We start from the raw sequence: 53,841 nt of genomic DNA, 5'->3' as shown, positions 1-53,841 counted from the left end.
ACATTATATTTTCACTTAAGTTTAGACTGTTATTTTTTCTTAAGTCGACACGCCCCCCTCCCTCCCCTCTTATCTCGGAGCTGATTTTTGCCCGCTGACTACCCCATCCCCCCCCCCCTTATATATATTTTGAAATTTTAATTTATCATAAGGTCCAAGAGTGGCCTTTCTTGGGACTACCATATATGCTCTAATCCCATAATCATATGACTCACAAATGGTCAGCTCAGTAGTCACCCCAATAAGCTATAATTATTATAAAATGGAGGATTCCGGAGCTCATGTCACTTACTATTTCCATCAATAACCTTAATATACCTTGTTAATGCATTTTTCATGTTTCTGTGACTAAAGTTGTAACACTTATGACTGTTTTCGTCTGTTGTACTGTTTGAAAATCCTCAATAAAAAAAAAAAACTGTTTGCACACTCGCGTCTCTCTGTAAGCAATGTCAGTTGATAGCCGGGTTATAATACAATTTATTTATTATTATTCTTTAAAATAAATCCCCAATTAAAATGTACATAAGAAAGTTTGATAAGAAAGGGGCCATCTGCAATGTTTGCTTATGTCTTGTTTGACCCTGCTCTAATTTATGACCTTTGCTAATTAGGATCATGTGACTGTTATTACCTTTAAATTGAATATCCCCAGCTTGTTCCATCAAGCTTAGCTTGTTAGATCAGTGCAGCACTGCATGTGTGTAGTTCTCTAAGGCCTAGATTTGGAGTTTGACGGTAGCCGTGAAAACCAGCGTTAGAGGCTCCTAACGCTGGTTTTAGGCTACCTCCGGTATTTGGAGTCACTCAAAATAGGGTCTAACGCTCACTTTTCAGCGGCGACTTTTCCATACCGCAGATCCCCTTACGTAAATTGCGTATCCTATCTTTTCAATGGGATCTTTCTAACTCCGGTATTTAGAGTCGTGTCTGAAGTGAGCGTTAGACATCTAACGACAAAACTCCAGCCGCAGAAAAAAAGTCAGGAGTTAAGAGCTTTTTGGGCTAACGCCGGTTTATAAAGCTCTTAACTACTGTGCTCTAAAGTACACTAACACCCATAAACTACCTATGTACCCCTAAACCGAGGTCCCCCCACATCGCCGACACTCGAATATTTTTTTTTAACCCCTAATCTGCCGACCGCCACCTACGTTATCCTTATGTACCCCTAATCTGCTGCCCCTAACATCGCCGACCCCTATATTATATTTATTAACCCCTAATCTGCCCCCCACAACGTCGCCGACACCTGCCTACACTTATTAACCCCTAATCTGCCGACCGGACCTGAGCGCTACTATAATAAAGTTATTAACCCCTAATCCGCCTCACTAACCCTATAATAAATAGTATTAACCCCTAATCTGCCCTCCCTAACATCGCCGACACCTAACTTCAATTATTAACCCCTAATCTGCCGACCGGAGCTCACCGCTATTCTAATAAATGTATTAACCCCTAAAGCTAAGTCTAACCCTAACACTAACACCCCCCTAAGTTAAATATAATTTTAATCTAACGAAATTAATTAACTCTTATTAAATAAATGATTCCTAATTAAAGCTAAATACTTACCTGTAAAATAAATCCTAATATAGCTACAATATAAATTATAATTATATTATAGCTATTTTAGGATTAATATTTATTTTACAGGTAACTTTGTATTTATTTTAACCAGGTACAATAGCTAAAATAGTTAAAATAATAACAAATTTACCTGTAAAAGAAATCCTAACCTAAGTTACAATTAAACCTAACACTACAATATCAATAACTTAATTAAATAAAATACCTACAATTACCTACAATTAACCTAACACTACACTATCAATAAATTAATTAAATACAATTCCTGCAAATAAATACAATTAAATAAACTAGCTAAAGTACAAAAAATAAAAAAGAACTAAGTTACAAAAAATAAAAAAATATTTACAAACATAAGAAAAATATTACAACAATTTTAAACTAATTACACCTACTCTTAGCCCCCTAATAAAATAACAAAGCCCCCCAAAATAAAAAAAATGCCCTACCCTATTCTAAATAACTAAAGTTCAAAGCTCTTTTACCTTACCAGCCCTGAACAGGGCCCTTTGCGGGGCATGCCCCAAGAAGTTCAGCTCTTTTGCCTGTAAAAAAAAACATACAATACCCAAGCCCCCCAACATTACAACCCACCACCCACATACCCCTAATCTAACCCAAACCCCCCTTAAATAAACCTAACACTAAGCCCCTGAAGATCTTCCTACCTTATCTTCACCATACCAGGTTCACCGATCCGTCCTGAAGAGCTCCTCCGATGTCCTGATCCAAGCCCAAGCGGGGGGCTGAAGAGGTCCATGATCCGGATGAAGGTCTTTCATCCAAGCGGGAGCTGAAGAGGTTCCATGATCCGGATGAAGTCTTCTATCAACGGCATCTTCAATCTTCTTCTTCCGGATCCATTCTTGCAGACCTCCGACGCAGAACATCCTGCTGGCCCGACGGACTAACGACGAATGACGGTTCCTTTAAGGGACGTCATCCAAGATGGCGTCCCTCGGAATTCCGATTGGCTGATAGGATTCTATCAGCCAATCGGAATTAAGGTAGGAATATTCTGATTGGCTGATGGAATCAGCCAATCAGATTCAAGTTCAATCCGATTGGCTGATCCAATCAGCCAATCAGATTGAGCTCGCATTCTATTGGCTGATCGGAACAGCCAATAGATTGCGAGCTCAATCTGATTGGCTGAGTTGAATCAGCCAATCGGATTGAACTGAATCTGATTGGCTGATTCCATCAGCCAATCAGAATTTCTCTACCTTAATTCCGATTGGCTGATAGAATCCTATCAGCCAATCGGAATTCGAGGGACGCCATCTTGGATGACATCCCTTAAAGGAACCGTCATTCGTCGTTAGTCCGTCGGGCCAGCAGGATGTTCCGCGTCGGAGGTCTGCAAGATGGATCCGGAAGAAAGAAGATTGAAGATGCCGTTGAATAGAAGACTTCATCCGGATCATGGACCTCTTCAGCTCCCGCTTGGATGAAGACTTCATCCGGATCATGGACCTCTTCAGCCCCCCGCTTGGGCTTGGATCAGGACATCAGATGAGCTCTTCAGGACGGATCGGTGAACCTGGGTATGGTGAAGATAAGGTAGGAAGATCTTCAGGGGCTAGTGTAGGTTTATTTAATGGGGGGGGTTTGGGTTAGATTAGGGGTATGTGGGTGGTGGGTTGTAATGTTGGGGGGCTTGGGTATTGTATGTTTTTTTTTACAGGCAAAAGAGCTGAACTTCTTGGGGCATGCCCCGCAAAGGGCCCTGTTCAGGGCTGGTAAGGTAAAAGAGCTTTGAACTTTAGTTATTTAGAATAGGGTAGGGCATTATTAGGGGGCTTAGAGTAGGTGTAATTAGTTTAAAATCGTTGTAATATTTTTCTTATGTTTGTAAATATTTTTTTATTTTTTGTAACTTAGTTCTTTTTTATTTTTTGTACTTTAGCAAGTTTATTTAATTGTATTTATTTGTAGGAATTGTATTTAATTAATTTATTGATAGTGTAGTGTTAGGTTAATTGTAGGTAGTTTATTTAATTAATTTATTGATAGTATAGTGTTAGGTTTAATTGTAACTTAGGTTAGGATTTCTTTTACAGGTAAATTTGTTATTATTTTAACTAGGTAACTATTAAATAGTTCTTAACTATTTAATAGCTCTTGTACATGGTTAAAATATATACAAAGTTACCTGTAAAATAAATATTAATCCTAAAATAGCTATAATATAATTATAATTTATATTGTAGCTATATTAGGATTTATTTTACAGGTAAGTATTTAGCTTTAATTAGGAATAATTTATTTAATAAGAGTTAATTAATTTTGTTAGATTAAAATTATATTTAATTTAGGGGGGTGTTAGTGTTAGGGTTAGACTTAGCTTTAGGGGTTAATACATTTATTAGAATAGCGGTGAGCTCTAGTCGGCAGATTAGGGGTTAATAATTGAAGTTAGGTGTCGGCGATGTTAGGGAGGGCAGATTAGGGGTTAATACTATTTATTATAGGGTTTGTGAGGCGGATTAGGGGTTAATAACTTTATTATAGTAGCGCTCAGGTCCGGTCGGCAGATTAGGGGTTAATAAGTGTAGGCAGGTGGAGGCGACGTTGTGGGGTGCAGATTAGGGGTTAATAAATAAAATATAGGGGTCGGCGATGTTAGGGCAGCAGATTAGGGGTACATAGGGATAATGTAAGTAGCGGCGGTTTACGGAGCGGCAGATTAGGGGTTAATAATAATATGCAAGGGTCGGCGATAGCGGGGGTGGCAGATTAGGGGTTAATAAGTGTAAGGTTAGGGGTGTTTAGACTCGGGGTACATGTTAGAGTGTTAGGTGCAGACGTAGGAAGTGTTACCGCATAGCAAACAATGGGGCTGCGTTAGGAGCTGAACGCGGCTTTTTTGCAGGTGTTAGGTTTTTTTTCAGCTCAAACAGCCCCATTGTTTCCTATGGGAGAATCGTGCACGAGCACGTTTTTGAGGCTGGCCGCGTCCGTAAGCAACTCTGGTATCGAGAGTTGAAGCTGCGTTAAAAATGCTCTACGCTCCTTTTTTGGAGCCTAACGCAGCCTTTATGTGGACTCTCAATACCAGAGTTATTTTTATGGTGCGGCCAGAAAAAAGCCGGCGTTAGTTTTTCGGGTAGTTACCGACAAAACTCCAAATCCAGCCGTAAGTGTGCTAGTTCATAAGTGTAGAGAGAGTTATAACAACGGAGTTAGACAAAGGAGTGGACAACAGAGATAAGTACTTTTCAAATTCCAACAATTAAATGCAAGCATGCTACACTTTCTAATGTCTGCTTTAACCTTTTCCTCCCTTCTCCATAAAGTCACAACTCTTCCATTCACAAAGAACATTCATATTTCTCCTTCTCTTCTACCTTCCCCCCTCTACAACACACATGAACTTTATTCCTATCTCACATCCCTCAGCCAGTCATGCTTCACTGATCCTAAACTTAAACACTCACATAAGACACATTCTCATCTCCTTTCGCTCACCGTCTTTCTTCTTCTTGTAGCTGGGGATGTAACCCTGTAACCCTCTAAACCTCATTAACTGCACCTCTATTAGTACACCCCAATTCTCGTGTGCCCTTTGGAATGCACGCTCGGTATGCAATAAGCTTACATCTATTCACAACCTATTTATTTCACGTTCACTTAACCTGTTAGCCCTCACTGAAACTCGGCTTTCCTCCTCTAACACAACTGCTGTAGCCTCTCTGTCCTATGTTGGCCTGCATTTCAGTCACACTCCCAGGCCTGGAGACAAACAAGGAGGAGGAGTAGGAATTCTCCTGTCTCCACAAAGTACCTTTCACTGCATTCCTTCACCCCCCTCTCTTTCCTTCTCATCTTTTGAAGTTCACGCTATCCACCTCTTCTTCCCTATAGCTCTTCGTGTTGCAGTTATCTATCAGCCCCCTGGCCCAGCATCACAATTTCTGGACCACTTTGAAGTCTGGCTTCCACATTTTCTCTCTTGTAATGTCCCTTCTTTCATCTTAGGGGACTTCAACATACCCCTTGATAAGCCTAACACGCCTGCTGCCTCTTAACTTCTATCCCTTACCACCTCTTTAGGCCTATCCCAGTGGACAACATCTCCAACACACTGTGAAGGCAACTCCATAGACCTGTTCTTCACAAATCTCTGTACTGTTTCCAACTCCCTTAACTTCCCCTTTCCTCTCTCTGACCACCATCTACTAACTTTCTCTCTTACTCTACCTGCTACATCTTTGCAAGCCCCCAAAAAACTGCTACCTTACAGGAATTTAAATGACTTGTATCTCACAGACGTTTCCACTCAACTGAGTCCTCTGCTCTCTGAAATTTCATCCCTCTCTTGTCCAAACTTGTGACTCTACAGTATAATTCAGCACTAAGTCAACACTTGACAAAACTGCACCCTCCACTCTTCGACGTACATCAATCACTCGACGGCAACCGTGGCACACTAAATAGACCAGATATCTTCAGCGATGCTCACGGGCTGCTGAATGTGCTGATTTCCAACATTATAAATTCACCCTTAAGTCCTACAACTCTGCGCTCAGCCTGGCCAAACAAGTCTATTTCTCCTCCCTTGTGTCATCTCCCGCATCCAACCCCAGAAAGCTGTTCTCAACCTTTAATTCCCTTCTACATCCGCCTGCCCCCCGCCCACTACCAACCTCACTGCTCAAATTATTGCAGACCACTTCAAAAATAAAATTGACACCATTAGAAAAGAGATCTGCACCTCACACCCCTCAAACCCAGCAATCCTACCCACCACTTCTATTAACAAAAATCTGTAACAGAGGAAGAAGTCTCTGTACTCCTATCCTTGACTCATCTCACAACCTGCCCACTTGATCCTATTCCTTCACAACTTCTTCCCTCTCTCTCTGCTTCACTAACCCCTACCCTAACTCATCTCTTTAACCAATCTCTTACCGCTGGCACATTTCTTGACACATTCAAGCATGCGTCAATCATACTAATCCTAAAAAAGCCCTCGCTTGACCCCTCCACGCCTTCTAACCATTGACCGGTCTCCTTACTTCCCTTTGCTTCAAAATTATTGGAATGACTAGTCTATAATCAGCTAACTCAATTTCTCACAACTAGCTCCTAGCTTGATCCACTACAATCTGGTTTCCGCCCTAAACACTCAACAGAAACCGCTCTTGCTAAAGTAACAAATGACCTGTTATCAGCTAAAGCAAAAGGCCATTACTCCTTATTAATTCTTCTTGACCTGTCCGAAGCTTTTGACACAGTTGACCATCCTCTCCTCCTAAAAATACTACATTCATTTGGCATCCAAGACACAGCCCTCTCCAGGTTTGCATCATATCTTTCAAACCACTCATTTTCAGTTTCCTTTAACAACATATCTTGTGATCCTATGCCTCTCTCAGTTGGAGTACCCCAAGGTTCTGTCTTGGGCCCCTTGCTTTTCTCTCTTTATACATCCTGCCTTTGAAAACTTATAGCCTCCTTTGGATTCCAGTACCACCTATATGCTGATGATACCCAAATCTATCTTTCCTCTCCAAATATCTCTCCCTCTTTACTCAGCCAGACTTCTGACTGCCTCTCTGCAATTTTCTCTTGGATGTCTTTACACTACCTTCAACTCAATCTGTCCAAAACTGAGCTGCTTCTTATACCCCCCTCTTCGAGACATCCAACACCTGAAATTTCTCTGATGGTTGGAGACACCTCACCCCAGGTCCACTGCCTTGGGGTCACACTAGACTCAGAACTCACATTCAACCCACATATACAAGCACTTACCAAATCCTGACGTTCACACCTACGCAACATTTCCAGAATTTGTCCCTTCCTTACCCAAAAAACTACAAAAATACTTATTCATTACCTCATTTTGTCACGCTTTGATTATTGCAATCTATTTCTAAATGGCTTTCCAAAACACCACCTCTCCTCCCTCCAATCTATTATGAATGCTTCTGCTAGACTCATCCACTTAAGTCGATGATCCACATCAGCTGCTCCGCTCTGCCAGTCTCTACACTGGCTCCCTATACACTCCAGAATACAATTTAAAGTATTAGCTCTAACCTACAAAGCACTCAACAGTCTAACTCCCAACTATAGTTCCTCTCTCATCATGAAATATTCCCCATCCTGTCCTCTTCGATCAACCTCTGACCTACGTCTCTACACTCCTGTTATCTCTACGTCCCACTCCCGCCTCCACGACTTCGCACCTGCTGCTCCTGTCCTCTGGAACTCTCTACCCCACTCCATTAGACTGTCTACAACCTTGTATAGCTTCAGACGATCCTTGAAAACTCACCTATTCAGAGAGGCTTACCATCTCTCCTTCATCCCACATCCGAACCAAACTAATACATGTACATGAACTGGCTGACTCACTGCTGCAAATACAACTGATGTAACAAGCTACCCCAACCTTATGTCTTTGCACCCTAAACCTATAGACTGTGAGCTCTCCGGGGCAGGGCCCTCTTCCTCCTGTACTAGATTTGTTACGTTTTGTTATGTTTTGTATTTTATCACAAATCTTTTTCATTGTATACCCCTATCACTGTACCAAGCGCTACGGAATTTGGCGGCGCTATACAAATAAATGATAATAATAATAATAATAATTCCTAAATTCTTTTTTATTAGTTAAAGTTATAAACACATTGAATTATATTTATAGACACAAGATTATGAATCAATTGATACACACTTATGCTGTTACAATATTCTATACAAAGATCATAAAAAAATATACCTTTACAATTTACCTTTTTTACAATGAATTACATTAAAATACCACAATGAAATACCAGAGCATGGATCATTAACCTTAACAGTGCTTGGTTAAACAATATAACAAGGTGCTTAAACAGCCAATTTATCTGAGCTGAAATAAACTCTTTTTAGCTACAATTAAGGTAAGTTCTAAAATGTATATAGTTGCAAATAACGTAATGCACACCAGAGAGATTACTTACAATAATAGGCCTGACTTAGAAATATGAAATACAGAGGACCTTTGTCTAGCAAATAAATTATTTAGCAATAATGATGACTAGTTAAACTACACAGGACTATGGACATGAGCTTAAAATATAAATTGTGCTTTAAATTTACCAGCTGTAATCTATTTCCTTAGAATGCCTTTGATTTAAATATAATATACAGTTTCTTATACTTTACCCAAATAACCAAATCAATGTTTCAGCTTCCAGAGTTCCAGTCCAATTTCACCTCATAAATTAAAATAGGTATTTTTGCAAGATGGATACAAATTAGGCACAGATTTGCTTATAGAGACTGGATTCCAAGGCAACAGTTTGTTAGTCAAAATTCAGCAGCAGAGACCTCTTTTTTTTCTCTTGCCTGAAGTTATATCATGCAATATAACCCCACCCCTTTTTATTCTAATCATTGGTGAAATTGGAAACGCTCCACTGAAGCTTGTCTTGTGATAGGCCCCTTGAGCTGAACATCTCTTGGTTATTTGGGAGACGCCTCCCTGAGTAGCCATTTATATTTTGGCTGTGATACCATCTCTGATCTATAGGTGGCAGCAGACACCCAGAAATGCAGTTTTACCATCAAATATTGCTGCAGTTTAATTTGGATCCATATATATTTTTACAATGTATTATATTTTCTAGTATTAATAAGTCACATGTTCCATGTGTATTGGACCATGTCATACCACTCATCCTGAGCAATTCAAGACTATATATGATATATTTCTCATAATACAAAGTAATTCTTATACATTTAACATATATGGGTATTTAAAAGGATTTTAATACTTTTAGCATGGATCCAAATAATATTTGAGATCAGCAATCAGATGTGGTTTCATATTTATTACTATCCCATATAAATATTTCATATCTGTATATCTCTTGCTGAGTGTATAAAACATATGATATTATTTAAAACACCAATTATTTATGTACTTATTAGATGCCTGAAAAATATAAGAATATGTTATCCATTAAATTTATTACAAACCTGAATTGCATTTCTCAGATCCATGGACATATTGTCAGGGTGCCAGGAACCAGACTGAGACGAGAAGTGCAAAAATAATCACACCTTTATTAATAGCAAAAAATAATAAAAAGTCCACAAGTCAAATAACAAGCCAGGAGTCAAAACCAGAGCTGGTAGTCAGACGAGCCGAGTCAGGAGCCAAAGCGAATAGTCAGACGAGCTGGAATCAGGAAAAAGGAAAACAGCAGAGTCAGGAACAAGCCAGGGATCAGTAACCAGGAAGGATGTCAGGCAGCCAGGTAATACACAGGAACTCTCACAAACTGTTCTGAGACAACGCAAAGGCGAAGCATACTGAACAGAGGCCCTTTAAATAATAAGTGATGACATCACAATTCTGAGACTGCATCCTGTCTCACATGGATGATGCACACCAGTTTGGCCATAAAAGGAAGTGCAGGAATTGAGCAGCATCCCCCACAATGCACCATAGTCAGGAAGAGAGGTGAGTAAAATGGCTGCCAGCAGCACATGGCAAACACAACAGGGAAAAAAACCCTGACACATATACATTTTTATTCAAGGTTGAAAATTATACAAGTTTGTATTTTATATATGAATTTGAGTCACAATACAATATGTGTTTCTGCTTGGCTCAGTGCAGATGTGTATCCAACACAGCAGGGGTAATTTAACACTTGGATGAGGACAGCTGTATTCTCTGAGTAAGCTTGTATATTCCCTTATTCTTGCAGATGGAGTGACTGTTTTTTTTTTAGATAAGGAAAAATTCTTTACCCTGGCCTCCTTTGAAATGGATAATTGGGACATTCTGGCTTGTGATCTGATAGGAACTTTATCTTCACACCTTAGGCAGGCAATCTTTGAAAGCAATTCCTTTGTTCTCAGATGTTCCGTTAATCAGGAAAAAGGGGGGTTGGTCTGTTATGGCTATAGCCCACACAATTCATGTCAAATTTGATAATAACTAAAATGGAATATCAAATCATGTGGTATATTTGTAGTTTATTTCATGTTACTCATAGATACCCTGACATAATTCCCCCTTCCAATTTAAATATATGTAGGACACATATATTTGAATTGGCTTAAAGTCAGTGGTACTTGGTGAGTTTATTGACAGTATACATCATAGACAGTCTTCTATGAAGAGAGTCCATTATTTTTGAGCCCTTGTGCTCATTAGCTAGGCATCTTTAAACTACAATATTTCTTTAGTGCATCTGGGGATATGATACTTCATGACCTATAACTTGTAGTTGGGACCTAGGGTGGCACGCTCGCAACTGATTAATATGGACCCATTTATCCATAAAAGTATCATTTTAGGTATCCTAATTTTATAGGCAAATGGAGATATTTTGTCAGTAATGACAAAAGGACCCTTCCATGATGGAAGAAATTTATTCTCCTGAACCTGATCTCTTCCAAAGTTATATAGATAAACTTTATCATTTATTTCATATTCCTTTTTGGACACTTTGAGATCATAATAGGTTTTAGTGGCAGTTGCGGACTTTTCTATGTTCCTTTGAGCAAATGCAAAGGCATATTGCAGGTGCTTCCTTAGGTTCTCCATATATTGATGCGTATTGGCAGCATTTATTAAGTTCTGGTCTGATGTACGGTACAGTAGATGTTGAGGTAGAACCATTCTTCTACTCGTCATCAATTCAAAAGGTGACATCTTAGTAGCACTACTTGGAATTGCTCTTAATGCTATTAGGACTAGAGGTCATTTTACATCCCAGTCTTTACCCGTTTCACTCACAAACTTTTTGAGGATTTTCACAATGGACTGGTTGTAACACTCTACACCACCACTTGAATAAGCTCTATATGCAATATGGAGCTTTCTTTTGACCCCTAGTATTTTCCACATTTTAGTCATCACTTCGCTAGTGAAGTGGGTTCCCCAATTGGATTTGATTCTCTGGGGTAAACCAAATCTGGAAAATACGTGGTTGGTCAGCAATGCTGCGCATGTTTCATCACTATTGTTAGCTGCACTGATGCACTCTACCCATTTAGTGAATAGGCACGGTACTGTCAACATGTATTTGTTACCTCTTGATGACCTAGTTACTGTACCAATAAAATTAATTTGTATATCTGACCATGGCATTACCATCCCCCTTTTCTGCAACGGCGCTCTATGCGTTGGTGCAGTGGGTTGGAATTGTGGACAGATTAAACAACCTTGACAGTAGGTTTGAACATCCTTCAACATGTGTGACCAAAAGGCGTAGTCATGCAATATTTCATACGTTAATTTGGCACCATGATGACCAGATATGGGAGCATCATGGGCGTGTTGAAGCATTAGACCTCTGAACTTTGTAGGTACCACCCATTGCTGGATGCCAGTATTGTAGGTTCTAATTAATAAACCATCCTGTAACTTGAATTGTGATTTGGATTTCATTAAGATTCTAAGATCTGCCTTGCCAATACCGTCCTCTTTTGAGATGGGGTTGCTTTCAGGATCTTCTATGTGTTTAGAAAAGATGCCTACAATGGGGTCTTCTTTTTGACTAGTGATCAGGTCCTCACTAGGAGAATCCTGACTCCATTGTACCAGGTTAGGCTCACTCTGTTGTTTAGCCTGGTTTCTGGTAATGGCTTCTACCTGAATTGCACCTATTAAGTGGTCGATATTAAGCAGTTCTCCAGTTATGGCTCCTTGTTTGGCTAATGAATCCGCAAGATCATTGCCTTCCTTATCAGGACCTAGAACCCTGGAATGACCCATGGTCTTCTTCCAGCGTATGGTTAACTGATTGGTCACCACTAGATTATAAATCTCGCAGAACAACTTGCCATGTTTGACTGCTTTGTTGTTAGTTTTCTGCATGCCATTTTTTTCCAAGTTGGCAGGTATTCAACAAAACTGTCACGCACGTAATTTGAGTCAGTAATGATCACAAATTCATAAATAACGTGTTCAATAGTCATCTCAATGGTTTTTAGAACAGCAGTTAGTTCTGAGACTTGACTGGATCTTGGTCCAATGTTGAAGCCTACAGAAATATTTGGAAATCCATTTGCCCAAGTTATACCAATGCCAGAGACTAATCTGCACTCATTTTCAATAGTTGCATGGTAAGAACAACCATCAACATATACCCAAGGTAATGTTTGACACTGATCCTCATTGTATATTTTATACGGAGAAAGCAATTGTTCCTCCAGGAAAACATCTTCTAATAACTCTACCCCATGATCCTTAGCAGACAGTTGTGGAGCTCAGCAAGGCCCTGTGCGACTGGATTCTTTTTTTTTTTTTTTTGCTTGTAGTGAATTTCTAAGGGCCAGTCTTGTAAGGAAAGAGTCCAAGGTGTTATGCGGCTATTAGACAAATTCCCATATTCTCTCACTTTGCAGATATAGCAAAGGCTGTTGGGCCGTTTCTGCGATAATTTTCTCACCCTGTATATAGCTGCGGAAATTTTGTAGAGCCCATACAGTAGATAAGAGGGCTTTTTTGCAATCACTAAATTTTATTTCTACTGGGGATAGAGTTTTGCTTGCATTAGCAATGACTTTGCTGTTTTATACCAAAAGCATGATAATTTAAGCACTCATGCTTATGTCTGTGTAACCTGTCTCTAAGTAGAAAGGTTTACCCCTTCAGGGTACGCTAAGCAAGGTGCATGAGTGAGTTTTCTCTTCAGCTCCTTGATGGCTGTCTCTTGAGTCTCACTCCAGTGCCATTTCACATCCTTCTTTAGAAGAAGTAGCAGTGGTTTAGCTAATTCTGCATAATTATCAATTAATTTGCGAGAATAATTCATCATACCCAGGAATGATCACAATTCCTTTAAGTTACTTGGGTTTTTAGAATTTATTATAGCTTCCACCTTTTTCTTCTGAGGATTTAACCCTTCAGAAGTAACTTTATGGCCTAAGAAGTTTACCCGAGAGCGGAACCATTGAGCTTTTTGTAGGGATAATTTGACACCTGCCCTTTTAAGTCGGCTGAGGACGTGTTTAAGTTCAGTGATGTGTTTCTCAAAGTCTGTGCTTTTGATTAAAACATCATCAACATAAGATAAGGTCCCCCTTTCCAGTGCATCATGTCCTGAATTTATGTATCCAAATGGGAGCCTTTGGAATACTAGACCTTTTGGAACGAGAATGCAAGCTTATACTGGTCCTCCTCATGTACCTTTATGGTCCAATATCCCTGTGCACAATCAATGGCAGTGAATATTTTGGATCCCTGCATCTGCGCTAGGCACTGGTCAATGTATGGCACAGGCCAGCCAGACATGTACACTCGTTTGTTTAGCTGTCTTAAGTCAGCACACAAACGCCATTGTCCATTGGGCTTAAGGACACCTAGAATAGGATTGTTATAAGAGCTATGCACCTGTCGGATAATACCCCTTTCTTCCAGGTTCCTTATGATTTCTGCAAGAGAATCATATGAGGCTAAAGGAAGTCTGTATTGTTTAACAAAGACATGTGGTGCATTGGGATCTGTTTGGATTCTTGCAATGTGCAAGTCTGTAGTCCCACAGTCATAAGAATCCGTAGCAAAAATATCCTTGAACTCCATCTGGAGTTCTCGTAACTGTTGACGATGGCGTTCATCATAACTGGAGCAGCCATTAGCTAAAGAGATTTGCTCTTTGACTATTTGCTGAAATCCTGGAAAGATTTCAGGCTGTCCTATTTCATAGGCTTCTTCTAACTTATAGGTGAGATCCCCTTGATTACAATTTACATTGCCCCCATGATTCTGGATATTGGGGTATTCTTGCTGTTTGATCGACTGATCAAATACTAGGGAGGATTCTTCAATTTTACAGATGCCTTCCTCTGAGCTGAAGGGATAAATAGACTGAATTGTAAATAGTCCCTCTGGCATAGATGCAAAGGATTGTTCTATTAATTGTTCTTCAGTTCAATATCCTTCAGGTATTAGCCCAATTACATTATTCTGGAATCCAAATGTGTAATAACTTGATTCCAGCGCATATCCTATGGTAGTTCCCTTGGATAAGGTGATATTCTGTGGGGTCATGTTATGCACAATAACATGTATTGGAATAGTTCCAATATTTACCATAGGAGTATGGGTCATTGTTATACCCAGATGTTGCATTCTATGGGAGAGGCAAATTAGTGTTTCAGAAGTTTTTAATTTCTGACCTCTCTTTACTTGTAAGGATAAGAGGAAGTTATCAGCCCCAGCAGGAATTACAACATCGTTAGACACCTGCATATTCACAACATATGGAAATTGCTGGTTTGATTTCAGGGCTGCATTTTCATCCAGAAATACTTCAGGGTCCCCTTTTAACCTGCTCCAAAGGCAAAGATTAATCAAATCTATTTGTATGGCATATATATGCAAGAGATCATTGCCAATATATATTTGATTATGGGGAGTATTTCAAACTAAAAACAGGTGCTTCGCTGATTTATTACCTATAGAGATAGATAATAAACATTTAGCTGTGACGTTATAGCTTTCAGACCTGTCATCCAGGCCATGGACACAGTTGTCTTGGGGAGAAAGATATTTAATCACCTTAGGTTCAGCGATCTGTGCTAATAAACCTTCGCTTATGTAGCTAGCTTCCTTTTTTAAGTTCAGTTTACCATATTTGGTTTTCCCAAGATCATGCACCCCTTGTGGAGAGATATGGTTACTACATTGCGGTATTACCATCAGAGCCACTTAAAGGAGTCTGATCATCTATTTGTAGCATAGTGATTTCAGGTATAGAGTCATTCCTGAAATGAATCTCCACAGCTTCTGGCTTCTCTTCCACCAAGTGACAGTTATGTTGGGTGCGAGATATACCGGATCGCTCATAATTAATAGGCCTTTTTACTTGTGACTAAATTACATTATTTATGCAATCAATTATGGTGCTTAATCGCTTCAGGAGATCACTACCAATAATTAAACGATCAGTTGGCAGATCCACTATAATGACAGGGTGTCTTATTACCCTGTTCCCCAGCCTTAGTTTTAATCCATGTGGTACCATAGACTTTGAGAGAGTCACCCCAACACTCATCAAATTATTTTATCTTAGGTTTGTGGGGTGTTAGCTCATTTAGCTGTGTGTAGTACCTGTGGGATAAAATAGTTGCCTGAGATCCAGTATCAATTAATCCCATGATAGGGTTGGAAACTGAATCCTGGATCTCAGCTAATACATAATATCTCCCTGCAGTTTCTACCATTTCACACATAATATTGGCATGATTACACACCTGTGGGCTTCACCACGAGTTACCTGAATCCGCCATGTTACCTGATGCAGAAGAACTCTCATTCTTACCGGTCCTCTCCTCTATAATAGGGCTGACAGGGTTCCTGTGTACTGCATCTGTGGAAATAAGGTTAGGAGAATACTGCAAAGGAAGAGATTTGTTAGAGTTTCCCGGCTGAGGTTGCTCGTTATCACAGCTAAATCATCCGTTTCTGGTCTGTAGGGAGAGAACATGATTAGTACCATTATTGACATTTATCATTTTATTTGGTATATCTCTCCCCTCTCTTTCAGGTAATACTGCAGTATTTATGACTATTCCTATTGCCCACTGCTGGCCACTGGCTGTACCCCTAAAAAAGGATTATTAGGCTGCTGAGCTGTAAAAGCTTGGCACATATTAGTAAATAGCGTACATAATTGACTTACTTGCGTACTGAGTTGGCCCACTTGAATGTACAAGCTATCTTTACCCATGGACTAATTTTTTGATGTCCATGGGTGTTGATTTCTGGATCCTTGGGATCCCTCAGAATCATAGCTATTTCTCCTATTTTGATGCGGTTGTCTTTGGGGTTCAACTTGTTCAGCGTTAATATTTTGGGGAGCACTATTTACTTGGGGTGTCTGGTTCCCCTGAGAGTATTTTCACCACTTTTGGTATTTACTTTTATGGGGATACCGATTATCTTGTGAGTATTCATATCTTTGGGGATAATTATTTACCTGGGTATGCCCCCCATTTTGAGTATATTCTCTCTGTGCCTTGGCCTGTGTTGGGGAGCGGCAGAGTTAAAACCTTGTGGGCATGGCCTGTTTTCTCGGGCCACCTCCGCATAAGTTTTCTTGTTAGACTCCAAATTGAGGGGGCTAGGTGACACCCTAGTTTCTGCCACAATTTTGAGACTGACCCTTGATTCCTTTTTAACCCCCTGTTCACCGGACTGCTGATTAGAGTATAACTTTGTACTCTCTTTGATCAGCCAGTCCAATGAGCAGTGCTCATGAAAATCTCTAGCTTAATTAATTTTGATGTGCATGGTCATTGCTTCGAAAAATAAATTTACAAATACTGAGCTTTCAAATATGGGGTAGTCTTCGGCCATATCGACGCACTTTTCAGTACAGAAAGGAATTTAATTGGGATTTTATTTGTGCAACATTTCAAACTGTATACAGCTATTTTCGCAGCGGTTTAGTGCAATATTGCCCAAATTCTTTTCTGCACTGATTTTTCGTTTCACTCCAGGAATGAATATTCATGTCCTTTAGTGAAGCAAAGAATTTGTGATGTTTACCCTCATATACCCAGGGCAAAAATTCAATTTTTGACTGCTCCCTAGTAACATTTATTATGGATAAAGCATTTTCATAGTTCTCTAAGTGGTCAACTATAGAAGTGGTTCCGTTTTTAGAAAATTTAGGTACTGCATCCTTTAAGAAAGTAATTATTTTTGGGGTGTCATATACCTTATTAGACGTATCTTGGGCTTTCCTAGGGACCTTATTTTTGGGGCTGGAGTACCCTCTATCTGCCCTATATTTACTATGGGGAGACCCCCTACATACATTAGTACTATGTGGGCTATTTGGGTAGCTGGCTCCACCCTCTGACTCACTAATAGAGCTTCCCTCCCCCTCCTCTGAGGTATAGCAGTTCCCTGAATTTATAACATGAGGTGACTGTCTATAAGGGAAGTATTGTTCCGACCCAATAGGGGTCCTTTGTTTACATTCTTACCTACATTTCTGCAGTTAATTTCTTATCAATTCTGTAAGGGATTTAGAATTATCTGCATTATCCTCATTGTTAATAGAGGGGTTTTCATTATGACGACACAGCCTTTTTAAACCACTTAACTCTCTTCGGCTTTGCGCGAGTTGTTTATTTAACTCTTGTATTTTGGCTGGTAAATTTAGGTTATGCTTATCTAAGGCGGCCATGTCTTGCTTAAATGTAACAATTTAATTTTCGGCTATTTCTAAACTCTCTTCGCACTTGCGTGATGAGCGAATACCATCATCTAGCCCCTGTATTTGCAATTCCTTTTCTATAAGAAGTGTAGACATTTTGTCAATAATGCATATTACAAAGGGCCAAGATTTTAGTATTAGTTCATCCCATTTTTTGAGATTTTTGCATTAATTAATTTTGAATAAATCTTGGAATAATTCACTTTTTTCATTCCACCTTCCATCATTATCAATAGCAATATTTTTAGCCTTAATTGCAAGCATATACATATAATCATTTAAATCACCCGCAATATTAAACCTCTTTTTAATGTGGTCTATAATGTCCATCTTAAAGTCATCGCCCTGAGTGAGGGGTAATTTTGGGGAACATATTTCAATACTATGTATAGATTCGTTTGATTCACATTTAGTAACAGACATTATTATATTGGCTTAGTATTTGGTTAAATTAAAACGCTAATACAATTTTGACCAAGAAGAAGAAAAAAATTTCAAAAATATTAATATTAATTTTGAAATATGAAAAAAAAAATGTTTTAATCAATTTAAAAAAAAATAATAATATATATATTTTTTATAATCTCTATTTACTACAAGTGTATTATATCAATGTGATAAATTTAATAATATCTACTGCAGTCCCTCCAAATAATATGTCAGTATATAGCCGTGTTATAATACAATTTATTTATTATTATTCTTTAAAATAAAACCCCAATTAAAATGTATATATGAAACAATTAAAATTAATATAAATTCCTAAATTCTTTTTATTAGTTAAAGTTACAAACACATTGAATAAAATTTATAGGAACCAGATTATGAATCAATTGATACACACTTATGCTGTTACAATTGTTACGGTACCAACAGGATACCAAGGGTTAATACCAGATGGAAGATGCCCTGAATGTGAGATCAGCAACTCACAACCCAGCTAATTCCCCCCTCAAACATGAGACCAGGCTCCACATTGAAGGTTAAAACAGAATGCCATTTATTGAAGGCTGTATGCCCAGTATTTATGCAGGTCTGACCCCAGATGGGGGGTTGAAAGAATATTGTACATTAGATAGAGGGAAAACACCCTTTGACATGCCACAATAGAATTACATTACTTAAGCAGATAAACAATTTAAACACAAGAAAACAACGCAGTCCTTCTTATCACCTAGCAGTGAATGCTTATCACATAAACTTAATTACAGTACACAATAGCTGCTGCCAGGACCTGTCTTTAGAAAATAGCTTCTTAAAGCTGAACAAAGTTAACTCTTTCAGTACTGACAGAAGGGTCTGTCACAACAATATTCTATACAAAGATCCTAAAAAAATATATACCTTTACAATTCAAAATGTATTCACAAGAAGAGGATAAGGAAAAATGGAGAACTCATCAAAAGATGACAAAGCAGTTAATCAGAAAGGCTAAAGCTGATGCAGAAGAGAAAATAGCACAATCTGTAAAAAAACGGAAACAAAACCTTCTTTGGATATATCAGTGAAAAGAGAAAAACGGAAGGATAGTAAGACTCAAGAATGAGGATAGAGTAGTGGAAGAAGATAAACAAATAGCAAACTGTTTAAATGATTACTTTTATTCAGTCTTTACAACAGATGGTAAAGATAGTTAAATTATATTAAGGGATGTTACTGTAAATAATAATGTGAGTAGTACTTTTCTTTTTACAGAGGAAGAGTTTTCAAGGGCTTTATAAAAAATAAAAGTAAATAAGTCTGTGGGTCCAGATAATATTCATCCAAGGGTTCTAAGAGAACTTTGATCCGTAATAGCTACTCTATTAGCTGATTTATTTAATCAGTCACTTCTAACAGGAGTTGTTCCAAAAGACTGGAAAATTGGCAATGTAGTCCCTCTTCATAAAAAGGGTAGTAGGGAAGATTCTGCTAACAATAGGCCAGTCAGTTTGACCTCAATTGCAGAGAAATTAATGGAAACTCTTTTAAAGGAAAGACTTGTATCTTTCCTTCAGACAAACAACTTAAAAGACAAAGGACAGCATGGTTTCACTGCTGGAAGATCATGTCAGACTAATCTAATTGATTTCTTTGACAATGTAACTAAAATAATAGACCATGGAGGAGGCATAGATGTTGCATATCTAAACTTTAGCAAACCATTTGACACCGTCCCACACATCAAACTTATTCACAAAATGTATTGCCTTGGAATAGATGCTAAGATTGTTAAGTGGGTAGAATGCTGGCTTAAAGATAGATGACGGAGGGTTTCAATTACATTCAAATGAGGTGTCAGTTACTAGTGGTGTTCCCCAAGGGTCAGTTCTTGTGACTGTTTTGTTTAACATGTTCATAAGTGATATTGGAAGTGGCTAAAGGGGAAGGTTTGCTTGCTTGCTGATGATACAAAAATTTGTAACAGGGTAGATGATCCAGGAGGAGTTGATCAAATGAACAGTAATATTAAAAAACTAGAGGACTGGTCAAATAAATAGGATCTGAAATTTAATATTACCAAGAGCAAAATTATGGATATAGGATCCTAAAACCCCAAAGGCCGATTATAGTCTCAATGGTACATTACTGACTGTAACTAAAGAAGAAAGGGACTTGGGAATTATTTTTTCAGATGATTTAAAATTTGATACACAATGCAGCCAGGAACGCAAGTCGAATACTTGGTTGCATCGGAAGAGGTATTAGTAGCAGAAATAGCAAGGTTCTTATGCCACTTTACAGATAATTAGTTAGGCCAAATTTGGAATACTGTGTACAGTTCTGGAGACCGTGGGACCCATTAATCAAGCTCTGAATGGAGCTTGAGGGCCTGTGTTTCTGGCGACCCTGCAGGCTCGCCAGAAACACCAGTTATGAAGCAGCGGTCTAAAGACCGATGCTCCATAACCTGTCCGCCTGCTCTGAGCAGGTGGACAGACATTGCCGCAGTACAATCAGGTTGATTGACACCCCCTGCTAGCGGCCAATTGGTTGCAAATCTGCAGGGGGGCAGCATTGCAAGAGCTGCTGGTGCAATGCTAAATACTGAGAGCTTATTGCTCTCCACATTCAGCGAGGTCTGTCGGACCTGATCCGCACTGTCAGATCAGGTCCGACAGACTTTTGTTAAATAGGCCCCCCTACCTTCAGAAAGATATAAATAAACTAGAAGCTGTCCAAAGGAGGACTACTAAAATGGTAGATGGTCTAAAATATAAAACGTACAAAGAAAGACTCTATGATCTAAATATGTATAGTTTAGAGGATAGAAGGGAAAGAGGTGACATGATAGAAACTTTCAAATATATGAAGGGACTTATTAAAATAGAAGTTGAAAGCATTTTTCCCAAAAAAATAAATGCCAAAACAAGGGGTCACAATCTAAAGTTAGAGGGTAGCAGATTCAGGAGAAATTTGAGGAAGCATGTTTTTACAGAAAGGGTGGTGGATTCATGGAATAAACTTCCATTTGAGGTGGTAAACACAAAGACTGTAAAGGATTTAAAAAAATGCCTGGGACATGCATAAGGCTATCCTAAGGGGAAAAAAAAACATGTAATATGTGTAGACTTGATGGGCCTCGTTGGTTCTTATTTACCATCAAATTCTATGTTTATGAATCACCTAATATAGAATTCTTTGGGTCTGGATAACACTCATTGGCTATGGTAATTTTTGGTACGCCCTCAGCTCTCATTGGCTACTGGTAATGCCACTTTGTGATTCAATTCCCATGACTGAATATCTCTGGCTGTAAATCCCGTATTGAACACAGAGGGACAGCAAAAAATGTAAAATAGTTTTTACTAGCAAAATAGTTAACTACAGGAAAATATATTTTTTATAAATGTATTTTCAATGTACTTATTATTTCCTAGTATTAATAAAGCAAATGGGTCAATTTATATGGCCCATCTAATTTAACTGAGTATGTATATGTTAAGACTAAACATGGGTATATTAATAGAGTATGGATTCTTATATATGTAAATATTAGACATGGTCATAATATTAAATCTTATGATATATATATATATATATATATATATATACTGTATATATATATACACATATACTTCCTACTGATAATGTCTTAAGAGATGCACTTAAAGGGGCATTATACACTCATTTTTTTTAAATGTTTTGTAGATTATCTATTTATATAGCCCATAAAGGTTTTTTTAAAATAAATGTATAGTTTTGCTTATTTTTAAATAACATTGCTCTGATTTTCAGACTCCTAACCAAGCCCCAAAGCTTTATGTGAATACCGTCAGCTACCTTCTCCAGCTTGCTCCTGTTTGTGTAAAGGGTCTTTTCATATGCAAAAGAAGGGGGAGGGGGGGGGTGTCTTATTTGTGGGCTTTCCAGCTACCTTTTCAACAGAGCCAAACTGACAGCTTCTAAGTAAGTTTTTAAACAGTTTTATACTGGATTTTTATATCAGTATCTGTGCATCTTATTATTTATAGTAGTGTCTATTATATGCAGTTATATGAAAATGAGTGTATACTGTCCCTTTAAGCGTCATATTTCTTTAAAGGGGACTTGGTGGTTATAATTCAATATTTCTAGTACCATGTTAATAATTAGATTTTAGGAAATATTAAATAGTATCACTTTACCAGTACTCTGATATTATATTCTATTTTTCCAGTTATCTTTATATTCCATACATACCTGCAAGTAGAATTCTGTTGGAACTAATATCATTATATATATATATATATATATATATATATATATATATATATATATATATATTCGAGCATTATACCATTTAAAATAGATATATTCAGTTATCTGAAGCCATTTCTTAATAAAGTATAGGAGTATGGACTCATATCTATAATTATAGTCAAAGGACAATTTATTTAGTATGTATCAGTCATCTCAGAGGAATATCAGATTTCTGAAAAAAAGAAAATGTTGTTTATCAAATATTTCAGACCAATACAGCTACTCATTTAATATATTACTGAGGCATCAATGAAACATCTGGAAATTATCTAACAATTTATTTAAACCTTAAGATTTAAATTCTTATATAGATTCAGCTTCCCCACATAACATCAAGGGCATTTAAAGCTGATACAGATCTGGGGTTTGTATATTGGAACTCAGTATGGAATACTTAACACTTGGATGATAAGGGCCACATTCCCTGAGAACTTGTGTATATTCCATTATTCTCGCAAACGGACCGTCCACTCCTCACTGCAGGGAGTGGTCTATAATAAAATAACTTTATTACCAACTCTTCAGGCAGGAAGTTCCTTATATTAAAGTTCAAACCTGAGAATACAATGTGATAAGGGCCCTTTGAAGTGATCTAATTTCATTTGAGACAACTGTCTTCTCTTTGATTGTATTTTCAGATAACTTGATTAGGGAGGTATATTCAACTAGCAACTGGTCTGAGTCAATCCTGAGTTCAGAATTTAATGAAAGTCTGTAACATTGCACTACAGAGTTTTAATAAGATATTTTATTTAAAAAAAATAACAATATTAATCTGAATAAGATGTATATATGGATAGCATACAATTGTCACTCACCTTTTACATGACACGGTGTATAATGACTATTACATATATAAAGCAGTAAGATAATTTCCCTATCTGTGTATAATGACTATTACATATATAAAGCAGTAAGATAATTACCCTATCTGTGTATAATGACTATTACATATATAAAGCAGTAAGATAATTACCCTATCTGTGTATAATGACTATTACATATATAAAGCAGTAAGATCATTTCCCTATCTGTGTATAATGACTATTACATATATAAAACAGTAAGATCATTTCCCTATCTGTGTATAATGACTATTACATATATAAAACAGTAAGATCATTTCCCTATCTGTGTATAATGACTATTACATATATAAAGCAGTAAGATCATTTCCCTATCTGTGTATAATGACTATTACATATATAAAGCAGTGAGATCATTTCCCTATCTATGTATAATGACTATTACATATATAAAGCAGTAAGATAATTACCCTATCTGTGTATAATGACTATTACATATATAAAGCAGTAAGATAATTACCCTATCTGTGTATAATGACTATTACATATATAAAGTAGTAAGATCATTTCCCTATCTGTGTATAATGACTATTACATATATAAAGCAGTGAGATCATTTCCCTATCTGTGTATAATGACTATTACATATATAAAGCAGTAAGATCATTTCCCTATCTGTATATAAGGACTATTACATATATAAAGCAGTGAGATCATTACCCTATCTGTGTATAATGACTATTACATATATAAAGTAGTAAGATCATTTCCCTATCTGTGTATAATGACTATTACATATATAAAGCAGTGAGATCATTTCCCTATCTGTGTATAATGACTATTACATATATAAAGCAGTAAGATCATTTCCCTATCTGTATATAAGGACTATTACATATATAAAGCAGTGAGATCATTTCTCTATCTGTATATAAGGACTATTACATATATAAAGCAGTAAGATTATTTCCCTATCTGTGTATAATCACTATTACATATATAAAGCAGTAAGTTTGTTTCCCTATCTGTGTATAATGACTATTACATCTATATTGAACGTTATACTAAGCCCTCCAGTATTGAAATGGTTAAACAGTAAGATCATTTCCCTATCTGTGTATAATGACTATTACATATATAAAGCAGTAAGATCATTTCTCTATCTGTGTATAATGACTATTACATATATAAAGCAGTAAGATCATTACCCTATCTGTGTATAATGACTATTACATATATAAAGCAGTAAGATCACTTCCCTATCTGTGTATAATGACTATTACATATATAAAGCATTAAGATCATTTCCCTATCTGTGTATAATGACTATTACATATATATAGCAGTAAGATCATTTCCCTATCTGTGTATAATGACTATTACATATATAAAGCAGTAAGATCATTACCCTATCTGTGTATAATGACTATTACATATATATAGCAGTAAGATCATTACCCTATCTGTGTATAATGACTATTACATATATATAGCAGTAAGATCATTTCCCTATCTGTGTATAATGACTATTACATATATAAAGCAGTAAGATCATTACCCTATCTGTGTATAATGACTATTACATATATAAAGTAGTAAGATAATTACCCTATCTGTGTATAATGACTATTACATATATAAAGCAGTAAGATAATTACCCTATCTGTGTATAATGACTATTACATATATAAAGCAGTAAGATCATTACCCTATCTGTATATAATGACTATTACATATATAAAGCAGTAAGATCATTTCCCTATCTGTGTATAATGACTATTACATATATAAAGCAGTAAGATCATTTCCCTATCTGTGTATAATGACTATTACATATATAAAGCAGTAAGATAATTACCCTATCTGTGTATAATGACTATTACATATATAAAGCAGTGAGATCATTTCCCTATCTGTGTATAATGACTATTACATATATAAAGCAGTGAGATCATTTCCCTATCTGTGTATAATGACTATTACATATATATAGCAGTAAGATCATTTCCCTATCTGTGTATAATGACTATTACATATATATAGCAGTAAGATCATTTCCCTATCTGTGTATAATGACTATTACATATATAAAGCAGTAAGATCATTTCCCTATCTGTGTATAATGACTATTACATATATAAAGCAGTAAGATCATTTCCCTATCTGTGTATAATGACTATTACATATATAAAGCAGTAAGATCATTTCTCTATCTGTGTATAATGACTATTACATATATATAGCAGTAAGATCATTTCCCTATCTGTGTATAATGACTATTACATATATAAAGCAGTAAGATAATTTCCCTATCTGTGTATAATGACTATTACATATATAAAGCAGTAAGATAATTACCCTATCTGTGTATAATGACTATTACATATATAAAGCAGTGAGATCATTTCCCTATCTGTGTATAATGACTATTACATATATAAAGCAGTGAGATCATTTCCCTATCTGTGTATAATGACTATTACATATATATAGCAGTAAGATCATTTCCCTATCTGTGTATAATGACTATTACATATATAGCAGTAAGATCATTACCCTATCTGTGTATAATGACTATTACATATATAAAGCAGTAAGATCATTTCCCTATCTGTGTATAATGACTATTACATATATAAAGCAGTAAGATCATTACCATATCTCTGTATAAGGACTATTACATATATAAAGCAGTAAGATCATTTCCCTATCTGTGTATAATGACTATTACATATATAAAGCAGTATGATCATTTCCCTATCTGTGTATAATGACTATTACATATATAGCAGTAAGATCATTACCCTATCTGTGTATAATGACTATTACATATATAAAGCAGTAAGATAATTTCCCTATCTGTATATAATGACTATTACATATATAAAGCAGTAAGATCATTTCCCTATCTGTGTATAATGACTATTACATATATAAAGCAGTAAGATCATTTCCCTATCTGTGTATAATGACTATTACATATATATAGCAGTAAGATCATTTCCCTATCTGTGTATAATGACTATTACATATATAAAGCAGTAAGATCATTTCCCTATCTGTGTATAATGACTATTACATATATAAAGCAGTGAGATCATTTCCCTATCTGTGTATAATGACTATTACATATATAAAACAGTAAGATCATTTCCCTATCTGTGTATAATGACTATTACATATATAAAGCAGTAAGATCATTTCCCTATCTGTGTATAATGACTATTACATATATAAAGCAGTAAGATCATTTCCCTATCTGTGTATAATGACTATTACATATATAAAACAGTAAGATCATTTCCCTATCTGTGTATAATGACTATTACATATATAAAGCTCTAAGATCATTTCCCTATCTGTGTATAATGACTATTACATATATATAGCAGTAAGATCATTTCCCTATCTGTGTATAATGACTATTACATATATATAGCAGTAAGATCATTTCCCTATCTGTGTATAATGACTATTACATATATATAACAGTAAGATCATTTCCCTATCTGTGTATAAGGACTATTACATATATAAAGCAGTAAGATCATTACCCTATCTGTGTATAATGACTATTACATATATAAAGCAGTAAGATCATTACCCTATCTGTGTATAATGACTATTACATATATAAAGCAGTAAGATCATTACCCTATCTGTGTATAATGACTATTACATATATAAAGCAGTAAGATCATTCCCTATCTGTGTATAATGACTATTACATATATAAAGCAGTAAGATCATTTCCCTATCTGTGTATAATGACTATTACATATATAAAGCAGTAAGATCATTTCCCTATCTGTGTATAATGACTATTACATATATAAAGCAGTGAGATCATTTCCCTATCTGTGTATAATGACTATTACATATATAAAGCAGTAAGATCATTTCCCTATCTGTGTATAATGACTATTACATATATAAAGCAGTAAGATCATTTCTCTATCTGTGTATAATGACTATTACATATATAAAGCAGTGAGATCATTTCCCTATCTGTGTATAATGACTATTACATATATAAAGCAGTGAGATCATTTCTCTATCTGTGTATAATGACTATTACATATATAAAGCAGTAAGATCATTTCCCTATCTGTGTATAATGACTATTACATATATAAAGCAGTAAGATCATTTCCCTATCTGTGTATAATGACTATTACATATATAAAGCAGTAAGATAATTACCCTATCTGTGTATAATGACTATTACATATATAAAGCAGTAAGATCATTTCCCTATCTGTGTATAATGACTATTACATATATAAAGCAGTAAGATCATTCCCTATCTGTGTATAATGACTATTACATATATAAAGCAGTAAGATCATTTCCCTATCTGTGTATAATGACTATTACATATATAAAGCAGTAAGATCATTTCCCTATCTGTGTATAATGACTATTACATATATAAAGCAGTGAGATCATTTCCCTATCTGTGTATAATGACTATTACATATATAAAGCAGTAAGATCATTTCCCTATCTGTGTATAATGACTATTACATATATAAAGCAGTAAGATCATTTCCCTATCTGTGTATAATGACTATTACATATATAAAGCTCTAAGATCATTTCCCTATCTGTGTATAAGGACTATTACATATATAAAGCAGTAAGATCATTTCCCTATCTGTGTATAAGGACTATTACATATATAAAGCAGTAAGATCATTTCCCTATCTGTGTATAAGGACTATTACATATATAAAGCAGTAAGATCATTTCCCTATCTGTGTATAATGACTATTACATATATAAAGCAGCTAAATCATTTCCCTATATGTGTATAATGACTATTACATATATAAAGCAGTAAGATCATTTCCCTATATGTGTATAATGACTATTACATATATATAGCAGTAAGATCATTTCCCTATCTGTGTATAATGACTATTACATATATAAAGCAGTAAGATCATTACCCTATCTGTGTATAAGGACTATTACATAATTACATATATAAAGCAGTAAGATCATTTCCCTATCTGTGTATAAGGACTATTATATATATAAAGCACTAAGATCATTATCATAATAAAAGTGCAGGCAGGAATCACAGTACAGAACATAAGGAAAGCTTATATAACAGATTATCACACATCTATATTACAGCTATACATTCACAGAACAGGAACTAAACACACCATTTATATCAGTCAGATATCTGCAGGACAGGTGAAATATATATATATATATATATATATATATATATATATATATATATATATATATATATATATATATATATATATATATATATATTCAGTATATATAATATATGATAGGTGTGTATATATTGTATTGTTCTGAAGGGTTCCTTGTGAGCACAAGGGGTTAACTAATTAATATGTAACAGTATATGACATCATAGGTTATTTCACTATTTTCTATCTCACGCCCTGAATCACATCCCCTGTAAGTGTGTATTTCTATAGACTATATTATATACTGGGGTATCACACCTCAGGTGTAATGTTTGTACCCACTAATCATCATTCATATTAGGTAAATAGGGTGCACGGCAGAAGGCTGATTTTACTAGTAATAAATCTGTGTATTATACCCAGAACATACAGTGTATAATTCCTCTGGGTTCTCTGTGTTGAGTGATGATCTAGCGCAGGATTCTCACCCAGGCATCACATACAGAGAATGCAGCATGCAGAGGCTCAGTGAAGGTGACAGTGACGGTGTGTAAGTGTCTGATCGGGTCACACAGCTCACAAAAGGTCAGACGCCCAGCCTCATAGTCCAGCAGTATTCCTACTGTGTCACATGATAGACGGTAAGGCAATAATGTATCTCTTGTGTTATGCAGAACTGAAAGATGTTTATAACAACAACGCAAACACCAAGACTTGTTATTATTTCCCATTAGAGCACAACTTTCTCCTCTTACCATACTGGGATAACAAACCCCGACCCTCCAGATTCCTGATTTACTGATCTGCACTTCCCAGTAATGTTGCCCTGAAGAAAAGCTATTGGTGCTTAATACCTGAGGAACAGTTGATGTAAATCTCTCTGGTGTTACTGGTCTCTGCTGATCTATACGTGACCAGGATGCAGTCTTCATGTCACCTGATACAATAACACTATTACCAGCTGTGTCTATATCCAGTAATATGTCTGATGTCACCTGCATATAGCGCTCTCTTTTTACATCATGCATAATATCAGCTACATTTCTGTATAAGGACCCTGAGATCAGACCCTCATCCAAAGCCCCCCCAGCAGGGACCTGTTTATCTCTCTGTGTGACCTCATTATCTCCCTTCTCAGCACCACAAAAGTCATCTCTGTGTGATTCCTGTTCTTGTAGGACAGTTAATGGGTCAGTCATGTTGCACAGCTCCTCAATGTGACTCATCTTCCTGGTCAGCTCGTCCTTCTCTTTTTCCAGATGCCGGATCTGGTTTAAGAGTTGTTCTGTTACACCAGCTGCTTTCTCTTGCACCCCTCTCCTGTGCTCCTGCAGACTTTTCTCAGTCTTCTCTCTCTTTGTGGTCAGTTTCTGCAGAACATCTCTCAGTTTCTCTTTCTTCTTCTCAGAAGCCTCATTCAGCAGCTCCACCTGGTGTCCCCTGTGCTCTCCGGCCAGGGAGCAGGACACACAGATACAGGCACCATCCTCAGTGCAGTAATATTCCAGGAGCTTCTTGTGTTCGGTGCATTTTTTGTTACCCCAAGAAGTGGTGGGTTCAGTTAAGATGTGTTCCTTAGACTCAGATCTGAAACTCTTTCTGCACTCAGGACAGGTATAAACCCCAGACCCCTCCTGGGTACCCAGCACACTCTCAATACAGCCCAGACAGAAGTTATGGCCACAGCTGAGAGTTACAGGATCTGTATAAATACTGAAGCAGATGGGGCAGGTTAGCTCCTCTCTCAGATCAGCAGATGCCATTTTTGTATCCAGCAAGAAGAAATGAAACTGAAAGTCTCTTTTTGCTTTCAATTTTTTTTTTTTTTTTTACAAATCACAGGGTGTGGTGAATATTTCACTTGTATATTAGCTTTCTATTGTTAACCATTTAAAGTAATTACTTAAATTTGTAGCATAAGTGCAACACTATATCTAAATAGCGTATCCAACTGATACAAATCTCCACGATGATGGTACAAAATAAATAAAACAGATCCTCTCCCTACACCTACAATGACTAAAACAGCCGTGTAGTTAAAATAAGAATAGGAATAATTAACCCCTGTTTAACATTTTATGAAAACCATTTTACAGATTACAATCCTCCTTTATTTTCATTTTATTTGAGATCATGCAATTTGCTCTCCTCTCCACAAATCAAAGATTGCACAGAGAATATGATTGGTGCATATAAACTAGACACACACCTGAAGTTTAATGAAGGGCACACTTGTTTAGTCAGCAATTGGCTCCCCAGCAGATCATACTACAGGTGTGTGCAAGACACTGACTGCAGAACATAAAGACAGCAATAAAATATACTGTGACAATGTGAATAATTCTTAATTACTCCAGTTATATTTTATCCAAAATGTTCCTTTAAAAGCTTTTCCTGCTGAGCCAATTCTCACCCCTCTAATGAAGCAGATTTTTGTTATTTTTTACCCATTGCATTTAAAAATAAATGTCAGTAATTATTTTTCTTTGATACCCATGTATCAGTGTAAATTATAACAGGCTAAGAACTTGTATAAAATATATCCAAGCTTAGCAAACACGCCACCACTTAGAATACATATTGTATAGTGCACAAAGCAAACAACGATGGTATGGATTACGAGTGGAGCTAAATCCACGCTTTTTGACGTTGATCGTCCAATTGCTTGCGTATTACAGATTTCAAGTAAAAAATTTGAGCGGTCGCATCCTCACGTTAAAAAAATAAAAGATTGCATTCCCCATAGACTTTATTAAAGCCTCATTTTGAACTCAAAATGTACCTGCCGCCAGCTCGCGCTAACTCAATTACATTGAGATGTATGTATGTATTTCTATACCTATGCATATCTTTATTTATATGTGTATATATGTCTGTAAATACATATATACACATATAAATACATATATACACATATAAATACATTTATACACATATAAATACATATATGCATAGGTATATAAATACATACATATATACACATATAAATACATATATACACATATAAATACATATATGCATAGGTATATAAATACATACATACACATATAAATACATATATACACATATAAATACATATATGCATAGGTATATAAATACATACATATATACACATATAAATACATATATACACATATAAATACATATATACACATATAAATACATATATGCATAGGTATATAAATACATTTATACACATATAAATACATATATACACATATAAATACATATATACACATATAAATACATATATGCATAGGTAGAGAAATACATACATATATACACATATAAATACATATATACACATATAAATACATATATGCATAGGTAGAGAAATACATACACATATATATTTATATATATATATACACATATAAATACATATATACACATATAAATACATATATACACATATAAATACATACATATATACACATATAAATACATATATACACATATAAATACATATATACACATATAAATACATATATGCATAGGTAGAGAAATACATACATACACATATATATTTATATATATACACATATAAATACATATATACACATATAAATACATATATACACATATAAATACATATATGCATAGGTATATAAATACATACTTATATACACATATAAATACATATATACACATATAAATACATATATGCATAGGTATAGAAATACATACATACACATATAAATACATATATATATATATATATATATAGAGAGAGAGATACATATATTTATTTATACATGTTCCTATGGATCCGTATGTACTTTCAGCTGTTCTTTTTCTAACACCTGCATCTCATATTTTTGCCCTTTATATCTGTTTAATGCAATAATGTTATGCAATATTTTTTATCAGACAGTGTTAATATGAGTGTACTGTTACATGTGTTTTTAATGTGTTTAACTTCTTAACCTCATGTAACATTAACCAGAGCTCTAAAGTCGTGCTAACCAGACAAGCGCAAATCACAATTGTCCTCTCGCGTTCGCATATACTTTCAACTTGTTATACAAACAGTATTTTTCCGTGCACCCAAAAGGGCACATACTTGCGTGTTAATTCACACTAAAAATTAGCACGCCACTTGTAATCTAATCCTTTATTTGGGGTCTGTTCTAATAAATACAAATTAGGTTTTTAACCCTACCCTACAATAACTCATTAATCTTATACTTTACAAACGCATTCATACAGGAAAACACCCACTATACCTTGCATGGGAGAAATTCAACACCAGTTTTCTATTCAATCCAAAATCACTTTTAAAATTTCCACCACATTTATAAATTATTTTTAGACTTCAAATTCAATGCCTGGGACCTGAGAATATTTTGTCATTTTATGGGTAAGAAATGTGCTGTTTGAGTGATCTAAGGTTATCCATCCTGTGCAGAACCTTACCAGGATAATGTGAGACAGATAATTACCATAGTCATGTGAGTACTATGTCAAAGTGTTCAGCTTCAGTTCAGAAAGATGTGGAAATATTCTTTATCCAATGTCTTAGGCTAACAGGGTTGTACCGCAATTAGAAGGGATATTCTGTATACACAGTCTAGCTGCTGGAAGCTTTCAGTCAACTGAGTAGAGATGTAGGTGGTATTGTAAGCATTGGGGTTCATTTGGAGTTGCCCTGTAATGTTTGACATTTCCTTCTGTTCTTGCAGCTGTGCTTGTTGTATCTGCTAGTATCCTGTGGTTTAATCAGCCATGTTTAACTTGCAGACTATAGAATGCATATACATCTATAGTTGGCTGCTTCTGTCAAAGCATTTGATTGGCTGTAACGCATTTAAATATCTGGTGAGATTTGTTCACTTGATATCTATGACTAAGCACCTGTGAGTGGCACGAAACGCGTCGTATGGGTCCCCCCCCACTAATGGATTTTTTTAACCTGAATATAATAAAGTCTATTTTTTCATTTTTAGACTTGCGAATGCCATTGTTTCCCTACCTGTGGATTTAAACCATACCATTGTTTTATGTGTATAACATGACATGTGATAAATATACGATTGTGAGAGAATGCACATTTTTATTAACGTGTCAATATACAAGGTTGTAACAATAGTGTGTTTTATTTTTTCTAAACTCTATTGTAAAAAGAAAAAGGGTTATCCTCATATAAATGAGGGCACTTCATAGCTGATGCTTACTACAGGGGGGGTGATAATAATTTTATCACTAGAGCACAATCCATAGTGCTTATTTTTTTTTTTTTGTATATAATTTTTATTAACAATTTTATATATACAAAAACAGCTTGAATAAACACACAGTCGTCTCATAGAGCAAAAGAGAACATTCTCTAGGATTGAAGTACATTGTCTGTTCACATTAATTGACAAAAATAGCGTTTTAGGGGAGGGGGTCAAAATCAAATAAATTGGGTGAATACTAGCGCATTTTACATAAATAATTAAAGATAGAAAGAAAAGTAAAGGGGGATAGTGTAGGGTGAATGCAAAATAAGAAAACAAGAAAACCTCTCTGCGTAAGGTTCAAATATTTTCTGCTTACTATAGGTCCCTCTCTTAGTTATGTTACCTATCAATGAATTCACAAGTATTAAATACAAAAAGGTCACTGTGATCAAGCATAAACAAAGCATCTCTCAGCATTAACTTTTTCTTTGTTCCCAAATGAAAATGACATTAAGTATGAAGTCTTTTTTGCCCGCTAAGCAGAAGTGTCTTTTTTCTAAGGACAGGACATGATTTAATTCAGCCTCCCAGTGTTGGAATGTGGGTGGTTGCTGTTGTTTCCAGAGTCTAGATATGATGCGTTTAGCACAAGTGAGCATTAATTGTAGTAGTTTTTTGTGATATGTGCATCCCACATTGGGAATGTGATTTAGCAAAATCGTGGGGGCTGAGAGGGTGATTTGTGTGCTCAGTGTGATATTCAGGCAATGCTCAAGCTGAGACCAAAATATCAATAGTTTGGGGCATGACCACCATATATGGGAGGGTGTACCAACCTCTCCACATCGTCTCCAGCAGCCTGAATTAGCCCCTGGAAATATCTCATGTAGTCTGTGGGGGGTAAGGTACCAGCGTGAAAGAATTTTATAATTTGATTCAGCCAAGGACAAGGAAACAGAGGAAGAGTGAGTCAGGCGGAAGCTTCGCTTCCAGACATCGCTTGGGAACTGAGTCTGGAGTTCCAGTTCCCATTTATAGGTGTATGTGGGCATTTTATACGGAACTGAGTTCCTAAGCATCTTATATGAGATGGAAAGGTGTGCTTTGCAAATGTCTAAGTTTGTGCATAGTCGCTCGAAAGGATTAAGCGTGCGAAGGCAGTCGTTTTTATGCGGACAGTCAAGTATCGCTTGTCGTATTTGAAAGTAGGAGAACCAATTATGAAACGGTGAGCCTAGTGCGTCTCTTAGAGTAAGTCTTTCCTTTATCTGGGAAGACTCTGTTAATAGATATATAGGTAAGTTTTTATGTAGTACATCTTTCCAGTCCACAATGGAACAGACACTGATTGAAAAACACAGTATTATTTAATATAGGAGTCATTGGCGAAATTGGGGTAGAGAGTATGTTAGGTCGGGGGATGAGCATATCCCAAATAGCAAGAGTCGTTTTGATACAGTCATTGTCCATAGTCAGGGGGGGGGTCTGTGGGGTTTAGGGATCCAACAAAGGTCTCTCATGGTTTGTTGTTTAAATAAAGTAGCCTCAATTTGGGTCCATAATTTAGATGGGGAATTGTGGTTCCAGGCTATGATTCATGCAAGGTGTGCTGCTTGATAATACAGTGTAAGGTTGGGTACGTTTAGTCCACCATCCTCTTTATTTAAATAGAGGGTGTTACGAGACACCCTTGTTTTTTTATAGGCCCAGATAAAGGATTCTAACATTCGTTGTTGGGTGGGCAGATTATTTTTCAGGACAGAAATAGGTAGTGCCTGGAATAAATATAAATACTTGGGGACAACCATAATTTTTATCTTATCAATTCGGCCCATCCAAGATAGATGACCCTGTTTATGCCAAGAGTCTAAGAGAGAGAAAACATTAGTTTGAAGCTTCACATAATTTTCATAATACAAGTCCCGAGGGCTTTTCGGGACGGTTAACCCCAAATATCTGAGGGAATTTGAGATGGGAAATGGAGTATTATTTGAAATAAAATCCAAGTCTGTGGGGCTTACGTGAATAAGCATTATGCTGGATTTATCCATATTTATTAAATAATTGGAGAATCGTTTATATGTCCCTAATTCATATAATAGGGCTGGTATAGAGGTTGATGGTGATTTTAATGTAAAGATAATGTCATCCGCAAAAAGAAGGCATTTCTGTGAGACATTACCAAATGATATGCCAGCAATATCCGAGTTCTTTCTAATCTGTGCTGCCAAAATCTCTACTGTAATAGCAAATAGAAGGGGGGACAGCGGGCAACCCTGGCAAGTGCCGTTCGATATTGGGAAGGACTGGGACACTGTGTTATTAACTCTTACCCTGGCATGGGGGTTGTTATATAGGGCCTGTATTCTAGCTATGAATTTGTCAGAGAGACCAAATTTTGACAGGGTCGACCACATGAACTGCCAGTCAACCCTGTCAAAAGCCTTCTTGGCATCAGTGGAGAGAAGAACAAGAGGGCTTTTATTATCGTGCAAGGTATACAGTGCATGGAGTACTCTAGTAGTGTTCTCTTTGGCCTCTCTGCCTCTAATAAATCCAACCTGGTCCGGATGGATAATTTTTGGTAGTATAAGATTGAGTCAATTTGCCAAAATCTTGGCATAAATTTTAATGTCAACATTTAATAGTGATATTGGTCTGTAATTGCTAACTATATCCTTTGGTTTATCGGGTTTGGGTATTACTGTAATCATGGCATCTAGTAAAGGTTGGGAGAATGTAAGTCCCTGGTCAATGGATTGAAATAACTCAAGTAAGTGGGGGCTAACGTTTCCTATAAATAACTGGTAAAATTTTGCAGTGAGGCCACCCGGACCAGGTGACTTGCCCGATGGTAGAGATTTGATTGTATTTATTATCTCTTGTAGCGTTATTGGGGAATCTAAGGATTTTAAATCGTCGGCCTGGACTATGGGGACATCAATGGAATCAAGATATGATTTCATTTTGTTACGCCTCTCTTCCTCATTTGCATTTTGAAGATTATATAGTGAGGAATAATACGAGATGAAGCTATTGGCTATATCTTAATTTTTAGTGTGGGTTATCCCAGAGTGATGTTTAATAGATTGGGTATATGAATTGAGCCTTTGCTTCTTTAGAGATCTGGCTAGCATGCGTCCTGCTTTATTAGAATCAGCAAAAAACTTGGCTTTAGAGGTCAAAGCTCGCATGTGTGCATTTTCAGTTAGGAATTTATTAAGGCTATCTCTGGCCTCTTTTAGCTCGGCTAATTTTTGTGGGGATTGCGGATCCTGTTTATGGGAGTGTTCTATAGTGGAAAGAGTGTTGGTTAAATAGTTATATAAAGCAGATCTCTGTCTTTTAAGTTTTGCTGTGAGTTGAATAATGATTCCTCTAATGTAGCACTTGTAAGATTCCCAATTATTTACAACTGTGGTGTCAGAGGGTTTGTTAAATTTTAAATATTCATCAGTATATTTAGATAGTTGGTCAAGAATGTCACTGTCCGTGAGTATACGTTCGTTGAGTCTCTAATTCAGTCTATGTTTGGGTTTAGTTGACCATTTGAAGATGGACCTAACTAGGCTAACCTCGAATAAGTGTGTTGTGGGTGTGAAAAAAAGGTATAATCCTTAGTAGATGTGTGAACAGTTCTCCACGTGTCGAATAGGGTGAGTGACTGTAGCAGTGCAGTATTACTTTTAATATGAGTGTTTCTGAGATAGGATTTACCTGAAAAATTGAAGTCTCCGCCCACTATAATTGGGCCTTTAGCAGTATCAAGGAGTTTGTTAGTAACTTTGCGGAAGAAGGAGTGAGTATGTTTAACTGGGGCATAGATGTTTGCTAATGTGATTGGTCTCCCATAATAAAGTCCCACTAGTATTAAAATCCTGCCGTCAGTGTCGCAAAATTGTTGTAGTAATTCAAATGGTGTATTGCGTCTGAACAATGTGCAGACGCCATTGTGTCTGGTTGGGCCCGAGCTTAAGTAGTACTGATCATATTGTCTAGAGGGAAGTTTTGGTTCATGGGCTTTTTTAAAATGGGTTTCCTGAAGCATTACAATGTCCATATTCTTTTTATAGAAGTCATGTAGAGCAATAGATCGTTTTTCTGCGGACAGGAAACCTTAACATTTTGCGTGGCGATATGCATCGTTCCTTCATATGGAAGAGACGTCATTCTATAGGTTATAGTTGGGGCTATAATCAGGGTATAGGTAATTATTGAGGTGCAGAGAGGTAACCAATAATTTATAAGGACTGAAAATAGGGAACAGGGGGTTGAAGTATTAAAAAAAAATGAGGAACCGGGGTAGTACCGGCGTGTGCTAGGAAATTGGATTTGGTTAAACTCTAGTTGAAGCCGGTATAGAGTAGGACAGGAGGCTGTTAGGCGAGCTGGGTGCATAAATGCTAAAAAATTAATAAAAACAGAGAAAAAAAATGGAGGAAAAATATGTACAAGGACGTAAGGACTGGTGTTAATCTGAATAAGGAATTCACCAAATCGGTTAACAAGTATCACATATAAAAGTATAGTATATAAGACATTAGTGTAATAACATTTCAAAAACAGATCCGAGACATATAACTGCATTACATACAACTAGCAATGTCCAGTAGTTAAATATATACAGTTTCTATCAAACCTAGAAAAAGATAAACGTTAGGTGAACAGAGTAAGTTAGTAAATAAGGAGTTCACCAAATCAGTCAGCGAACATGACATTAAAGTAAGTGTAGAGCCAAATAGGCTTGCAGCGACATAAGGGTTAAGGGCTGTCAGGGAGAGTGAAGACAGAGGGAGTTTCTTTGTGTTTGCAACAATGTTGCTGGGGTAGGGAGTGGCTTATCTTTCTTATGCTGATGCCTGCAGTTCCTGTTCCTCTTTGACCTTGGACAAGAAGCTGACAAGTTGATCCTTCTTCACAGAAGAAGATTAGTTTACCATTCTTCTCTCCATCTTCAATTCTTTCATTATGAGGCGTTCCAGAAGATCCTCCGCTCCACCACTGAGGTTTAGGGAGGGAAAAGTTCCTGTTACTAGGCGTGGATTACAAGAGCAGCAGCTAAGTATTACTGAAGCAGATAATATTATTCCTCTTTCTCAAATCATTGAGGAACCCCCCCTCCCCAACCACAACACAGGCCCCTGCTAATATTCCTATTCCAACACCTAGGCAAACCCTGCACACTGTAGTAGAAGTTCACCCCCCTCCAATCTCCCTGCTTCATAGCCACTCTGTTAGTACCCCTGATCCTCAGTTTAACCCCCCGTGGTACTAGGTATGGCACCTCCAGCAGCTAGTAACCAAGATTTCAATATTCTAGGGATGTTTGCAGCCTTTCCCCCAAATGTGGCAGGTGCAGTGGCATCCCTGCTTTCCTCCCTTGTGCAAGCAATCTCAGCAGGTAATCCCCTGCAAAACTTAAATTTAGCCCCTAGTATAGCCATGGCTACCACATCGAATGTGTCAAAGCCGCAAATTTTGGCGCCAGAACCGCCATCTTTAAACCCCCCTGTGGGCCTGGACACAGCTCCTCCATCTTTGGCCCCCACCACGAGGCTTTCGCTGCCTGTCACACCCTCTGCGGTGGCCCCGCCCCCGCCTCGCAATTTACAAGAAATTTGTTCCCTAAGCCCCCCCCCCGCCACCAGGGCTGTCCCACCTACTTTACCCTATGATGCGCAAGCTGCGCTCCTTAATGCCCCTTCCGATGGCCTCCTGCAGCAATCGTTGGCCCCAAATCCTTCAAGGCCGCATCCTGAGCAGCCGCTGATGTCACTTCCGGTCGAGCGTAGTTACACTTCCGGTGACATCAGCGGTGCCTCCCTTCAACCACGTGGCAGAACGGCGATCAGACGTGGACTCCTGGCAGGTGAGCACCGTAAGCGCTCTCTGGCCAGGGGCCGCATAGTCGGTCGCCGGAGGGGCCTTGGGGATACTAGGCAAATGTTTAATGTGCGTGGAGGCGGGGAGTCCGTTTTGGCAAGGGGTAGTATGGCGGTTGTGAGCAGGGCCCAAGCCATTAATAGCACAGGCGGTCATAATAGGCAGATGAATGAGAATGTTACGAATGAGGTTAATATGCAGACACAGAATGTTAACCCTATAGGGATAAATCCGGTTATTAATGAGGTTAATGTGCAAACACAGAATGTTAACCCTTTAGTGCAAAATCCGGTTATGAATGGTGTTAATGTGCAAACGAAAAAAACGTTAACCCTATAGTTCACAATCCGGTTATGATTGCTGCAAATATGCACACACAGCATGTTAGCGCATTTACAAATATTGGCACACAGCCAGATGCTAATGTTAATGTGGTGTTTCAAAATCAGAACGTTCCTACTCCAACAATACAAGCAACAGTTTTAAATGATGTTGTGAATGTAGATAGGCAGACATTGGGCACTCCCAATACTTATGCAGCCAGGCCCAGCTCAGTTAATGCGGCCATGAGCATGGTTAATAGTGCTAGTAGGGATTTGCATGGGGGAATGAGTGGGACGAATGCTGCAAATGCTGTGAATATGGCAGTTCAATCAAATGCTGCTAATGTTAATTCTGTTCATGTGCCTGTGCAAACGGTGTTCTCGTGCATGGTGGTGTGAATGCTCAAAATGCGGCAAATGTTAATACTGTTCAGGTGCAAATGCAAAAGAATGGTGCTGATGCTGTTAATGTCCTGCAGAGGAATGAGCAGCATGCTAGGAATGTTAATGAATAGGGAGGGTTTGGGACCCCTCAGGCCACACCTGGGTTTCCCTTGGTTCAAGGGCAAAGTGCTCGCGATTTCCTCTCTGTTTTGCAGGAAGTTTTGTCCGGTAAGCAGAACACCACTGTCGCAATAGCATCCGGCATGGCATCCGCGGGAACAGCTTTCTCATCTGCTACAACAGTCCCTCCCATCAGCAGCACAGCAGACAGCCACCGTAAGTTCCGAAGGAGTACCCCCTACAGCAGCACAGACTTCTTTAGCAACAGCAACATCAGCAGCGGAGGCCCCCACCACATCCACAACAGGAAATGGTGAGGCATATGCACCTAATCACCCTAGGGAACACTTATCTGATTCTTCCTCTACTGACTCTGATTTAAGTAGTGACACGTCTTTAGGTTTAAAAACTAAAGGGCAAAAACGCATGTACAAGATGCTTAAGGAGATGAGGTCAAGACAGTTACAAAAAGATCAGAGAATTGAGGCAGTAACTCCGTTAGCCCACGGGCAGCCACAAACACCTTCAACAGCGGTTAGCAGGAAATTAGCTTTAGCTGGCGATGCTTTATCCTGCCCAATTTTCTCACTTCACGGTCATCTGAAGCAGAAATTGGTAAGGAGAATTCAAGAGGGCAGATATGTGAACATTTTCAAACTTTCTCTAGAAGCACATAGGCAAAAAGAGAAGAGTGCGGATGGAACGGGCCCTAAAAGAGTCAAGCGTCCTGAAACATTTGACAAGTGGCTCAAGTGTTTCAGGATCCTTTCTTCTTGCTACTTGGATACATTTCCAGACCAAGGTCAAGCGCTACTTAAGCATGCTGACACAATCCACTGGATTTACCAGCATCATAAAGAAGGTGTGTGGAGGGACTACGATTCCAATTTTAGGAGGAAAATGGCTGAAAATTCAGCGCTAGCATTCGGGTCACAAGAAATGCATTTGTGGTCCCGTCTGGGTGCTGAGAGATCCCCCTCACCACCGTCAGGTAACAGGGGCACAGGGCTGCGTTTTCAAAGCAAGAGTAGGCGTAAGGGTAGGGAGTGCTGGGCCTTTCAGGAGAAAAGGTGTGACAAGGGCACAGCATGCCTGTACCGGCACGTATGCAAGTTCTGTGGTGCGCCTCATCCGGGAGCCAATTGCTCCCGAAGAAAGGACGCTAACACGGATAAATCAACAGCCCGGCAACCTCTTGCGGCTAAGGGCGCCCACCCCTGTGAGGGTGGACGCTCTTGAGCTATGGTTGCACACATATCCTGACCGCCAAGCAGCAGGCCTGCTCTTGGCGGGATTTAGGGATGGTTTTGTGATACCCACCAACAAATCTGTTGTGGGTTCGCAGAACCATCGTAATTTGAAATCTGCCTATCAGTACCCAGGAGTGGTCAGGGATAAGCTAGTGAAGGAAATAGCTTTGGGGAGAGTAGTGGGCCCCTTTAGCGTCCCACCAATGGATAACTTGGTTATCTCGCCATTGGGGGTGGTACCAAAAAAGGAACCAGGGAAGTTTTGCCTAATACAGCATCTCTCTTACCCTAGAGGTCAATCAGTCAATGACACGATTGCCCCGGAGCTTAGCACGGTTCACTACCAGTCATTTGATAAAGCTCTTGACTTGGTCCTTGGGTTTGGGAGAGGTGCTTTATTGGCAAAACTGGATATTGAATCCGCCTTTCGTCTCCTCCCTTTGCACCCGTCCTCATTTCACCTTATGGGATGTAAATTTGAGGGTAGTTACTACGTGGACAGATGCTTACCCATGGGGTGTGCCATCTCATGCTCAATGTTCGAATGTTTTAGTACATTTTTACACTGGGCAGTATCAAAATTGGTGGGAGGGGACTACGTAGCACACTACCTCGATGATTTTCTCCTAGTAGGGGAACAAAATACAGACAGGTGTACCCACCTTATGAGTGAGATGAGGAGTCTCATGTCACAACTGGGGGTACCATTAGCAGAGGATAAGACACAGGGTCCATGTACTACTTTGACCTTCCTGGGTATTGAAATAGACACCTTGCAGATGATCTGCAGGTTACCCATGGAAAAGGTACAGCATATGTTGGTTTCAGTTAGGGCAGCTGTTTCCAAAAAATACGTATCTTTGAGGGACTTACAGTCCCTTTTGGGGTTGTTAAACTTTGCCTGTAGGGTGATCCCAATGGGCAGGGTTTTTAATAGGAGACTGGAAAGTCCACTTAAGGGCAACCCCAGCGTGTCAGAGAAAATACTTGTCTCAAAAGACATGAGGGAGGATCTAAAAGTCTGGGAGATGTTTTTAAGGCAATTTAACGGCATTACTGTCTGGCGATCTACCCCGATATCTAGCCAGATCCTGCATCTGTTTACAGACGTAGCGGGGTCCCAGGGTTACGGTGCTTATTTCCAAGGTTAATGGTGCGCCGGACCCTGGCCTTTGGAATGGAGATTATACAAGAAAAATAAAGTCAGATGCGCCTCTATAGTGATAATATTAAAATGTGAATACTGTCAACAATGATACACATGTGCCGTGCAACATTAAATTACAATACAAATACCCAACTCATAAAAAAAAAAAAAATAGGAATTCCATCAAAATGTTGATAAATAATATATATCACAATACAGATAAAACAATATATATGAAAGCCGTATTGATACAAAACCCACAAGGGTTGTGAGATGGATAGTGATAATATCAGTCTCAAAGGGTTAACTAATGGATAGACCTTATAGTCCAATGATGAAAGTTACTTCTGTATGGCCGCAAACACTTCTTCCAGAACTTGAAGGCAGTTCAAGCAGAACAAATCTGTGCAAAGGACGATATAGAAGAAGAAGGCGCCAACATAGTGTGATTCAGTATATAAAAATGGTCAATCCCCACGCATTAAAATAATCGTACTTACAAGAAGTAAGGCACTTGATAAGTGCTACACAGGCCTTCTGGAACATTAACAGCTGTCCAGGTAGCTGCTCGCTCGTCACACAGGTGAACCTCTTGGTGCAGTAACTCTCCTGTTAACCGATGGCACCCAGGATCCCTGTAGCTTTGTATCCTATAGTACTTAATTCCTTGGAACAGTCACCCTCTAATATTAGTTACCCAACCAGATGGGATAACAGCGTAGCAGCAGGACGCTCCAGGAGACTAGGATGTAAGGATTCACTCAAGCCGTAAAGTTAGATAAAGTATAAAACAATGTTTATCACTAGAAACTCTGAACATACATACGTCCCCAGAGAGGGATGCATCTCCTACAAGCATTAACACAATATATTAAACATTAAAAAAACTTCATAAAAAATAATAATCATCATCAATTAAAAATACATAAAAAGTATATGAAAAAACATATATATGCACACCTAATTGATCATAAAGCATAGATCCATCCCACATCATGGGATAATTCTGGATTCACAAAATAACATCAAAATCAGTGTATGCATAACCTAAACCTAATAATACATATTATGAAAGTGTCTGATCTGATATACCAGTAATTCCTTATCGCTATTTATTCAGGAGTAAACATGTATTGACTAATGAGTCTAAAAAGATGATATTATATGTCCCCAGAAAGCTATATTAGACCAACATAGAGGTCTCAAAATAGAGGTGGATGTTGTTAAAGCTATAACATGATGTTGGAGATCATAATGAGTTGACCTAGCTTTCATATAATAAAACAGCCAACTTTGATTTAATTAAACGCTGCCATATCTAGATTTTCATTGAGGCCATATGGATTCAAGGTTTTCATTTTCCATATCCAATAAGTTTCTCTTTGTCTTAAATCAATTAATCTATTTCTACCCCACTTTTGAACAATTTGTTCAATGGGAAAGATACTGTATATATCTGTCTGTCCATCATGACATATATCTACTGGAGTGCAAATGTGGCCTGCAGTACATAGGGAGAACCTCAAGACCCCTGAAAAAAAGATGGGGTGAGCACATCAGAAATGTGAGAAATTCCTGTATTAAGCATAGTGTCTCTAGGCATGGGGTATGCTGTCATGATGGACAGACAGATATATACAGTATCTTTCCCATTGAACAAATTGTTCAAAAGTGGGGTAGAAATAGATTAATTGATTTAAGACAAAGAGAAACTTATTGGATATGGAAAATGAAAACCTTGAATCCATATGGCCTCAATGAAAATCTAGATATGGCAGCGTTTAATTAAATCAAAGTTGGCTGTTTTATTATATGAAAGCTAGGTCAACTCATTATGATCTCCAACATCATGTTATAGCTTTAACAACATCCACCTCTATTTTGAGACCTCTATGTTGGTCTAATATAGCTTTCTGGGGACATATAATATCATCTTTTTAGACTCATTAGTCAATACATGTTTACTCCTGAATAAATAGCGATAAGGAATTACTGGTATATCAGATCAGACACTTTCATAATATGTATTATTAGGTTTAGGTTATGCATACACTGATTTTGATGTTATTTTGTGAATCCAGAATTATCCCATGATGTGGGATGGATCTATGCTTTATGATCAATTAGGTGTGCATATATATGTTTTTTCATATACTTTTTATGTATTTTTAATTGATGATGATTATTATTTTTTATGAAGTTTTTTTAATGTTTAATATATTGTGCTAATGCTTGTAGGAGATGCATCCCTCTCTGAGGACGTATGTATGTTCAGAGTTTCTAGTGATTCCTGGCGGTCTATCATTTGTAGTTACAATGTATCTTGTTTGATACAAAATTTAGTTTAAATTACATTGTTTTAATAGTAGTGAACTACATAACAAACAGTGTTTCGCCATTTAAAATATAACGGCTATTTAATATGATATGCCATAAGTAGGGTCATTTTTTAAACCCCAGTATGAAAATCAATAGTTAGGTATATATGTCATCTGTCAATATGGTAAACTGAATATCCGAGAACACTATCATAAATATTGTACTTAGTTTATCTCGGAGTTGATACACACCCACCGCCTGATTGGCAATCCTACTACGGGTAAGAACCAATCATACGAACATAGATACACACCCACATTTGAACGGGGTTTGCATACTCCTTCACGCATGCGCCCTGTATGGGCATAGACGCTGAGTTAGGCTATTTTAAGCTGTGACTGTTAGATTTAGTTATACACCTGAGGAAGCGGTCGAGAGGACCGGGAAACGCGTTGTGAAAATACTTGTTTTAAATAAACATTGTTTTATACTTTATCTAACTTTACGGCTTGAGTGAATCCTTACATCCTAGTCTCCTGGAGCGTCCTGCTGCTACGCTGTTATCCCATCTGGTTGGGTAACTAATATTAGAGGGCGACTGTTCCAAGGAATTAAGTACTATAGGATACAAAGCTACAGGGATCCTGGGTGCCATCGGTTAACAGGAGAGTTACAGCACCAAGAGGTTCACCTGTGTGATGAGCGAGCAGCTACCTGGACAGCTGTTAATGTTCCAGAAGGCCTGTGTGGCACTTATCAAGTGCCTTACTTCTTGTAAGTACGATTATTTTAATGCGTGGGGATTGACCATTTTTATATACTGAATCACACTATGTTGGCGCCTTCTTCTTCTATATTGTCCTTTGCACAGATTTGGAATGGAGTTCTACTCCCCTTATCAGGAACATGAATCTCCTTGAATTGTTCCCAATTGTCATGCCAGTTGAGCTGTGGGGACAGAGGCTGCGGAATAGGTCGGTAATATTTTGGACAGATAACTTAAGTGTTGTGCATTCCATTAATAGGCTTTCCGCTTCCTCTGTCACTGTGGTTCGATTGCTGCGACATCTAGTTTTGAGGTGCCTTCAGCTCAACATCCATTTCCAAGCGAGTCACGTGCCAGGGGTCAATAACGTTAAAGCAGATGCCCATATCTAGGTTTGATTGGGCTACTTTTAGACGATTAGCGCCACGAGCGGCAGAGGAAGGGCTAACCTGTCCCAGTTTTCTTTGGCAGCTAGTGGAACCTGGCTCTCCTTAATCCCATTAGTCCGCTCATCCCTCGCCCCAGCGACCTGGCGAACCTACGTTAGCCACTGGAAGGAATGGGACCAATTCTGCACTACGCGGAGGGCGGAGTCATCAGTCAGCTCTCAGGTGATGCTGGGTGAGTGGCTAGTATGCATGCAAGCGCAAGGTTTGCGGAAAGGGGCGGTCCAGTCTCGCCTGGCAGCCCTATCATTCTTTTTCAAACTGCTGGGATCAGGGGACCCCACAGGCTGTTTCTTCATTAGGCAGACTCTCAAGGGTTGGGGGCGTATGCAGCCCAACAAGGGAGATATTAGGGAACCTATCACTCGGGACCGGCTTGAGAGGCTGGTAGCGGTCTTACCTAGCATTTGCAATTCAGAATTTGAAGTCTTACTTTTCAAAGCAGCCTTTGTCCTAGCATTCACAGGTGCCCTGCGGATTACAGAACTGGTGTCCACGTCAAAAAAGCATATTGACAGAGGGGTGCAATTTGATCATGTCAAAATTTCGCCACCATCAGTTTTACTTTTTATACCTAAATCTAAAACAGATCAAGCGGCTAAGGGTACTTGGCTCACTTTTGCAGCGCAAGGGGATCTTTGCTGCCCCTTAGTGACATTGGCAGCATACGTGCGGCATAGGCCAGCGGTGGCCGGCCAATTCCTAATGCATGAGAACGGGGCGGCTCTTTCGATCTTCCAGTTTCGTAGAGTCTTAGCGCACGCTGTAGAAGCGGCTGGTTTTGATCCCTCCAGGATTACCCCTCATTCGTTTCGGATTGGAGCGGCTACAAATGCCGCATTGCAAGGGGCACAGGAGCATACTATTAAAAAATTAAGTCGCTGGCGATCGAACCGTTATAAATTGTATGTTCGTCCATTATCAGGTAGCAGTGGTTCTCACCCAATGTAACGAGAAAAGGGTGGGGGTTGTTGGTTTTATGCTTAGCTAACACTTGTTTCTATCTTCCAGGTGTACGCAAGGCTGCAACAAGGGTATGGATCGTGGGCCATTCCTTCATTCATTGGGCAGCGATCCGTGCTCTCACCAGGGTTGGGGGGCCGAATTTGGGTTTCCCTGCATCCAAGGCTTCCATCCGATGGCTGGGGTTTAGGGGTATGTGCTGGCCCCAGCTTCCCAATGTTCTCACAGATGCCCATAAGCGGTGGGGTAAACGCCACATTATTCTACTACATTTAGGGGGTAATAACATGGGCGCCATTCCATCGCTAGAATTGACCAAAATTATTCAGTCCGACCTAGGCTGGCTAAGGGCATGGATGCCGGGTGTAATTATAGGCTGGTCAAACGTAATAGTGCGACGCCAATGGCGATATATGGGATCCTCGGGCGCAGCCTATAGGGTGAGAAAGAAGCTAAACAGGGATGTGGAGGCGGCTGTCACTGGTTCCCAGGGCTTTGTGGTACGGCACAATGCCATTACGGCCGACAAGCGGGAGCTCTATAGACCCGATGGGGTTCATTTATCTGATATAGGGCTAGACTTATTTTTAGGTGATTTGACAAGGGCTCTCGCTCCCTTCCTGTAAGTCAGGTCGGTGGGTGGCGGCAAGTGATACCTGAGATGCTATCCCTTGTGGCGGGAGGTTTGCAGCCCAGGAGCGGCGTACGGGGGGAGTGATGGCCAGGCTGATGAGGGTGGGGCCGATTACTTCAGTTAACTGGAGTGCCCCTCCAGGCCCCGTGGGCCAGTTAAAGTATATTTATGTTTATTGAAGGTATAGTTTCCCCCTCTTTCCTGGGATCGACAAGGTAAGCCTTTAATCCCTTAAGTAAGTGTAGAGCCAAATAGGCTTGCAGCGACATAAGGGTTAAGGCTGTCAGGGAGAGTGAAGACAAAGGGAGTTTCTTTGTGCTTGCAACAATGTTGCTGGGGTAGGGAGTGGCTTACCTTTCTTATGCTGATGCCAGCAGTTCCTGTTCCTCTTTGACCTTGGACAAGAAGCTGACAAGTTGCCCGCCCTCCCACCCCTATGGCGGCATGAGAAGATTAGGTAGGGTGCTAAGGCATAGGTAGGGATAGGTGTCCTAATCTGTGTAAGCCCTTAGCAGTAGTTTTACCTCCCTCTGCTGACTAGCCGGCTTAAGCGGCTGGTGGTCTCAGAGCCTATTGGATGGTAGGTTAAAAAAGCACCCTAGCTGCGTGAGGTTTGCGGACCAGGAGCGGCGAACGGGGGGAGTGATGGCCAGGCTGATGAGGGTGGGGCCGATTACTTCAGTTAACTGGAGTGCCCCTCCCTCCGGGTAGGTAGGCCAGAAGAACTCGGAACACCCCTAGTAGCATCTCCATCCCTCGTGCAGAGTTTTCTGCTGTTGCCTTACATCAGGCCGCTCTCCTCTGTAGTCCTGGGGGTTAGTCTTAGCCTCTCATTTGCCGCCATCTGTTGAGTTATTTATATGTCGGTTTATTTACTAATTAATCCTAAAAGTTATAGGTTAATAAAAGGGACCAGTGATGGTTCAAATTTTACCCAAACATTGTGAGTACTTAAAAAAAAAATATAAACTATTTGGTTGTTTCACTTAAGGGAACATGGTGAAATAAAATAAAAGAGCAGTGTGTGTAGCATTATGTCACTTAATGCGTAACAATTATAGGATCTATAGGACAATGGATTGCTCATTAAAAAGCAATAAATTTCAAGCAAAGTCCAGCAATTGGATATATATAGTCTCTATTATACCTAGAAAAAAAAATGAACATTAGGTGAACAAAGTAGATTAATTAATGAAGTGATATATTTATGTGTCCCTTCTCAAGGAGGTTCGGAATCTTCAATGGTCATGTTGGTTTGTCTTCTTTTGTTTTGTTTCATCGCTGACTCCAGCCATGGACGCCTTTGAGGCTTAGGAACATTTTGAGTGACCGAAGATGATGTTTGTGAGGGGAGTTCTCTTGTTTCTGGTGGTGAAATGTTCATTAACTGGCAGAATTGCTCAATATCTGTCGGGGAAAAGCATTCAATTTTATTTCCATTTTTAGCTGTTCTTCTAGGGAGTCCACTCTGTAACATAAATCAGAGATGTCTTTTTTGAGATCTGCGCACTCATCTTTAATACATGACTTGACCTGTTCAATGAGGGCTTCCATTGCGCCATATGTGATAGGGTCTTCTTTTCCTAATCCATGAGCTTCTGTTTGGGGGTCTACCAAAACATCAGCCGCATCACATGAACTATCATCTTGGGAAGCCTGTACTAAGTCAGAGTCCTTATTAGGTTTGCTTTTATCAGTGTGTTTGAAAAAAGAGTTCACAGCACCTTGACTCACCGGTGGTGTTTTCTGCGATTTATCACTTCTTGTTAGCTTCCTTTGTGACATGGTAAAGGAAAAAGAGGCTATGCAGCAGATGAATCAATGTCACTTTGAGTATATATGTGCACACAACTCCCCGGGTATTTTGCTCTCACAGAGCGATCACGGTGAAGGAGATGAGGTTATGACCCACTACTACAGTGAGCAGTGGGAAAGGGGGGGGGGGGAGTGTGTGTTCTGTTACAAGGCAAACAGCAATAAAAAATAAATGGAAGATAGGAGCTCTTAAAACTTATGGTGTCTTGTATGTCGTAGGGCTGAGCAAGAAACAAGAGAAAAAAAGGCCCAGAAATTTAGAGAAATGTTATTCCCTGGAGGTCTGTAAGCTTTCTACTCTTGTGAGTTATAAAATGCAGTTATGGAGCAGTGGCTTAGGAATAAATTTTGACCCAGGATTAGCACTGATTAGGAAATGTTGTAATAGGGACAAGAGGCTTTTAGTGTATAATAACAGAGTTCCCTTGGTAAGGTTATTAAATGGTATAATAGGTGTAATCACCAACAACAGCTCTGCTTTAAGTGACACGAACCTTCCGGTGCAGGCTTTGTAAGTCTCCGTAGTTAAAGGAGCAAAAGTGTAAAAGTGATCGTCGAGGTGGTGTCAGGTTCCTCTAGTCTCTTACCAGTGCAGCAGCTCCGAGTTGCTTCATGCAGGGGTTTAGATAAGACAGCCGGGAGTCTCTTTAGGCCTCAGTAGTATGGCGTGACGCAGTTAACAGGTCCGTAGGTTTTCAGGCCATAGCCTCAGGGCCGTTAACGGAGCCGAAGTTGGTCTCAATAATCTGGTGCAAAATGCTCACAACACGCTCCGATACACAATTAGCCAATTTACGCCTTCATAGCCCAAGGCTTGCTGCAGTTGGTAGCTTTTATGTCTAGTTCGCTTATAGAGCTTCAGTGTAGTGCGGCCATCTTTGTCGGCAGCTCGCTCCGCCTCTTAATCCATAGTGCTTATTTTTTTATGACCCAGACACATCACTAACACTCCCTGACCGCTGGCTCTGCCCTGAAACACTAGCTGCTGAATCTGTGCCATCTGCCAGATTCAGATTAGTTATACGGGATACACAGTTTATCCCCATGAAGATCTATACAAGGTCAGGAGGAACTTTGGGGTTTTATAGGTGAAATGTGTTGATGTTTGAAGGTGATGTCTGGTCAGTAATCCTGTCTCTGTCACACTAATAAGTCCTGTTGTGTGCCCACTGTCCATGGCCTCTACGCTACTTAGCTACTAGCTGCTTTCAATGCTGTGTAAATTGTGTACTAGCGATGGGAAGATTTTGTAAGGTACCTAGTATTATAGTGCTACCCCCTATATACATCTTATATACAGGGAGTGCAGAATTATTAGGCAAGTTGTATTTTTGAGGATTAATTTTATTATTGAACAACAACCATGTTCTCAATGAACCCAAAAAACTCATTAATATCAAAGCTGAATATTTTTGGAAGTAGTTTTTAGTTTGTTTTTAGTTTTAGCTATTTTAGGGGGATATCTGTGTGTGCAGGTGACTATTACTGTGCATAATTATTAGGCAACTTAACAAAAAACAAATATATACCCATTTCAATTATTTATTTTTACCAGTGAAACCAATATAACATCTCAACATTCACAAATATACATTTCTGACATTCAAAAACAAAACAAAACAAATCAGTGACCAATATAGCCACCTTTCTTTGCAAGGACACTCAAAAGCCTGCCATCCATGGATTCTGTCAGTGTTTTGATCTGTTCACCATCAACATTGCGTGCAGCAGCAACCACAGCCTCCCAGACACTGTTCAGAGAGGTGTACTGTTTTCCCTCCTTGTAAATCTCACATTTGATGATGGACCACAGGTTCTCAATGGGGTTCAGATCAGGTGAACAAGGAGGCCATGTCATTAGATTTTCTTCTTTTATACCCTTTCTTGCCAGCCACGCTGTGGAGTACTTGGACGCGTGTGATGGAGCATTGTCCTGCATGAAAATCATGTTTTTCTTGAAGGATGCAGACTTCTTCCTGTACTACTGCTTGAAGAAGGTGTCTTCCAGAAACTGGCAGTAGGACTGGGAGTTGAGCTTGACTCCATCCTCAACCCGAAAAGGCCCCACAAGCTCATCTTTGATGATACCAGCCCAAACCAGTACTCCACCTCCACCTTGCTGGCGTCTGAGTCGGACTGGAGCTCTCTGCCCTTTACCAATCCAGCCACGGGCCCATCCATCTGGCCCATCAAGACTCACTCTCATTTCATCAGTCCATAAAACCTTAGAAAAATCAGTCTTGAGATATTTCTTGGCCCAGTCTTGACGTTTCAGCTTGTGTGTCTTGTTCAGTGGTGGTCGTCTTTCAGCCTTTCTTACCTTGGCCATGTCTCTGAGTATTGCACACCTTGTGCTTTTGGGCACTCCAGTGATGTTGCAGCTCTGAAATATGGCCAAACTGGTGGCAAGTGGCATCTTGGCAGCTGCACGCTTGACTTTTCTCAGTTCATGGGCAGTTATTTTGCGCCTTGGTTTTTCCACACGCTTCTTGCGACCCTGTTGACTATTTTGAATGAAACGCTTGATTGTTCGATGATCACGCTTCAGAAGCTTTGCAATTTTCAGAGTGCTGCATCCCTCTACAAGATATCTCACTATTTTTGACTTTTCTGAGCCTGTCAAGTCCTTCTTTTGACCCATTTTGCCAAAGGAAAGGAAGTTGCCTAATAATTATGCACACCTGATATAGGGTGTTGATGTCATTAGACCACACCCCTTCTCATTACAGAGATGCACATCACCTAATATGCTTAATTGGTAGTAGGCTTTCGAGCCTATACAGCTTGGAGTAAGACAACATGCATAAAGAGGATGATGTGGTCAAAATACTCATTTGCCTAATAATTCTGCACTCCCTGTAGAGTAAGTTACTGTGTACTGTGTACGTAAGGTACCTAGTATTATAGCTCTACCCCTGATTATTAATATATACATCTTATATAGAGTGAGTTACTGTGTACTGTGTGTGTAAGGTACCTAGTATTATAGCTCTACCCCTGATTATTAATATATACATCTTATATAGAGTGAGTTACTGTGTACTGTGTACTGTGTGTGTAAGGTACCTAGTATTATAGCTCTACCCCTGACTATTAATATATACATCTTATATAGAGTGAGTTACTGTGTACTGTGTGTACTGTATACTGTGTGTGTAAGGTACCTAGTATTATAGCTCTACCCCTGACTATTAATATGTATATCTTATATAGAGTGAGTTACTGTGTACTGTATGTACTGTGTACTGTGTGTGTAAGGTACCTAGTATTATAGTTCTACCCCTACCTATTAATATATACATCTTATATAGAGTGAGTTACTGTGTACTGTATGTACTGTGTGTGTAAGGTACCTAGTATTATAGTTCTACCCCTGACTATTAATATATACATCTTATATAGAGTGAGTTACTGTGTACTGTGTGTACTGTGTGTAAGGTACCTAGTATTATAGCTCTACCCCTGACTATTAATATATACATCTTATATAGAGTAAGTTACTGTGTACTGTATGTACTGTGTACTGTGTGTATAAGGTACCTAAGTATTATAGTTCTACCCCTGACTATTAATATATACATCTTATATAGAGTGAGTTACTGTGTACTGTAGTACTGTGTACTGTGTGTAAGGTACCTAGTATTATAGTTCTACCCTGACTATTAATATATACATCTTATATAGAGTGAGTTACTGTGTACTGTATGTACTGTGTACTGTGTGTGTAAGGTACCTAGTATTATAGCTCTACCCCCTGACTATTAATATATACATCTTATATAGAGTGAGTTACTGTGTACCTGTTGTGTACTGTGTGTGTAAGGTACCTAGTATTATAGCATCTACCCCTGACTTTAATATATACATCTTATATAGAGTGAGTTACTGTGTACTGTATGTACTGTGTACTGTGTGTAAGGTACCTAGTATTATAGTTCTACCCTACCTAGTAATATATACATCTTATATAGAGTGAGTTACTGTGTACTGTTGTACTGTGTGTAAGGTACCTAGTATTATAGCTCTTACCCCTGACTATTAATATATACATCTTATATAGAGTGAGTTACTGTGTACTGTATGTACTGTGTACTGTGTGTGTAAGGTACCTAGTATTATAGCTCTACCCCTGACTATTAATATATAC

The 53,841-nt window shown here is 38.3% G+C and overlaps 1 protein-coding gene across 1 annotated transcript; it reads right to left on the bottom strand.

The window, feature by feature from the left end:
- Positions 1-28,618: 28,618 nt before the first annotated feature.
- LOC128635667 (zinc finger protein RFP-like) lies at positions 28,619-30,245 on the bottom strand. The gene has a single exon (XM_053688772.1). It carries the CDS (start codon positions 30,243-30,245, stop codon positions 28,953-28,955), a length of 1,293 nt encoding a protein of 430 aa, XP_053544747.1. The 3' UTR covers positions 28,619-28,952.
- Positions 30,246-53,841: the final 23,596 nt, after the last annotated feature.

The sequence above is a fragment of the Bombina bombina genome, chromosome 7, assembly GCF_027579735.1.
Source record: "Bombina bombina isolate aBomBom1 chromosome 7, aBomBom1.pri, whole genome shotgun sequence".
Lineage (NCBI taxonomy): Eukaryota > Metazoa > Chordata > Amphibia > Anura > Bombinatoridae > Bombina > Bombina bombina.
The sequence above is the reverse complement of the archived record's forward strand: the minus strand, read 5'-3'. Positions and strand labels throughout refer to the sequence as shown.

Bases quoted from the DNA above. Each gene is read 5' to 3' on its own strand.
- LOC128635667 (XM_053688772.1), bottom strand. From the start codon at position 30,245: ATGGCATCTGCTGATCTGAGAGAGGAGCTAACCTGCCCCATCTGCTTC.